The 68,909-nt window shown below is 53.2% G+C and overlaps 4 protein-coding genes across 4 annotated transcripts; 3 read left to right on the plus strand and 1 right to left on the minus strand.

Annotated features, from left to right (window-relative positions):
* Nucleotides 1-492: 492 nt before the first annotated feature.
* On the plus strand, nt 493-19,470 carry TPRN (taperin). The gene is given in 6 exon segments (XM_050908023.1): nt 493-1,448; nt 1,451-1,552; nt 1,555-2,621; nt 17,274-17,460; nt 17,722-17,852; nt 18,241-19,470. Coding segments are annotated over 6 exon segments (2,505 nt in total). The 5' UTR covers nt 493; the 3' UTR covers nt 18,304-19,470.
* Nucleotides 19,471-20,691: 1,221 nt separating this feature from the next.
* Nucleotides 20,692-23,392, minus strand: LOC127023739 (microtubule nucleation factor SSNA1-like). Its single transcript, XM_050908024.1, has 3 exons — nt 23,341-23,392; nt 23,055-23,254; nt 20,692-20,918 (listed from the first exon to the last, which is right to left on the minus strand). The coding sequence occupies exons 1-3, from the start codon at nt 23,390-23,392 to the stop codon at nt 20,790-20,792; spliced, it is 381 nt and encodes a 126-aa protein (XP_050763981.1). The 3' UTR covers nt 20,692-20,789.
* Nucleotides 23,393-23,455: 63 nt separating this feature from the next.
* ANAPC2 (anaphase promoting complex subunit 2) lies at nt 23,456-35,532 on the plus strand. Its single transcript, XM_050907867.1, is given in 14 exon segments — nt 23,456-23,539; nt 24,424-25,046; nt 25,568-25,700; nt 28,002-28,053; nt 28,056-28,175; nt 28,323-28,442; nt 28,961-29,078; nt 29,162-29,343; nt 29,494-29,635; nt 30,990-31,065; nt 31,646-31,849; nt 33,554-33,683; nt 34,041-34,276; nt 35,040-35,532. Coding segments are annotated over 14 exon segments (2,433 nt in total). The 3' UTR covers nt 35,253-35,532.
* Nucleotides 35,533-43,939: 8,407 nt separating this feature from the next.
* TOR4A (torsin family 4 member A) lies at nt 43,940-51,460 on the plus strand. The gene is made up of 2 exons (XM_050907942.1): nt 43,940-43,994; nt 48,598-51,460. Exon 2 carries the CDS (start codon nt 48,637-48,639, stop codon nt 50,203-50,205), a length of 1,569 nt encoding a protein of 522 aa, XP_050763899.1. The 5' UTR covers nt 43,940-43,994; nt 48,598-48,636; the 3' UTR covers nt 50,206-51,460.
* The last annotated feature ends 17,449 nt before the right edge of the window (nt 51,461-68,909 follow it).

Consider the following 68,909-nt stretch of genomic DNA (forward strand, 5'->3'; position numbering starts at 1 on the left):
CCCGAGCCTGGCACCCCAGTGCCTGGGGGCTCCTGTGTGCGAGGGGAGGGCGGCGTGGGCAGCAGGGACCCCGGCGGGTCACCAGCCCCGGGGACAGGGCTAGCCATGTCCCTGAAAGCCACGTCAGGGAACGCCGCCCGTGCCAAAGCCCGGCTGCTTCCAGGCGGCCCCCGAGGGGCTCTCCCCGCCGGACAGCGTCTGCCACGGCCCCGCACGGGCCGATCCCTTTGACACCGGCCCCAACGCCGGACGGGGAGCGGGCCGGCCGCTCGGCCCCGGCCAGCGCCTCAGGGAGCCGCCTGCGAGCGACGGGCCGCCCCCGGCCGCGGGCCCTGTCATGGCGCCCGCCCCGCCCCGCTCCCGCCGCCCCGCGGAGGGCGGCCCCGGGGCGGTACCGCGGCCGGCGGCGGGGCCTGCTCAGGTGCGGCGGGCGGAGGCGGCGGCGGCGGGTCGGTAGCGCAGCGCAGCGCCGTGCCCCCCCTGTGCCGCCGCCATGAGCAGCGCGGAGCCGCCGCTCGGGGCCGGGCCGCGGGCGCAGCCCGCCTGGAAGCGGGAGATCCTGGAACGAAAGCGGGCCAAGCTGGCCGGGGCGGCCGGCGGCGAGCCGGAGCCCCCGGCGGGGGAGCGGCTGGTGGTGGCGGAGAGCCTGGGCCCGCTCCGCGAGAACCCCTTCATGCGGCTGGAGAGCGAGCGACGGCGGCTACGGCAGGGGCTGCCCGAGCACGGCCCCGGGGCGGCGCGGCCGCTGCAGCAGCTGCTGGAGCTGTACAGCGCCGTGCCCGGCATCCGCACCATCCGCGCCGACAACATCCTCATCATCGAGTCCCAGCCCGACGCCGCCGCCTGCTTCGCCGAGGGGGACGCGCTGCCCGGCCGCCGCCGGGACCCGGCCGCCGCTGCCGCCGCCTCCTCCTCCTCCTCCCCGCCGCGGCGCCCCGACCCGCTGCGGGAGCTACTGGCCCGCCGGGGCGCCGCCCTCGCCGAGATCCGCGCTGACCAGGTCGTCATCTACGAGGCGGCCGAGCCGCCGGAGCCGCCCGAGGCGGCCGAGCCGGGCACCGTCAGCCGCCTCCTGGAGAAGTTCGGGCAGCGGCCGCGGGGCCGCCGACGCCGCGGCGGGGAGGCGCTGACCGGGCCCGGGCCCGGCGCCGTGCCAGGCGGGGCGGCTGCTCCTCCGCAGGTGGGACCGGGCTCCCCCCGGGCCGGGCCGGCAGCGCCTCCGGCGGTGCCGGGCTCCCCCCGGGCCGGGCCGCCCCCTCCGCAGGTGGTACCCGGCTCCCCCCGGCCCTCAGCGCCCCTCCAGAGGGGACCCGGCTCCCCCCGGGCCTCGGCCCCGAAGGCGGGGCCGGCCGCCCCTCAGCCGCTGCCGGCTCCCCCTCGGGCTGCCACCCCCCCAGCCGTGCCGGCCGCCCCCCAGCCTGCTGTCCTGCAGCTGGCTCCCCCCCGGGCCGCCCCCCTCAGCCCGCGGCCCCTCAGCCGCTCCCGGCTCCCCCCCGGGCTGTCACCCCCCAGCCCGCGGCCCCCCAGGCAGCCCCGGCTCTCCCCCGGGCCGCAGCCCCCAGGCGGTCCCAGCCGCCCCCAAGGCCGCAGCCCCCCAGGCCAACTGCTTTCTCCACAAGATCGGCTCCAACTCCTTCACCGTCACCCCCCGGGGCCTGCCCCCCGGCAGCCGGGTCCCCGAGCCCGGCACTGTCCCCGCCGGCCGTCCCGCGCCACCCAAGGGACCACCAGTGCCATCCGCCAGCGCTTCCCATGCCAGAGCCAACGCCAGGAGGCCAAAGCCGGAGGAGGCCGAAGCGGCCGTGTCGCCCCCGCCCAGTGCCAGTCTGGCCCCCAGTGCCACCGGCTCCACCCAGCCGCTCTCCGCCTCTGCCCCCCGGGCCGGGGGCTCCTTCGAAATCCACCCGGCCCCCAAGCCCGACTTGGCTGCCATCCCAGCCCACGACCTGCAGGCCCAGGCCCTGGCCAAGCTGCGCCTGAATTCGCGCAATTCCTTCCTCTTCGTGCCCCGCCGGGAGGGCGGCCCGGCTCTGCCCCTGGCCCAGAGCGCCAAGCCGGGGCCGCCGCCACCACCCTCAGAGGAGAAGGCACCGAAGGAGCACCCGAGGGCTTCCGCCCCGGAGCAGGAAGAGCCTGTCGCTTCCCCACCGGCGCCTCTGGATCCGTTGGTACCTGTGACTTACATCGATGACATTGTGGAGCCGGACAGCGGGGAGCTTTCTCCCAGGGCTGGCTCGGCTGCGAGGACGGGGAGCTTGGCCGATCAGCCTGGAGGAGCTGGCCCTGACCTGGAGATGGAGTTTTCCTCCGTGCCCCTCTACAGACCACACTCTGCCCCCCACCAGAGGGGAGGCAGCACCTTCACTGTTGTGCCCAAAAGGAAGCCCGTGGCCTCGGGGCTGCAGACTCTCGCTGATGCCAGTGGAAGGCCGCAGCGGGAGGAAGAGGAGGAGGAGGAGGAGAGCAAAGGAAAAGGCAAAGCCGTGGAGAACGCTGATGGGCCCCAAGTGGGGATGTCCCATAAAAAGCGCTACCCCACGGTGAACGAGATCGAAGTGATCGGGGGGTACCTGTCCCTGGAGAGGTCCTGCATGAGCAAGACGGGCTCCCGCCGCAAGAAGGTAACTGCTTGGGGTGTCTCTGCGCCAAACAGCCAGGCTGGAAGTGGCTCGGTACTACTTTGGGCTTGTCTCTCCATGAGGCACCGGGTGGGAAGATGGGCAGTGTTTTTCTGGTCCTTTTGAGAGCCAGAGGCTTGCCCTCAGGGAGGGGGCATTGGGTGCTATTCCACCAAGTAGATGAGGGTGGAATATGACCTGTGATAACTGCAGGGCCTCTCCCGCAGTCGCTGCTTGGAGGTGTGATGACGGAAAGGAAAATATTTCAGGTATTTAGAAAATCGAGACGAGTCGCGTGGTTTGAACGGCTGTGGGCTCGCCCCCTCTCTTGCTCTGCTCACTGTGTCTGGTGGGTGTTGGACATGTTGAGCTCCCTGTGGTCACTGCCCGGCTTGTGACACACTACAGCGGGCAGCGTGGCATTGGCGTCTTCCCCGCATTAGTGATCTATTGATAGAGGCTCAAGAATTAGGTCTCTATTAGGCAGAAAGAGATCAGCAACAACTTAACTCCCTTTGATAGGATTATACCACCTGGCTGTTCATTCAGGATGTGCAGCTACAACTCTGAAGGTCCGTGAGATGTCAATTGCTCCAAGTGTCTTTGGAGTGAATGCCAGGTTTTCTCACTGCTTGGGATCTAACTTGGATCCTTGTGAGCCTTAAATTGAGAATTAATCTTTGTATGGCTTGGTGAAATGCATATGGATGTGATAAAGACACAGTCATGCTGAAAGAGTGGGTTATTTTGCTGCGCTGGAGGAGTAGGCGTGAATTGTTCGGCTCTGAAAGCAGCACGCCGAAGTGACAAATCCCGATTTCTAGGTCTGTGACGTGACATGTTTTTCCATAGCGGGAAGTGTTGTTGGACGTTCCGTTACCTAAATTCGACTAAACATTTGATGGACTGAATCCACATGGGTGCCTGAGGCAGTGAGCATTATAATTTGAGGAAATCCTTTGAATAGGGTGCATCTCATTTAGAAGGGAGGCAGGGAGTGCTGTTTCTGTGGCTTAACGTTGTTAAATTCCTTCATAAGAGCACACAGTCCTTATTAATTTGATCGTGACTAATGCAGGTAGCAGATCTGGAGCATGAGTGCCATGAGATCCAGAACAAGCAAATAAGCAGGAGTGTTGATTCTCACTCAGTGCTCCTGCAGTTTTTCCTTGTCCTCCTACAGGGAAATGCTTGATCAGACTGGAATTGTTCTGCTGCTTAAATACCTGCTGCCTTGCACTCATTCCAGCTGTTTTCTTGGCTCTGCTCAGTTCAGTTTAGGGTATTAATTGGATTTACACCAAATCAGGTGTGTGGTATAAATGGTGAAAATATCAAGACGGCATGTTACAGTTACGGGTACTCTTAGGATGGAGCAGAAAATACAGAGGAAACCTTGTGGGACAAGACTCTTAGATAAGCCCTGCTTCTGATGCAGGCAGAGGAGCTGATTTCTCTGTGCAGGGTGGTGCTGTTGGGGCAGCAGCCTTGCTGGTAAAAGAATAAAGCCTCAAGTAAGCAAAACCAATTAAATAGTGCGCAGCGGAAGCCAGCCTTAACAGTACAAAAAGGAGGGAGGGAGACGAAGACAAGGCTAGCGCAACGACTGAATTGTTTAAGGTTGGTCAAACACTGGAACAGGAACGCAGAGAAGTAGTGGCATCTCCATCCTTGGAGCTATTTGAAACTTGCCTGGGGAGAGCCTTGGGCAACTGATAAGGTCGGACCTGCTTGGAGCAGGAGTTTGGGCTAGAGACCTCCAGAGGTCCTTTCCCAACCTAAAATATCATATGATTCTTTGAAATTGGTTAACAACTGTTTTGTCTGTTCAGTGTTGGATTTATGTGACATTGGGCAGGTCACGTGGTTTCTCCGCTATGTTCTTACCAGCTTAATAGCATTAACTATGCCACTCTGCAGGCACTCTGAAGATGAAGTGTGCTAAATACTGCAGGATGCATATACAACTGTAACGGCGTTTGCTAGGAATTATACGTGGGGGAAGTCCTGCATGAGAACTTGCATAAAGATCTAGTTTCTGAAGAGAGAGATTAAAAGGCAAAGGAGGAACTGCCTGTTACATTGCAGAGCTCAGGAGGCTGAAACAAATGGCGACCCTTTGGAAAATAAGATCCAGCTTAAGGAGAAGTAGTAGAGACACAAGTTTCTGGGTAAAATTAAATGTGGCGATGTAGTGGCAGAAACACCAGGTTTTCTTTCAGTTCCCTTCCTGCTAGGGGTGGCAAGCATGGAGTTTGACTTTGTAGAGAGGGTTTAGAAGATGCTGATGCTGTAGCAAATGGAAAGATTTCTGTTTACTCTTAACCTAGAGGATGTTTGTGGCTTTTACTCTGGGTAATAAGGCTGTGTTGATGCCTGAAAAGGAAGGAGCTAGTATTAGGACGCATTCCTTGGTTTCTTCCCAAGAGATCGCTGTGTGTCACCAAGGCAACCGGCCAAAAACAAGGATTCTGTTTTGTAGATATGTCAGGGTTTTCAGAAACTTGATTTTGGCCTGAATTGGGCAGAAGCAGACATTTCCTGTGAGCTGGAAGCTGCAGTTCTTTGGTAAAACCAATGTCCCTTTCTCTTTTGGGGGTATCAAAATCAAACCCAATTCTGGTTTCAGTGAGCAGCTACCTGGGTCTTCTGGGGTGATTCTCTCCAGGCAGACCTGCTGGATGAGCCCACCTCCTGCTGAGCATCTTCCTTTCCAAACCTTGCCTTGGATTTGCTGAAAGGTCTTCAAGTATGCTCCAGGCTCAAGAAAGTGGTGTTTAGTGAAACTTCGATGACTTGGAAAACTTCATCCGCTTGCTGACGCCCAGCAGGAATCTGGGCGAGACAAACAGCAGGTCTAGCACAGCCTGGAAATGCCGCATTGGCGGGTGTCTGTGCTTACAGCCAGGCCTAATGATTTATTAGGAGGGAGAGAGGCGGTCGTGGCAGTTAGACTGATTGTTCTGTGAGATGCAAATTGTGTTTTTCTTCAAATGTGGAAATTTGGCCTCCCTTTTCCGTCCCCTTGTCTGGCCACTGATTGCCTGACTATGGTGGAGATGCCAGCAAAATGGAGCTGATTTGTCCACATCCTTCAGTCCACATCCTCCGTGGCTTTTTGGAGTGGGAGGGTGGCTGGGACAGGGTGGGAGTGGGTTCCAGCACTGGTGTGGTCTGCATGGAGGGAGCTCCAGCCCCCTGCTCTCAGCTGTGCGGCTGCAGGATTGAGTTGTACTTGTGACTTTGCTGTGGCCTGCTGGTGTTCAAGGCCTTTCAGGAAAAATAGCTTTATTGCTCCTTCCAGACACTTCAAATATGTGAAGCAGCTGTTTGTTTTGGGGTTGGAGCTGGATCTTGAGCTGATGAGGGAGAGGGAGAGAGAAATGCTGTTCCTGTGTCAGAATAAAAAATGGGTTGCCATCTCTCTTGTGCAACTAGAGCTGCTGCGGTGGGACAGTCGTCACTCACCCAGGGCTGTGAAGGTGAACATGGGGTTGTGTGTGATGGGACACGATCAAGATCTGCAGGTGGAGGGCAGAGCCCCAGCCGTGCTCGTCCCGGGGAAACGGGCTGCCCGCGTGGGCAGGGAGTTTGAGCTCTTGTCCTCCTGCAGGCGTTAAGATGCCCTTCACGGCGGTTCATCTACTCCGTGGCTGTTCCGAGACCTCTCCAAGCGGTATCACAGTTCAGATAAAGCAGTGGGGGTGTGACTTCAGTTTGAAAACTAAGTGCTGCAAAGCGCACGTTTGCAGCTTCGAACGGATGTGCTGGGTTTGAAGCGGAGCGCTGGGCAGCTGCTGGAAGAGGCTGGCTGAGCCGTCAGCTCTGACGGTGAGGACAGGATACGTGCACAGGAGTGGAAGGAGACCTACTGACCTTTATTCTAGACAGGGAGTGGGGGAGAGGATGCAGAGCACTGTTGGTGACCTCTGTTCAGTGCTCGTCTCTGTACTCTGTTATTACAGAAGAAGTAAAGACACTTCAGCCTGATAGCAGCCCCAGGAGGAAGGGAAGGCTTTGCTGCAGGATGTGGATCTTTGGGATCTCAGAGGATAAAATCTAGCTCAGCTGAGCTGACAGGAATCAGTCTTGGTTTGGTTACCTGCCAGAATAACGTACAATAAAGTTGTCAGCAAGATGGAAATCTAGGTTTCTGCAAAACATGTGACTGGCATGTTGGAGCGAGTGATTGGAAAGGACTGCAAACTGCCGAGCTAGCTGGGGTCCTGAGAAGTAGTCGTCTGTCTACTAAAGAGCTAAAGAGGCTTCATGTTCTCATCTTGTTGGAGGCTGGACTCTGCTGTGAAGGTCCTGTGTGTACAGAATTTGCCCCGACTGTGCTCCTTCCTTATGTCTGGTCACTCCTGCAGTTCATCCCAAGTCACAGTATGTTTGTCCTCTCCAGGACCTGGCACCTCTTGGGGATCCTGCAGGAAAGGTGACTTCTGGCCAGGCCACCCAAAGTCCTGTAAATAACAGGACTTGAGAGCCAACAGACATCAGATTGTTGACGGTTTTAATGTTTTTTGCTGGTACCAGTTGGCAGTTTGCCGAGTGCTGGAAGGTGAGCTGCAGCCTTGTGTGAACAGGGCTTACAAGAACAAGGTTGGTGGGATCCAAACAGTTGGAGGCTAATGCTTTCCTGCTTCTTTGCAAAATTGTCTTCGAAGATGTTCAGCTTCAGCTGAACTTCAAAAAGTTCCAGCTTACATGGACTTTAGCACGGTCCATTTTCTAATGTTTTCAGCTGCATAATGCCTGAATATGGCTTCCAAATGCCCACTTAAATGTCTGTTAAAAAAATTACTCTAAACAACCCTCAGCTTTTCATCATGGGCAGGATTGGGCAGCAGTTTTGTTGGTCTAACCTGCTGAACTTCTTGCTCTGTAGCTTTCCATCTGTTCAGTTCTGCTGGAGATGGTCTCCTGTGAGAACCAGGTGTAGGCTCGAGATGTTGGCAGGGATGAACACTTCCAACTATTGCCCAGACCTGTTTGGAGCAAGTCTGCACAGTGTGGAATCTAAATACTGGTGACTGCCTGAAGTATTTTTTTGCAATGTATAACATAACATAACACGCGTAGATTAACCTGGTGGTAGAAGCAAAAATCTCTCTGCAAAAATTACTTAGATTCCCTCGTCTCTGTGTTTTGGAGGGGTCAGGACAAAGATTTGTGTTATTTAGCTCTCAGAGAGCTGCGTGTTCCTGTTCTGTTTTCTGTCTCATGGCTGTGCTCTGCTGGGGCAAATACATCTGCCGCCTTTAAGGAGGGGCTGCAGTATGTATCTGACATGGATGTATTGAATTTTTGGTAGCTGAGGTCAGCAGTGACAAGTCCTGCTCAGAAAATATGTGTCTTGGATGATCAGGCGTGGTCCCTCCCCTGCAGAGGTGATTTCCACTAGCTGTCAGATGTGAGCAGGCTGTTTCACCCAGACTGTGCAATTTCCCTGCCCTTTTCTAATTCTGCTTATTTTCAGCCTGTGATGTTGATGGCTGAAGACTCTAGAAACCAAGATCTTGTTGCGGTTAGAGTTTTTAAACCACCTCACAAGCTGCACCTGAGGCTATCGGTGGGGAATTAGGTTGTATTTTGTTTCCCCGCTGCCTGCCAGCTCCTTGAAGTGCTGGTACTTTGTTGTACTAAACCCCTGGCAGAGCAGATGAGTCATATTTATCTCATCTCCATAGTGGGAAATTTTCTGTGACTGAGATTCTCCATGGCCTCGCCGCTCCCATGCTTCGCCTCGTGCCACAGCGACAGTCTGAGCTGCTCCCAGATTCCTCCCGGTTATCTTCCTCCCATCCCCTGCTTGCCTACCGCTGTCGGTAGCACAGGGAACGGGACAGAAGAGCTAAAATAGAAACTCTTACGCAAATAAGAGACGAGCCTGCCTTTGAAGCTGGTTAGGACGTGCCCAGGGCTCAGCCCGCCCCAGAGCTTGAGAGGAGATTTGGAGTGCTTTGTGCTCTGAATTCTGATCACACGGATTACAGTTAACGTTATCTTAATCGGTTTCCTTAATCTGTGGACCAGATTGGAGATGGTTTATAATTTCCCTCCATCTCAAGTATCCAGCTTGTCTTGGGTTTGGATTTTCCTCCCCACTCTGCTTTTTTCCAGTACATGGTCACGGTGTTCCTGAGAAGAGCTGGGGAAGTACACACTCAGGCTGGCTAGGGCAGAAGTCCTGCTTGTCTGTGTTCTATGTGGGAGACGGTAGGAAAAATTAAAATGTTTAGTTTCCAGGTTCAGTGGCAGTAAAGGAAATCTCGGTAAGAGCTGCTGCAGCAGCATCTCCTTCACCTCTGGGGTTGTGCTCACTCCCCTCCTGAGTGAAACCTGGGCAATTTAAAATCTATTTACAAACCCAGACTCTTCCTAGTGACTGCAGTGGGACATGGGTATGCCACGAAGCTGTAACGATATCACTGTTTGGACAGTTTGTGTAGGAAGAGTCACGTGAAGCGTCTGTATCACACAGAGAAACTTGACAAACATCCTGGGAAAATCTGGACTGAAGGAACTTGGTGCTGATGTTTTCTGAGAAGTGCCCTTCAGATGATCTTGGGAACTTGGCAGGATGGAGCTGCTCTTTTGTAGGCATTTGAAGGACTATAGCCAAGCTGAAGAAAGTATCTCAGACGTTATGAGAGCAAAACACTTGCATGCTTAGGGAAATTGTATAGCTTGCAGCTAGTGAAAATGCAGGTCTGAGGGCATATCTGTAAGCCTCGTGGTGAACGTGCTGCACTTAGTCACTTCTCTTCGAGGAAGTATCTTTTGCATATTAGTAGTACAGAAAAAGGGCAAGGGAGACATGAACTCTGTCGTGCAGCTAATACTGTTCATATCCCTGAAGCCTTTTGGTCCTGAAGTCCAGAATGAGCTCCTTGCCTGGATGGGAAGTAATTCTGTTCCCAGCCTCCCCATATTTCCTGGGAAATGATGCTCCATCTGTCCCGTTCCAGCTGGAGACCGTTCACTTGCACCAAACCGAGGTATTTGTTTGGACTGCTCCGGTCAGTCTCAGTTGCACAGAAATGTTTGTGGGTGGCATCTCCCAGCACTGCACCGCGTTGTAGCCACAAATTGTATGCTCAGAGTTGCCTGTAAAGCAGAATCCTCTGCTGTTTGGGAGTTCTGTGCATTGTTTATGAAGATACCAAGTCTTGACGCTAATTGTATCTTGTTTATGCCTGCTCTCTTTGTGTATTCAGATGAGATTTGTTTCATATATGTAGGGAGATTTGTCCATTTCTTATGGGCCAAGTAAGCAGTATTTGAATTGCTGTTAAATTGTGGAAGGCTCTGGCTCCTCTGTCTGCAGATGTGCAAAGGAATGAAGGGATCCTTGGGTGAATAGCTGCTTTGTACCGTGTCAGGCTGGGACTCCAGCTGCCCTGTGGTTGGTTGGGCGCTGGAATCTCTTCTTCTTTGACACAGTCAAGGGAAGAGTTAACAAAGCTGCCTGCCCTGCGATGCTCTCCGGGACTGTCCCTACCCTGTCACTTCTCATCAGGAATTTGAAACTTGCCCGTGTCTTGTACAAGGAGTTTAATATTTCGAATCTCCATGCATTGCTCCTATCTACCATGTGCTTCAGCATATTGATTACACAGAGCTGGCTTTGTGGATTGCCTTGTAAATGGAGACTTTCTTGTTTTGCCTTGTGGCTTGGGAGCTGGGATGTGATCCTGGAGGCAATCTCTCCTTTGCCAGCAACAGAGTGCTTCCTTGACACGATACTGCTGTAAATCTTTAGTGCTGCTAGCTCTATTCAGTAACTAACTCTGTGATGCAGTTAATAGTTGAGCAAAACTCAGTGTTGCTCTTAGGAAACGCTTCTTGGAAAAGCATGATCAAGTGAGCCTATGGTGGAACAGCCAAGTCCTGTGCTGCAAAGCTCTTCTTTTTGTACAGAATGACAGAAAAGCACATTTCTGAAGTGCAATCTGCAGTTTTCTGGGCATACTTAGGCTGCTTCAGCCATAGTAGTACAGGGTTAATCTGATATAGGAACCAAGCCTCAAGTCTCCTCCATTTCTAGGGGTACCTGTCAGGGAAAACCCCTTTCTTCCTGTGTCAAGGAAAAGCTTTAGAGGTACAAAAGCTCCTTATCTTCTCCCAAATGACAGCAAATGCCTCGGTAACATGCTGATGCTACTGCAGCCCCTAGGGGACTATTCCAGGCTGCTGCGCATAGAGATTGTGCCTGGAGTTATTCAACAATTTGGGCTGACACATGACTATGTTTTCAAGACAAGTACAGGCATGTAGATAAGCTCATTGCTAACTCCGATGAAATGGCTCATTTTCCCCAAAATCCTTTATCTGAAAGTTTCAGAGAGAAAACTGCATCGCACGGGAGTTGTCTAGATCATTGACTACAGGTTGTAATGAAAAAAATGAAGGTCCCCGCAGAGGTATGCAGTTTATGAACTGCTCCTCCACCTCCTTTTACTAAATCTGCTGATCTGTGAGAATGGTCAGACTGGGTCAGATGGAAAGACCAGGGTAAACCCTTTGGGGATCTTTGTCCACCATAAAATATCTGCTTCTACCCTCTGTTTCCAGTCTCACAAGCAGTGATTTGTCTGTGCAGGAACCTTCCCTTTCACCCCACGGCAGCGTGGAGCTGGGAGGTTGCTCGGTGTTGAGAGACCCACCTCTTTGCATGGGTCCTGAGCTCTGCTGGGCAGAGCCTCCACCAACCTCCCGAATGGGTTTTGGTGCTTGAGGAGCTTTCCTGCCCAGCTTGGGGGGCTGTTTCTTGCAAACCCCTATGGGATGCTCTATATCAACAGGCTTCCTGATGCACTCCCAGCTATCTGCTGCTGCAGTTTTCAGGTATCTGGTGTGACGTCTTGTGCTTTCGTCTCGTTGACCAAATCTTCAGACAACCAGTGCGGCAGCAAATGTAGCAAAGCTCAATGTAAGACTGCACAGCAGCACAAGGTTCTTCAAAACACTGATTTTGTTCATGCTTGTTCTCTCAGAGATATCAATCACTTGCTCTTTTGTATTCACGCTGAATTGTTTTCCACCCTTCCTGCAGATATTAGCTGAAACTCCTGCTGCTGTTGCTGAGAAAGGAGGAGGCATTTCATTGACCAGGTGTGAAAAGCTGCTTTAAATCACACCCAGCAGCACATCGGCAGCCCATGCATGTCCTAGGGAGTCAGCGCAGTCCCTAATTTTGTCACTTCAGGATTATATTGCTTGGGGAGAGAGGATGATTAGAGGAAAATTAGTATCTGAAAAGAGCAAATCTTGATCCCTGGTGCTACTCAGCTGTTTGGATCTTGTGAAGTACTTGGGTAGCATAACCACGTTACCAAAAAATTGCGATGTCCCTCTTGTTGCCACGCAGCAGCCACTGCCCTCTTACGTAGTCTGGGGCAGCAGTGCGGCGGGTTTGGACGTGCTGGAGGTACTGTGTGGTGTTAGCAGGGGCAGGGATAAACTCCAGCTTGTACTTCATGACTTGCCATCCCATCCAGCTCCTCCGCACACTGAGCGGGGACAGCAGCAGTGCCCCTTGGGGACAGCAGCCATGCCCCTTGCAGCCTCCTGCAAGAGCCATGGGTTTGGGAGATGGCTGTTCGCAATCGCTCTGCAAGGAAGGGAAAATGGGCTCAGTCGTTTTCAGTCCTGTTGTAGGCTGCTACTATGGGGATCCCTATGCTGACTCTGATTCTCCTTGCTGGAATATAGTTAAAGGGTGATTTTTTTCCCTCTTTTTTCTTTTAATGGCTAGAGCATTTTTTTTTTTTTCCTTACTATTATAAGGTGAGGATTTGGATTGCCAAAGACGTTCTTGTTTAAAAGGTGTAAAACACCCTACGTTAGTTTAAAAGGTGTAAAACACCCTACGTTATCACTTTGGCTTTGCCACATCTGCCAAGAAGCAAATGTGATAATGGGTGGAGAAGAGAAAAGTCACACTAAAGAGATTGCTTCTGGAGTTGATGCAGATTAACCGCATGGTTTGCTCCTGAGACTTATGGTGACATCCCTGGTTTGTGAGAAGCCATCGGGTGTTTGCTCTTTCATTAACTGTGGAGTCTTGCAGACTTTCCCACTTCAGCTTTTGGAGGCGAGGTGTCTGCTGACTTTCATTGTTCATGTCGCAGGGTGGTTTCTGTAAACTTGTTATTTTTATTTCTAATATGTCTCTGTACGTGGGGGCTCTTTTGTTGTTGGTCTGGGTCCTGACAGCCTGCATCCCCTGAAACAAGGTTGACTTTTTTTTTTTTCCCCTTCTTTTCTAAGTGAGCCCTGTATGACTACTCAGATTTATGCTTGTTGGGCGATGTTTACCCTGGCTTCTCTTTCCTGGGTACTCTGTTACTCATTACTGTTCAAATCCTAGCAAATAAATAAATTATTTTTGCTGTGGCAACAAGAATCTGGTGGCTGAACAGCACAATATTCCCTGAAGAGCCTGCCTTATTCTTCCCAATGTGGCTCTGATTGCTGGGCAGAGTATTAATACATAGCTACATGGGTTTGGGTTGGACCCTGGTTTTGTGTCACAGTTCTGGGTGAAGCATTCAGCTGAGGAAATAGTGACAAATCCCTGCAAACATCCACAGCTGAAGGGTGCAAAATTCTTCCTTTCCACAACTGGCAGCTGCTGCTGAGGCAGAAACGGGAGAACCACTGCTGAGACACGATGAGCAGAATTCTCTGCCTCGGCTCGAGTGTGCTTGGCTCTTCTGGGATATGTTTTTCTTCTAAAGAAAACGACCTCTGTCGCCTTTTGTGTTTCCATAAAAGTCTATATGGTCTGGCAAGGGGCTGCTGGCTGTGCAAACCTATTGTCTGTGCCATTACTGGGCTCTTCATTTTTCTTTTTAGATGGTTTCTGGGACTGAATCTGCCTGTATTCCCTACACACGGTGCTCAGTTCTGCTCATTAGCTGCTCAGAGGGTTTCTTAAGGCAGCTATGGTGACCCACGTGTTCCCTAGTTTTGCCTGAATAAGTTGCCCTCCATCTTCTGTTGGATCAAGTGGAGCCACTTTGGGCTTCCACTGAAACCACCTCATGCTTGGGGAGGGGAGCTCGTGGGGGGAACCCAGGCGATGCCACGGCGGGTTTATCGCTTTGAGTTTGGGGGCTGCTTTTGGGGTTCTCGCTCTGCGTGGGCGAGGTTGACGGAGCGCCCCGGGGGGATGGTGGTGCAGGGGAAGGCGGCTGCTGGGGCAGAGCCTCTTTGCCAGAGTCCGACCTTGTGCCAGCGCCTGGTTGTTCCTCTGGTGTTTGCTTTGCCGGGGTGTGTTCGAGTGCTTTATTGCAGAGCAGCCATAGGGCGCTTCCTGCTTCTTGGTAGCAGCGCACGGGCTGCGGGGAGGTGGGACGCTACCGTAGAGCAAGCCAGCGTGGTTTTTGGGGGTGGGGGGGTCTTGCGCTGGGGTGCAGTCACACCAGGCAGGACTGCCTGGTGTCAGCCTTTGCGTAGGCTGCGCTGGCCCAACCGGAGGTGTTGCTGAAGCAGCAAATTATCTTGTTACGAGCTCTCCCCCAGGCTGGGGCCCTGGGTGCGTGGGGCTGGCACTGCTGTGGTTAATGATTGCTCTTTCTGAATAGCTTCAACGTTGCCTCCTACAGCTTTGTGGCCTCTCTGCAGCAGGTACCCGAGAAATCCCGGTGGCAGAGCGTTCTGCAGGACACCCAGCCTGGCTCCGGGGAGTGAGCGTGGCCCGAGTCGAATTGGCTGTGGGCAAGTGGGAGCTGCTTTAGTTCAGGGCTTAGGCTGGGCTGTTGGTGTGTTGCCTCTGGGCACTGCATGGGGGGTGTCTCCTGGTTATTTCTGCTGCTTTCTACTCTTCAGTTTTACTCCCTGGTGAGGCTGTTTTCTCCGCTTGCACTACATGCAGCTTTGGTCCAAACTGGACTCAAAGTCATTTTTCTTAGAGATTTCCTCCTGATAGTAGAAAACCAGAAAAACTTAGTTCCATCTCCCAAGCTTAAATTCTAAACCACATCTCTCCTGTCCCCTTTATTTTCCATGTTCAGCCAAGTACTACTTGCCCTTCAGCACAGTTGCCAGCACTGGTAAGTGGCCTGCGTCCAGTGTCTGGTTCTGGGATAGCTTTTGAGCTTCCAGGAGCCCTGGACACCTCCACCCTCGTGGCCTTCGTGCCTGGCAGCGTGGCTCGTCCCCGCAGTACAGACGCCACATTGTGAGCGGTCACTGCCCGCTCCGCTGCCTGGCTCGGATCAGGGAGCATCTAGGTCAGCAGCAGGGGTGAGAAATTCAGGGAACAGCAACTGGGATGCTCTGATCTTCAGGGCCATTTTATTCCAACCCCTTTTCTCTGAAATACAATCACTCCTCTCCCCATGTGTCATCTGGAGAAGGTCAGAGCAGCTCTGGCCAGGGCTGGGGCAGGGAATGGGGAAAGGCAGCTGGTTGCCCTGTCTGCTGTTTCCATCCTGCCTTCTCCTGGGAGCGTGGGGAAGGGAGCCAGCCTGTGTCCGAGGTACATCCCGGACTCAGGCAGGGTAGCACACGGCTCCGTCGTGTGTATTTGCAGTGCGGAGGAGGCGTTGGGTACTTACTCTGTTACCCAGATTTGATTTAAGCTCCCCTTGCTGCTTTTCTGAAAAGCAGCAGTGAAACGCTCGCTGTCTTGCCTTGAAAACCCTTATCACCCACATAGCTCCAGCGTATCTGTCTGTGGGCAGCGCAGGATAACGCAGTAGCAGGCTGGCTCCCGCTCACTGCCGGTTTGCAGGCTCTAGCCCCTGTGCAGTTGTAGGTTTGGCTTCAGCAGACCCCGATGGCAGGAGCAGCATCACACCAGTGCTCGGTGTACAGGAGATGCAGAGAGGCGGCGGCTGCTGTTGCAAGAAATACATGCATCTGGGCAGCATGCAAGGCTGCTTGATAGCTGCTTGGGGCCACGTGCCATTTCTCAGCCTGTGGGGTATTTTGTATATGAGGGAAACTGCACATGTGGCACACGGGGCAAATGTGCTGCACTTTCTTCTTGCCAGTTATTACACAGCATCAGAAGAGACTTCTGAACCATCCAGCTCCTACTGCCTGTCACAAGCAACCACATCCTTTTAATTCTGTTCATAACCCTATTAGCTTAATTTTAATTGTAGTTAGAAGTAAAGGGATCACAACACCCTTTTAGGCAGCTGCTCCTGAACCTTGATCCATGTTGGCTAGATACTTCCCTACTTTTGGCGCAAATTTATTGCTGGCAAGCTTATCCTCCTTGTTTGTCTGTTGTATGCTGGCATCAGCTGTTCTTCTCGGCTCCTTGGTGTTTATTTTCTTGGTGTACTTACAAAGAGCTGTTACGCTTTTTCTCAACCTTCATTTTTGCTAGCATGAGCAGGCTGAATCTCCTCTCCACCAGCTGAGATGACTTGTAACCAGATCTTCTAAGCGGAATGGTCGATAATGATTAGGACATGTAAGGCTGCAGGGGAACAACGCCTTCCCTCAGCTTTTCCTTTCAACTTGGAAGAGGACATCTGGAGTTACTGTGTCTGGATTTGGGCATCCTGCTACAGGACGGATGCAGAGAAACTGGAGCATGTCCAGCGGAGGCTACCAAAGTGCTCCTGGGGCTGGAGGAAATGGCATATGAGGAGAAGCTGAGGGAGCTGGTTCGTTGAGCCTGGAGGAGAGAAGGGGGGAGTCCAATTGCTGCCTTCCACTACCTGCTGGGTGTTACAGGGAGGATGGAGCCAGGCAGTCCCTATTTCCAGTGGAAATGCCTTGCTTTATTCCCGGTTTACTTAAGCAGCATCCTAATGACGATTACAGTCCTGTAGCCAAGCCAAAATTTTCTTTCTCAGTTATTCACAGGTGATGAAATTCTCTTAGAGCAAGGGTTAGTCTTAAACATCATCCCATTTCTAGTGTTCTTGCTCTCCCGTTTTCTTCATGACCCATAAAATCCTGTTTTTCCTTGATGAACTCCCATGTTTGAGTCATCTTAATTTCTCAGTCTCCCAGTTATTGTGCAAAGGTCGTTAGTGAGAATACTAAATAAAACTGGCTTCAAAACAGAACCTTTAAGGGCCTCCCACTTGTACAGTATTTTCCCTCTCTACTACTAACTGTTACCATCTCTCCTTTAGCTGCTTCCATCTTCTCACTTCTGATATTAAGCCCTGGTTTTATCTAGCTTAAATAGCTTTTTGCCAGGATGTCCTCCCAAAAACGTAGTCCTGATCACTGATGTCTCTGTCGTCTAGAGCATGGGTACACAAACGAGTTGGCAGGCATTAGTTAGCAATGTCACCTTTCCAACATGAGAATGCTTTCCTTTCCTCCTTGGCAACACTGATCCCTCTTGAGGGACATGCCGGCAGCTCCTCCTGGCTGCTGGGCATCAGTATGCAGATGATGGCAAAGTATGCGCCAGGGCAAAAAGCCAGAGGTGCTCTCAACCTCTCAGCCTCCTGCCTCCATCCCATCTATTTGGCTACCTGCCTTTGCGGTTTCTGTCAGCGTGGTAGGAGATTCGGCAAGGCACGTGGGGAAAGGTGGGGGGATATGCAATGGCTCCTTTAAACCAGGGTGAAGCCCTGACGTGGGAGGTGGCCTTTGCCAGAGCAAGTATTGAGATCAATGGTTTCTTGTGCTGCTTTCTAATAATTCTCCTTTGCTGTTGTCTAGATGAAGATCTCTTTCAATGAGACAAGTTTGCAGACTATGTTTGAGTACCCATCAGAGAGCTCACTGGCAGAAGAGGAGGACGAGGAAGAAGAGGAAGGACATGCTTCTGAAACAGAGGAGGACAAATCTTGCACCTTTTACATTCCACGCCCAAATAGCACTTTGCATCCCAATACACCTAACTCAGGTGAGCGAGGCACTGTGGGGTTACTGGTGGTGTCTGACACTGTCCACGTTTCCTACAGACCCTTATGGGGCTCCACACAGGTGGCAGTGCTAACGGAGGTGACTTCTGCCAGCTGACGGCGGAATCGGAGCTTAGTGGGGACAGGGCTCGAACCAGAACAGGGAACTGCAGATGGGCGGCTTCCATGCTGTCCTGCCAGGATCCTGATCCCACTTCCTTTTGGGGTGGTGAGAAATATTTACGTCAGCTTTGTCCTTCCAGCAGATTTATCCAGCTACACCCCAAAGCACTCTGTGAAGTTCAGCGAGTGGCAGGAGCAGAAGTATGAGGAGATGCCTGCCGCAGAGGGACCCCTCCTAAAGGAAGCTGATTCCCATGGGAACCAAGTCATGGTGAGGCTTTAAATAAGCAAGTCTTGGCTTTGTCCTGCTGTGCTCTTATCCGGTGCTGGGGTTGGTCTGGGCAGTGGATGGGACGGGATGTTCCTTCCAGCAAACGCCTGTGTGTGTGTTCACTGCCCAGGGAGGCATGCCACCGCTCACAGAGGGATCAACACAAGGTGCCGCTGCCACTAGCAGACCTGCCTCTCCCTGTAAATGTGTAAAGGAGACTTGAGGCAGCTGGCACACTTTGTACTCCAGGGCACGTTTGGAGGGGGGAATTAAATGTGCTCGTTAGCCCCGGGCAAGGTGCCAGCGCAGCCTTCACTGTCCAGAGGCGTGGGTACTCATTTGCTTTGGATTTGATGACACCTCCATGTCAACTCTGCTTTCTCCGCAGCTCACCCCAGCAGAGAAGGGCGGACTCTCCGATTTCAGCAGCGAGCCTGCTCTGTATTTTTGATCGCTTCATCTTCTAGCCTGCAGCAGCAGCTGCTGGACAAAACGTGTCAGTGCACCTTCCGAATGTCCATGTAAGCACCACGGAAATAAGCTTCTGGGTCCCTCCCTCACCACAGTTTTCGTTGGATCCTAATGCCAAGGGTGGACTAGATGCTATTGGGCATCTTCGGAGAATATTTGCACTGGATTCTGGGACCTAACTACTACTTTTAAGGCGTATGATTTATTCTACCTGTGGCCTTGCATATTCCTTGTTCAAGATCAGCTGCTGGTTAGGCAAGCATCTTAAGAACAGATCTGTAATCCCGGGATGGATGTAGATTCTCTCAGTGCTTATCTGAGTCCACTCATCCAGGCACTGTATGGGGTCTGGACAGCTTTTGTAACACTTCTCCCATCAGAGGCCCCAGTGAAGAGTGGTTCTGGAGTTGGAGCACTGGGAGTATCTGGGCAGTTAGCTGGATTCACAGAAGTGGTTGTGATTTGACAGCTAGGTGCGGTGTCCATTTGGAAAACCATTGAAGGTTCATGGTTTGTTCTCGGCATGTTTCTGGGTCTAATTGCACTGAACCATCATGGAATTAATGTGCCAGTCATGTTCTTGTGAGGGACGCTGAACGCACTGTGTGAGGGATGGGAAGGGGAATAAATGCCTTTAACTTTAGGTGTCATTTTTGCACTGATCTGTAAAGAAGTGTCCAGGCTGGCTTGAGCCTCCCAGACATTGGCCATAGCTTTGATCTGTCCATACCCAGCTCTGGCGTCCAGTCTCTAGTAACTGCTGATTGTGCTTCAGTTTGCCAGTTCCTCTCGTTGCTTTGTTCCAGCACCTAACGGGGCCAGGCCCGAGATTTATCTGTCTTGGTTGGCGAGGAGGCTTCCTTCTAGCCATGCTTGCTCTGCTCCTCTAATGCAAAGCACAGGAGGGCAATTTCACGCCTTTCTTCTGCAGAACTTGAACAAGGAATATGGTTTTTTTTCTAGGATTTTTATAGTTCTATGGTAATTGTTTAATGCAGCCAATATGCAAAGGAATCTGCTAGACTCTTCCATTTTAAGTTTTCTACTACTGTAAACTCAGGGTCAAAATTGCACTCTGGAAAAGACGGAACACTGCTGCTAATGTGATTTGTACTTCTGGGATTAAAAGAGATGCGGTTGGAATAGATACGCCTCTTTGGGCTTTATGAAATGAGTGGTACCCCAGCGTGTGGCTCTATCCAAAGGAACAGGCTGGTATCTTTGATTAAATTTGATACTTTTATTGGTTTGTCTATTACATATAGATGATGAACGTCTAGTCAAGCTGACACTGGTCTATGAACTGAAAATGCTCTGCACTTGTCCTTTTCAAGCTAACTCGAGATCTGCTCCCTGCGTGACCTCCCAGGAGCAGCGTGTGGCTGGCAGCACTTCTGCCTGTGACACGACACAAGTACAGCAGAAAGAGCAGTGAATGCCATGTGCTGAGGCTTCTCCCAGTCGTGAAATACTTCAGGACAAGATGCTGAGACTGGGGTAGAATGAGGAAAAATGCAGGACTGCTAGTAACTGCTAGACTTAAGGGATGAGCAAGTTATCAGATATGTAGAGTTAAACACTGAGCAACCAGTAGCTGTGCACACAGCCAAAGGCTATCAGGGACTATGTCAGAAGAAAAGGTTATGCACAGCTTTTCTAGCAGAAAAGGTCCCAGTGAGCATCTTGCACTGTGGAAAAGCTCAGGCCAACTTAAGGCAACTCTATCGCTAGATTTGCAACTTAAAAAAATTGCAAGTGGTAAAGCAAAAGCTGCTTGCAATTGAAGTTAGGGACAAGGTGTCTGAACTAGTCCTGACTTTGTTCTGCTGTGGATCAATGAGGAACGCTAAAGCCAACAATATCCTGCAGCTTGTTCCGCTGACTTCAGCCAACTGAAATGCTGCTCTGGTACTCTGCGTGCTGTTCTCAGTGAATTAGCTCTGTGCCTACAACTCCTCTGGTTAGGACAGGCTCAGTGGAGGCGTGAGAGTGCAGAGCGTGCTTCTTAAGAGGAGCACGTGGTGCCCTGGTGTGCTGCTGACTTCTCTACTCCTTCTTCCAGTTTGCCTGCTCTACCTTGTAGCTGTGATTTGCACCTCGCCGAGTGCTGCCTTCGCACTTCCCGCTTTGTACTCTAATCCCTGTCTGTACCAGATGAACTCTTAGCTTGCTGTTGGCAGAGCAAGGTGAATGCTGTTTTGAGGGCAGAAGCATTAGCTGATAAGTCACCTCCTGGGATATGCTTCAGTATCACTGTGCTCAAAATAAAGGGTATTTTTTTTGTAGATGCCTACCCTGATCTCTAGCACTTGAGGATTAACTCTAGTAGATCTCTAACTAATACCAAAGCGCATCTGAAAGGAAAATGTACTTCTGCAAAACAAAGACTTTTATTAAATGTGGCATTCTTGTACCAGAACAGCAGCTGTCCCAGACCAACAGGACCTTCCAGGTTGCAGAACAACTTTAGGAATGCTTTTGTCCACGTGCTTGTTTTTCTTTTTCTTTTGAAGTGCTTTGCAGCTCACTGGCTTTACCAGCATTCCCAGTTTCTCCCTTCAGGACATCTAGCAATGTCTGAGAACTCTCCAGTATCTGGGAAAGAAAGAAATAAAAATAGCTTATTTTTACATAAACGAACTGTTTCTCTTATGAGTTCCCTTCGAATTCAGCTGCTCTACCTTGCAGCAAGAGGGATTCTCCAGCCCTTACAATATCTAATTCTCGGTGACATATCATCCTATCTCACTGCAGGAATATCTGTGGAGGAATTTCTCTGGTTCATGCCCATATTCTGAATATGAAACACCTTAAGCAATTTATCTGTCTTGGAGCATGAGGCAGAGAACTTCCTGAAGCAGGCTGTGGGGTGAACTTTTGGTTTTTGGGGTTTCTTTAAGGGAGATGTTGATACCTGGGCTTTTTAGATCAGTATTAAATTGTGCTCAGCTGACCCAGTTTCAACTGTCTTCCACTGTTAAAACTGCACACTTTAGGTTTCTTGCTTCAGGACTAACTCAACTCCACAATGACCTTAAGTCAGACTAAATCCTTCCTTTTATTCATTTTCTCCTATTTTTAGCTTATATTGTATGTAATCTAACGTTCCCACTTATTATGCTCTAGGAAGCACAGGTTTAGGAGATCTTGCTGCCTGTCCATCTCACCATTTTGAGGTTTTAACACTGTGGACAATTGTAACAAAATGTGATAGTAGGGTTGTAGTCCCAAAGATCATTTACGTTCCTATGAACTTGTGGAAATCACTAAGTGGTCAGAGAAGAGATGAAGGTAAGTGCCCCGCAGCGCAAGACACCGGTAGAACGTGTTGGTGGGATCTTGCCATCTTGTCCGTGGAAGAAGGAGGAGTCCTGCGACTGTCACGGGCTGGGGAGAGGCAAGGAGTGCGATTACTGACAAGAGATGTACGTCCACAGGAAAGGAACTTTGTTACTGGTTTCTGTTCGCAGGACATCTGCATTTCCTCTGCTAACCACCTCTGCTTTTTACCTACTGTGACTGTCTTTTAATTTCAATAAACATGAATTCATTTGTAGGCTGGGGGGTTGTGACTTGTATCTCAGGGAAGGTTTCTTTTAAAAGGTGCTGTTTGTTCATGTAGCTTTACAACACAGTTTCTAAGCTGTTAAATCTTTATGCAAGTTCTCCCCTTCACCCCAAACCATCAGTTCTTGAAGTAGGCTGAGAAAACAGCTCCAGCCTCATCTGAAAAATAACGGTCACTGGAAAGTACTGGCTGTGGCAGATGAAGAGCACCAGATACACAGTAGTGACCATGTTGAAAAAAGGCATGGGAAGAGGAGAATGTAGGCAGCAGCTAATAGGGGAAGGGGTGCTCTTGAACTGAACAGCCTCTTGTTACCAATAGAGGGAAGATCATTGCTTATCAGGAAGCAGGCTGGAAAGATCCTTTTATTTTTTTAAAAAGCTGATTGGTGTGTGATTCAAAAGTGAATTCAGCTGTTATCCTATACGCAGGATGAAGCAAGCAGTCCCTCCCTGGCAGAGTTTAAAATACAGGAAGGGTGAAGGGGCTGAGCCATCCCAGTAACTGAAATAACAGTAACAGCCCTTGCACTGTTCCCCTCGTTCCCGCTCCTTTACTGATCCAACATTGCTACTTTTTCAATGCTATTATCATGATCCTATTCCATTAAAGATGGAATAAATTACATGAAGAGTTGGGCAAAAAGATTGTCTTGTAGGCCAACAGCTCTGTCATCAGTTTGTTGTTCCCTGTGTGATTTTATGGTCTGCTGGGTCAATGCCTTGTCTCTGGTTTCCTCCTGCCCCCCAAATGATGGTCTGTGAGATGGTCCTTTTTTTTTAGGGGTCCATTCCAAGGAACATTTCGATTATTTTGACAATATGCTTTAACTTAACCTCCGGTTCCGCTCCCCCAGCTCTAAGGCCCTGTTGTACTTCCCTCTGTCGTGATCTGCGGCGTTTGCGACGGGCTCTGCGGGACTCGCTGCCCACCGAGCCCCTGGGGAGCCGTGCCAGCACCTCGCTAGCCAGCTGCAGGCGGGGCGATGCCTGTGCCCTTCGCCACCGTCGGGCTTCGCTTCCCCAAGCTCAAACAGCACAGCACCCAAACCAACCCAAACCCCAGCCTCCCCGCTGACGGGGACTGCGTGTGCCGGGAGCTCTGTCCCGCCCGGCCCCGGGCAGCGGCAGGACGCGTCACCCCGGGGCCGGGCGGGGGGGTACCTTGCCGTAGGCCACCTCGGTCTCGGCGATGGTCCGGTCGAGCTCGCCGCGGGCGGCCAGGTGCCGCGCCAGGCTCTCGCTGGTGCGGGCCAGCCGGTCGGTCAGCGCCCAGATCCGGCCCTGCAGCCGGCTCCGCTCCGCCTCCTCCTCCCGGATCCGCCCGCTCAGCTCCTCACGCCGGGCGCGCAGCTCCGCCAGCCCTGCGCGGCACGGACCCGTCAGCCCCGGCCTCGGCCCCGGCCCCGCCGCCGGCCCCGGCCCCGGCCCCGGCCCCGGCCCCGCTCACCCTCCCGCAGCTCCGCGTTGTACCCCCGCAGCGCGGCCCGCGGCCCGCTCATCGCCCCGGCCCGGCCCTGCCCAACGTCCCGCCGCGCTCCGCCTCTTCCTGCGGCGCGGCCCGCATGGAGCCGCCGGCGGGCGCGGGGCTCTCGGCGGCCTGGCACACGCTCAGCACCGCCCTGGTGCCGCCCGCCGCCCTGGGGCTGGTGAGCCGGGCCGGCCGGGCCGGGAGGCGGGGGGCTGCGGCGACGCTGGGCCCGCGGGGAGGGCGGGCGGGCAGGGGCCCGGGGCAGGGCTGCGCCGCTCCCGCTCACCTCACGCCGCCGCCCTCGGGTCTCTGGGCCCTGTCGGCTCCGGCCGCCCCCGTGCGCCCAGGGCAGGCCCCGACCCCGCCGGCCTCCCGCTCCGCCGCCCCCGGGGTGGCTGAGGTGGCCCCAGCCTCGTCCCCCGGCCTGGCCGGTTCCCTCCGCTCCTGGGTCCGGTTTTCGGTGCTGCCGCGGGGCAGGTGGGAGCTGCCGGGGCTGGGGGGAGAAACCGCTGGAGCTGCCGGCTTGGGAAGAGGGGAAGGGGGGATCTGGCGGTGTGGCGGCTTGTATTTGCTCGGGGGCTGTCAGGGAAAGGCCGTGGGGGTGCAGCCATCCCCCTCTTCCCCCATCACGCCAGCCAGGGAAGCGTACATGCCAAAAAGAGGCGCTGCTTCCCCTGTCCGTGCTGCGGCTCTGCTCCCGGCTCGCTCCCCGAGGGAGCTAACATCGGCCGAGGAAGGTTTTGCTCCAGAGCCTGGCTTTTCAGGGACCCAAGGGTGGCTCGTGGCACTCCCGCCAGCGCATGTGTCCTGCAGCAGCCACCAACAGGGACAGCAATGGATGGTGTTTGGGTGTTAGGCCTGGGAGGCGGGCGCTTGGCTTCCAGCAGCGGGCTGAGACCCCTGCAGGTCTCCCTGGAGGAACGGTATCCGCCTGGTGCTGTTTGACAGCAGAGTCCGTGTGTATTTGGTCCCCGCTCCTTGAGATGAGCCGTCTCTTCTGCCACAGATCCTCCTAGAGAAGTCTTTATGTGTGCTTAACTTGGTATCCCCTCTGCTTTTCAGGCAGCACCGAGGTCTGATGCTGTGGGGCCACTGAAGGATGCCGACCTGCGGGCAGCCCTGGATGTGCTGCGGTGTTATGACTTGCACTCGATTGTGGAGGAGTGGTTCATCGAGGTGCTGCAGACAGACCTTCAGGCAAATATAGCTCCTGAGTTCTGGAACTGCATCGGCCAGTATGAAAACACGGCTGAGGAGCCCCAGTGCTCCTCACTCCTTCTGGATGCATTTTGTCTTCTCAAGCGACGCCTGGACCCCTACCTGAACAGCCTGGAACTTCTGGAGAGGTGGACCAAGGCAGGCTTGCTCCTGGGGACAGGTGCTCAGATGCTGCAAGAAAAGGTCTACACCATGTTCAAAGCTATCCTTTTCTTCTCCACTACCAAATCCTTCCAGGAAATGATCCAGCAGTTCTACAGCCGCACTTTCAGGATATACATGCGGCAGTGGAAGAAAGGAGAAGATGGAACGAACGAGTGCGAGAGCAGCATGAGCGAGACCGAACAGGAGAGTGATACGGAGGAGGGTGGAGGAGAGAGCCCGCTGTGTGCAGGCTGCAGCAGCAAGAGAGAGCAGTGCTGGTGCCCCAAAGCCATGGAGCAGTTTCAGCAGCTCAATGACATTCTGTGCGTAGGTTACGGGGTGGTGGCTGTCACTCAGAACAAGCAGATGGTGCGGATGGGGAGCAGCAGCAGGTTTTCTTGATATCTGAAAACAGGAGGAGTTACGCGTGATGTCAGGCTGTATCGTGGTACTGGGTAGAGGACCTGCCACAGGGTTTCTGCAGCTGGTTGCCAGCTGGTGGTTGAACTAGAGCAGATCTTTAGACAGAAAGTTCCTCTCCCTGGATATGAGAATATCTTCCTCTTGCTCTAGGGCCTTCTGTCCACAAAGAAGCAAACTCTTCTAAATGAAAAAGCTTTTGGTGGCTAGAAAATAATGTTTCTAAGGAAGATGGGATAGCAGTCGTGTCATGTGTTATATATGTAGTGCATCTATGCGGGCTATCAGAGCATTTAAACTAAGAGCTAGGTCTGCATCTGTGGAGCGTACAGGGAGGAAGGTGCTTCAGGTAGTTAGGTTTTCTTTATTTGCTTGTACCTTTGCTTCCATATGCTCTGAATCGGGTCACTGTCTGTGTCCGTAGCCGCCGGCTGAATTTGCTGGAGAGAGTGAGCGCCGATGCTGTCACGACCATCTTGCACAAGATGATAGAGGAGAGGATGGAGCAAAGATGCAGGGGGGAATACGAGCACTCCTTCCTCAGTGAGTTCCAGGAGGTAAGGAAGGCGTGCGGGCAGTGAGGGCCCTTCCTTTGGGACGTGCGGCTGCTCCTGTTACTGCTTTAGCAGCCCAGGCTAAAAGTAGATTCCACCTGAAAACCCCTGGTCCAGGGCTATGACTCCCACCATCGCTGGCAGCAGAGGTGGTTAAAACTCCCCCTTTTGATTTGATGCTAGAGGGGAAGCTTTGCTCTGACCTGTGCATAATGGACCACTGTATTTCACCTGGTGATGTGCGTAGTAACGAGGGAATTTCTGTGGTTCTGTTTTACAAACTCCAAGAACATGTAGTGCCACCTAGCCTGCAGAGAGCCCTCCCTCTGGGTAGGTGGGCTCATAATTTGAATTTGTGTGGCTGTTTTCTTCCTTCTTTCCCGTTTTTCAGCATCCCTTTAAAATAGGAAGCAAGGATGGGAGGTGATACTCTGGTATTGATCTCGCCAGTGGGCCACGTACAGAATTAAAATCCTTCCTTGCACCTACCCAGTTGTTTTCCTGCTCCCTTAAACTGAGTTTGTGTTGGGCTGTTTAGCCAGCGTGACCTTAAAATAAAATTCTTCTCCGGGTTGTGGCTCTTCCAGGATACAGCCCTGGCTCTGCAGGCTTGCCCTGCACTCTCTGTTCCTTGATGCATGACCTTGCCTTTGCCTGTGTTGAAGAACAGTGTGTGAAGTCAGGTTGCTGTGCAAACCAGACTGCTCTCTGTGGTGGCCCTAGTTGCCTTGCTGTTTGCCATGCCGGCCGTTTTTGTCATCTGCAAACATCGGCAGTCATTTTATATTTACTTCCCTTTAGTTGCTGTGCAACACTTTCTTTACTGGACCTAGTGTGAAATGCTTTTGGATGACCTGGGGATTGTTAAAGGATGTTTTAAGGGCACCGGGGAAAATGCAACTGCATTCCGCTTGTCAGACGTTGTGGAAGGTCCCCTTGCTCCCACCTCTTCAGAAAGGCCAGCGTGTTTGGCCGCAGAATACTGGAGCATGTCAGAATTAGGAAGAGACGATTTAAAAAAAAAAAAAAGTAGAAGCAGTATCCAAATTGGGAAGATATTTCAAAAAAAGCACAAGCCTGGCAAGCTAAAGGTAAAATAGGAGAAGTCTGAGAAACAGCTTGCTAAAAGTACAAGTGCTGACAGCAAACCCCCTTTTCAGACGCAGCAGCAGCAGTTTGGAGCGTCAGTCACTAATCAGGCTATAGCAGGAGCACTCAGAGAAGATAAACCCGTGGGGAAAAATGGGTTGGTTTGATAATAATTGTATTCCTTACAATTGAGTTGCTTTGCATCAGTTATAGTCCTTTCCTTTTGTTCTTTAGGAGAATTCTTTATCAGCTTTTCCACAGTTTTGCCCAGGTCGATGCCCAGGTGTTCTTTAGTTCTCAGGTTTGTCCTGCCTTGTAATTAGCAGAACTTGTGCTTTCCTTCAGTGTTTCTTCAGTCGAGTAGATAAATAAAAATTAACGTAATCAAACCAGATCTGGAGTTAGCATTTTTGTTTCAGGCTGTCCAAATCCAGTTATCAAAAAAGATTAATATTTACTAGCTATTAATACTCAAATACTATCCCAGGAAATGCTACACGTTTGCCACCTTAAAGGAAAAACAAAATAAAAGCATTTCTTTTGAATATCTGGATATTGTAGTTGAGTACATTTGAAATTTGTCAATTACACATTTCTCTGTAGAAAACTAAATCTCAAATATAAAAAATTAACTTTCTGATGCTCTCTGTTCAGGTTTCTATTTTTTTATTCAGTGACTAGGCTGGTATTTGAGGTCTTGGTTTCAAGTGCCTGAGTCTGGTTGGTACGAGTATGTCTGTGAGTCCTTGGGATGGCTTGCTTGCTCTTCATCCATTTCAGGAATCATAGAAATTTTGGGCCAAGGATGATGTGATGGGCAATTTGCTCATATTCTCATAAAGAGAATAATTCTGCAAGTATAGAATGGAATGGAATTCTGCAAGAGTAGAATAGTCTGCAAGTTTTTGAATATACCCTATCCTTTTTGGAGCCCAGCGCCTATGCACAGTCCTCAGTCACCCCTTATCTTCTTATATACATCTGCATAGTCTATATGCTGTATCTTTAGTAGTTCATATTCTTTCAGCTAGGCTTTCCCCGGCTATAACCCAGGCCGGGGTGCATTTGGAGAGCAGCTGGAGGTAATGCCGTCCTTGGCTAGCTGCTCATTTCTGCTTGCTGTGGTAGCTGCCTGGTGATGGGGTAGGTGTGGGACGTGGTTGTGCATCCAGCTGTGGCGTTCACCGTCTCTGTACTCTCCCTCTCCTTGTGCAGTGGATTGAGAAAGTGATTGGCTGGCTCAGCAGGGTTTTTCTGCAAGATGGTCCCTGGCGCGCTCCTCTCCAGAAGCTAGCAGCACCTTGAAGCGCTGGCGGTGCCACGTCCAAAGGTTCTTCTACCGCATCTACGCCAGCATGCGCATTGAAGAGCTCTTCAGCATTATTCGGGGTAGGTGTGACCCATTCAGTGTTCATTCACTCTTGGACTTGGGTTGGATGAATGATAGATCTGCCTTCATCTCCTGATGTGCCACGCTGTCTCCTCTTGCCTTCCCACGGAGCATGGCACTGTTTCTAATCACTGCTTGGTTTGTAGATTTCCCAGAGTCGAAGCCTGCTGTGGAGGACCTCAAATTCTGCCTGGAAAGGACTAATCAGAGGCAGCAGCTGCTCAGCTCCCTGAAAAGTGCTCTAGAAATGCGACTTCTGCATCCTGGTGGGTTTTACATCCCCGCCTATGTCATAACACTGTAAGGAGCCTGGGCGTGAGTGGGGATCTACTGGGAACCATCACCTGATTTCGTGTTTGATGAGTGAGAGGCAACCAGGCTGTGCACATCGCGTGCTCTCTGTGTTGGAGTGTGCATGGGCAGCAGCACCTGATTATATCCCAGCCCCTTCTTGCCTCATTTTTGCAGTATGGTGAGGAGCTGAGCTTGAAGTTTAGCTTTGGTCCAGGTGGGTAAAGGCTTCTCTGCGGTGTGTGGTCTGAGCTTCTAACACACAATGTGGGCTCAGCCGGTTTATAGTAGTCTCTGAGCCTGTGTTCGCGGTTGGAACTGGTTTCTCAGACATACGGATCTGATCTCTCCCTTTGGCTGGGGCAGCAGGGCAGCAGGCCCTTCGCCTCCGACTCCATAGATCGAACAGAGGGCTTGGAGCATCCAAGCTCCTTGCGTCCAAGCCATTAGTCTGTGCTCTGGGACTCTGACTCCCTCTGCCCCTCTTCTGTAGGAGTCAACACATCCGACATCATCACTCTGTATATCTCGGCCATCAAGGCTTTGCGGGAGCTTGACCCCTCCATGGTTATCCTGGAGGTCGCCTGTGAGCCCATCAGGAAGTATCTGAGGTAAGAGGCTTGCAGGGCAGTCTTACGCATCTCCTTTCCCTCCCCTTCCCTTCACTTGCTCTGTTTCTCTTGCCTGTTGGCAGGACTCGGGAAGACACAGTGCGGCAGATTGTGGCCGGTCTCACAGGGGATGCTGAGGGCTCTGGTGATCTTGCAAATGAGCTCTCGAAAGCTGACCCGGTGACCCTGGAGAACGGCCAGGAGAGTGATGATGACATCTCAGAACCAGGGGACTGGGTTCCTGACCCGGTTGATGCAGATCCAGGTTAGATGCCAAGACCAGAAGTCCTGACAGCCCGCTGTTTTCCCTGGTGGGCTGTAGTCTTGAGCAGCTCATCTGCTAGTCCTCTAGAGCTGAGCTGGGCTGGGGCAGGTCTCTGTTAATCTCGCACTGTCGTCTGCTGGATTTCACTAGGAAAATCAAGTTCCAAGCGTCGGTCCTCGGACATCATCAGCCTGCTGGTGAGCATCTATGGCAGCAAGGACCTGTTTATCAACGAATACCGCACGCTTCTGGCTGACCGGCTGCTACATCAGTTCAACTACAGTGCTGAGAGGTGAGGTCCAAGTGCCCAACCCCAGGGCTTTCCATGGTAAAATCACCTGATAAAGGTGTGCTTTACGCTCGGTCCTATGAACGGCTGTTTCTGGAGCCGGGAGCGTCTCTGGCCATTTCCTCTGCAGCTTTGCATTTGCATCTAGAAGTTCATGCGCTCACCTCTTCTCGAGCTGCTTCCTGCTCAGTCCTGCCCTTGGCTTGCACTAATGGGCAGCACGTAGGAAACTGGAGGCACCAACACCCTCTTAGCTCCATCCTGCGTGTTCTGGTGGCCCTCACAACCTGCACAGGCTGCTCAGGGTCAGCAGAAAGTGTCAAAGTATCTTGGTTTCAGCTGGGATAGATTAATTTTCTTCTTAGTAGCTGGTACAGTGCTGTGTTTTGGATTTAGTGTGAGAATAATGTTGATAATATGCTGGATGTTTTAGTTATTGCTAAGTAGCGCTTATCCTAAGTTAAGGGTTTTTCAGTTTCCCGTGCTCTGCCAGCGAGGAGGTACACAAGAAGCTGGGAGGGAGCACGGCCAGGGCAGCTGACCTGAACTAGCCAAAAGGATATTCCATACCATGGAACGTCATGCCCAGTATATAAACTGGGGGGAGTTGGCCGGGAGGGGCAGATCGCTGCTCAGGCATCAGTCAGCAGGTGAACAATTGCATTGTGCATCACTTGTCTTTTCTTGGGTTTTATTTCTTTTTTTTTTTTGTTATATTCCTTTTCATTACAATTATTATTATTATTATAGTTTTCTTAGCATTATACTTTATTTTACTTCAGTTATTAAACTGTTCTTATCTCAACTCATGAATTTTACCTTTTTTTCCTGATCCTCCTCCCCGTCCCACTGGGAGCGGGGAGGGGGAAGCAACTGCGTGGTGCTGAGTTGCTGGCTGGGGTTAAACCACGACACAAAGTAAGAAAAAGAGATGAAGCATCAGGAAACCTCAGTTGCAACCCAACTATGTCTCTTGATTCTCCAGTTGCAGTGGTTTTCCCTTCTGTGAAATGCAGCTAGGGTGAGCCACGTCTGGGATGGGCAGTCTCTCTCAGGCGAGCGGCTCGCCAAATGCTGAGGTTGCACTGTGTTGTCGAGGAGGATGGCTACGTGCCGTGCTCGTCCAAATGAAAGGGATGGGAAGGTCTTCAAAAAGCTGCTGGCCTACAGAGGCAGTGACCGTTCCTCGCTTAGATGCTAGGAGGCATCCTGCTCAGCTAACGTGCCTTGCAAGGCTTCCTAGGAAGAGCACCCTTGTGCCAGGGACTACCTTTTTGGCTGTGTTGCAAGGGGTGGAGGCCAAGCCAGGCTCGTCTGTCTGAGGGACCTGTGTCTGATCTGTTGTTTCTCTTACCAGGGAAATCCGCAACGTGGAGCTGCTGAAGCTGCGGTTTGGTGAAGCTCAGATGCACTATTGTGAAGTCATGTTAAAAGTAACTTTTTTTTTTAAATTCAAGTCCCGGGTGTTTGAGCTCATTGGGGAAGGGGAGGGACTTGAGGAGTGATCCAAAAAGGGTGTTTTAGGAAAGTGGGGTTCCCAAAATCCCACTGAGGAGCTGATTTGTGACAGGTAGAAGTGTATTCAAAATCACATCTGTTTTTTAAGCCCTGTGGGTTGGGTTATCGACTCTGGGGGATGGCTGCTCTGGTGCTGTTGTCTCTCCTGCCCTTCCTGCAGTACAGTATTCTGGCACTGAAGAGCTGGGCTCTTCCAGCTCCTCTAGGATTGGGACTCTGGAGTTTAAGCCACTTGGAGCACTGTGGGAAGAACACAGGTCTGGAGGGACTCCAGTGTAGGCTAGTGTTGAGTTGTAAGCCCTTCCTCAACCTCCCCACAAATGTTTCTGAGTATGTAGCAGACTTTCTAGTAGACACACCTGATCATGTCCTCTCCGATGTCCTCATCATCATTTGGAGACAACGCTAGTCACCTTGTTTAAGCTTCTCTTTTACTAAGGGTTAGCACTGACTTGGAAGAGAGGGACCTGCCTTAGCTTCCTCTGCCTTTTCCAGGATATGGCTGACTCGCGACGCATTAATGCCAACATTCGTGATGAGGAAGAGAAGCTCCCAGAGGAGGAGAGGCCACCATTCAGCCTCGTTGCCGTTATCCTGTCGAGTGAGTTCTGGCCACCGCTGAAAGAGGAGAAGCTAGAGCTTCCAGAGCAGGTCAAGGAAGCCATGGAAGCCTATTCCAAGAAGTATGAGAAATTAAAGGTGAGGCAACCTTAACCCTCCTTAAAAAAGGTGTATGCTCTTCAGACTTTGTTATATAGCATGGTTTTTGCAACGTCCCCTTTAACATCCCTTAAATTTTAGCTGCTGGTACACCCACGCTGTCACGGTGGAATCCCAAAGTCCTTCAGTTTTGAATCGGGGTTAGAAGCTGCGCTAGCTTAGCTATTGCCAAACGAAGGGTTTACCTCTTCATGGGGTGCCTGAGTTGTAGTAGTGATTGCAGTTAGGGAAGAGAGTTTTCTAAAAAATGCCAGTGTTTGTTAGGTAAAGGGATACTGAGGTGGAAGTTCTTAGGCACCTTAAGTCTGGTCTAAGCTTGTTGGCCTAAGTTCTGTAGTAGTAAGAGTGATGTGCTGTCCCTGTTGGGCCTCTCTTCTTCAGTACTCTGGCACTCTCCTCCCCTGTTTGTCCTCTTGGAAAGAAGCTCTTTTAACGTGGTCTCATTTTAAGATTCACTGTTAGTCTGGAGTTAGGTGAATGTTGCTTCCTGTTCTGTCTGTGGTCTCTCCTGGGTTGTTTCATTCATTCATGTCCCCGAACTCCATGTTAGACAGTTTAGGTGCAAGCATTTTAGGTTAATTTGACTGTGTCTCAAACAAAGACTGAGTCCATGCCTTTATAAACAGCATGGAAAGGTGGAAGAGAGGCATACAGAGCAAATATAAGCAACCGTGCAGTATTCTTCTGTCCTCCAGGCACTTGATCATGACAGTTAGTCAAATAGAGAAGGCTGAGGTGCATCTTGCTCTGCACGTACAGAATGGGTTGGAAGCAGGAGCATCTGTCTGGAAGTCAAGATCTAGGTCACTTCCAGAGCTGTGGTCTTGGCTTCCTCATCTTGCAGCTTCTTACCTGGTGGAATGCAGAGCACACATCTGGAGCATGGATGATTCCGATCTAGCTGTCAAGCCAGTGTAGTGTGTGTGGGCACACGCAGAGGGTTCTCTGCAGCCAACCTGAACACAATTTGGTGTCTCGTGCGGATGTTTCTCTTTGCCTGTCCACTTGTGCTCTGACTCCACTTCAGGCTTGGTTTTCTATATCCTTTCTTGAACTTGTTATTATACACCAGGTCATACATGCCGTGAGGCTGGGAAGCTCATAGCTCTAGCCCGTCTCTTCTCCTGCTGTAGCTACATGCCAGATGTGGATGCCAGCTGATTTCTGTGCCTGCAAAAAATTAGTTAGGAGAAGATGCAGGAGGGGATGCAAGGAGGAAGCAGCCTCCCCGAGCATCCTCAGCCTGCAAAGTAAGCAGTCCTCTTTTCACATCAGTATCAGAAGAGATTGCTTCTCTTCCAAGGAAATCCTGCCCCAGATGAGTATTTATTTTCCGGTAGAAGTTCGTCCTGAGTGGCCCAGTTGGTCTTCCAGTGTTTCCTCAGCCTGTGCTTACCCTACCAGAGAGCTGAGTGACTGGCTTTCAGGCAGGAGAGGGGCATTGGTCTTGGGCAGGGGCTGAACAACAACTTGTGCCGAGGAAGATGTTTCCTATGAGGGGGTAGGGGACGGTTGGGTGGCGGCAGTGCTGGGCGACTCATGAGGAGAGGAGCAGCTTTTGTACCTGGCAGAGGTGTATGGAGTGCCACTGGCCCCGGTGGTAGAGGGGCGTTTGCAATAATGCAGCACTTAGTGGTTCCTGGTAGAAGATTTGCTGCGAGCGGCTGCTTCCCCCTTTTCCAGGCCATGAGGACCCTGAACTGGAAGTACCACCTGGGCCTGGTGAGCTTGGACGTGGAGCTGGCAGATCGCACCCTCTCCCTGTCCGTCTCTCCTGTGCATGCTGCCATCATCCTGCACTTCCAGACCAAGAGTGAGTGCTGTGGCAGAGACTCAGTGTTACCACCCGTGTCCGTGTGCTTCCCGTCGGTGGGTGGGAAGGCCGTGTTACTCGGGTGGCTGTAGGCTCCGAGAGCTCTGGCAGCAGGACAAGACCTGGTTCATGGGTTTGGATCTACCATAGGGCTCAGCCAGGTCTCCAGCTCTCCTAGGAGACAGCACCCAGCAGGGCCACAGCTCAGCACCCCGGCTGCTTTCAGGCAGTTGCTGCACGCAGCTGCTTGCTCCTGGCAGTGCCTCCCCAGCCTTCCCCATCCTCTCATTAAGTCCTGGCCTGCTGGGGAGTGGGCAGGTGTCCTCTTCTCTTCTCTGATATCCGCGGTCTCCGCAGGTACGTGGACGCTGACAGAGCTGAGTGAAGTGCTCAAGGTGCCCGTGACATCGCTGAAGCGTAAGATGACGCTGTGGCTGCAGCAGGGCGTCTTGCGTGAGGAGCCCCAAGGCACCTTCACCGTGATTGAGGAGGAGCAGAAGGACCAGGTGGAGAAGGTCGTTCTGATAGACAGCGACGAGGAGGGGGACTCTGCCATGGCGTCGCAGGCTGACCAGAAAGAGGAAGAGCTGCAGGTACCCGTCCGTGTGTCTCGGCTGCTTGCAAAGCCGGCAGGACAATGCAAACATCCCGTGCGTTTGGTTTTGGGGAATCTGATTAAGATGATGGATTCAATTTGCATTTGGGATTTGCATTTTTCACTACAAGTGGCTAAGTCCAGCCTGAGGGTTTTTTGAAGTGGGTATCTCTTGATTAATGCTCACTGGTGCAGGTGCTGGATCGCAGCCTTCCCTCCAGAAGAGTGCCCAGCTGCTGAGCCAGGCAACCATTTGGACATCTCTAAATCTGTTTTTTCAGTTTAAAAAAAGTCTGAGACATGATTTCATATTTGAAAATAGTCATAACTTATTTGGATTCACCCAAGCAGCGCTTTTTTGGCACTTAGACTGCCAGAAAGGCTTACCCAGCACTTACAGCTGGACCTTTGCCTTCTCTGTGTTGTGGTTCCTGGACACTTCCAGTGCTTTTCCTACCCGTGTGTCATGTTGTGTGTGTGTTGTGCCACTGTGCAACATGGAGGTGTCATACTGGTGTTTATCCACTGAGGGTCATGCACGTACTGCACGTCAAATCCTGCTTTCTAGCTGTGTGTCCCAACACCTGATGCTGTTCTTGGATATTTCCTGCTTAAAGACCACACGCTTGTGGCTGAGAGCAGAACTGACTGCCAGCCACAGCCCTGCTCTGCTTTTGGGATATGGGATGCTAAAGCACCAGTTTTCTTCATGGTATAGATGTCAGTGTGGTTTACTGTTGCTTGCGTGTCCCCCTCTGCAGCTCTTCTGGACGTACATCCAGGCTATGCTGACCAACCTCGAGAGCCTGTCCTTGGAGAGGATTCACAGCATGCTGAAGATGTTTGTGATGACAGGCCCAGTGGTTACAGAAATCGATATACAAGAGCTGCAGGGTTTCCTCCAGAAAAAGGTCCGGGACCAGCAACTCATCTACTCTGGAGGTGTCTATCGCCTGCCCAAGAACTGCAACTAGACTGTGAGCGTCCCTGCTTTCCCCTCTGCGTCACGTCTCCATGCCTGTGCTCAGCTCCTGAGTGCCGCCCAGCTCTCTGCATCCTGCTGGGTAGTTTCTCTGCTCTGGGGGTTTGCTGTGCCCTCTTCCCCAAACGGATGTCCTTTTCCACATGGAGACAGCTCAGCAGCAGCCTGGGCCGTGCACCCCACAACCTCTGGGTCTGGGCCTGCTCCCCACATTGCTTTTCCTCCCGTACGTGAGTGTCTGGGCTCACTTCACTCGTTAATAAAAAACAGCGGTCTCCTTTTTCAGATGGTACCAACTCTTTTCTTTCCTCTCAGCAGAGCACTCTTGGCATCAGCCTTCCCATGCTGAAAGGGCAGGCAGGAAACTCCCCAGCCTGCCGGGCACCGTCTCCCTTTCATTGGGTCTCCATCTGTAGCCCCGGGAGGTTTTGGGAGGGGGGCTGTTGGCTCCAGTTGCTGTCTGGGTCTCTTTGTGTGGCTAAAGCAGCGTCTTGCAGCTGGCTGTGATGAGCAAGACCCTACACAAAAGCCAGTGTTCATGCTGTCTCCTTTGGCTTATGTGGGAGGAAGGCTCCAGGGTCTGCTTACCCTTGTTTGGGACTCTTTAAATTGTGTGGAATAATTTTATTGTGGGATGAAGAATGCTTTAGATGGATGAGATGTAGCAGTTCTTCAGGGCAAGCTGTTTAGTCCTGGAGGATAAGTGGATTATCCAGGCACTGGTAGGTGTGCTTTACTGTGGCACGAATACACGTCTCCCTTCTAACACCACGGTGGCTGCCCTCAAGGGTGCATCGTCCTGGTGTGCTTCAGAGTTATTGGCACCACTGGGATCAGTGAGGCAGTTGGATGGGATAATCCCTGAGCTCCGTTGGTTTAAACATCACGCCCCCAACCTGGGTATCAAGCAATGGGTTTCAGGATTGTATTCTGTCTCCACTTAATAGCATTCAGGCTTCCTCGGTCCTGCTTTCCGGGTGGGTTTTGCTCATCAGGAGGAATATGCTGGGGAAATCTGGCTTTTACTAAAAATTTACTTTCTGTGAAGCAAAGAATGAGGTTTCCACAGTGCAAGGAGTCTTTCCCCTCCTCTGCTGAATCTTCTATCGCAGCCTGTGGGCACTGTGGCAGCTAGAATTGAGATACCAAAGGGTCACACTGAAAACACCGGAGCAACCCTGGCTGTGCATCCAGGTGCATGAGAGACTTCTGGAACATAGAAAACAACCCGTATTTAACATTTAACCTTGTTTTTCAGTGCCTAAAGGCCCGAAGTCCCACACTGTGGGCATCCTTTGTGCAGCCACGGGCAGTGGAGTACGGCGCTTATCTCCCCCTCGTGCACGTTTACGTTTTTTCCTCTGTGGGTGAGAGCCGATGTTCTTGTTTCCCCGTGGCACTTTACTCCAGGCTGGTGGTGTGGTGCTAGGAGCTGGTTGGCGTGTTCCATTGTGAAGCTTAAAATGTTCCTTGTGCTGTAGGGGCTCTGGTAATAACTCAATAAACCCCAGTCTGTGAACGTGTAGGATATTACTCCAGGTAAAGCCAAGAAAGATGAACAGCAGCTAATCCCAAATCACAGCAGGCAGGAGAGGGAAATCCATGCCTGGACGTGTGAGGAGCCCCACCAGACCCTGGTAGGACACCCGGCTGGATCTGTTGTTGGTTGAGGTTGGGCGGGGTGGCCAGGACACGGCACTGGCCTCGTCATGGCTGTGCCCAGCGTGGGATGTGGCTAGGGATGTCCCCGGGAGCCACGCCTGGGACCCACGTGTTGAGGACATGAGACACAAAATCTTGTCAAACCGCAGCTCGTTTAATCCCCAGGCAGAGGTCTCTGCTGCCTGCTCGGTGCTCCTGCAGCAGGTCCTGGTGGGTTTTCCCTTGCAGAAAACACCTCCTGGGGACTTCTCCACATTCCCTCAAAGGCTGCTCAGCTCCTCGTGCCCTTACTCGGCTCTTGCTTAGATGCTCACCCACCACTGGGTAAATCAAAGCAGCCCACAGGTACCTGGGCTCCATCCAAAACCCACATGCCCTGGGAGGGCGAGAGGGAGCAAGATGTGGGCAGGCTGTGCGGACATCCCTAGAAGATACCTCTTTCCTATATGTGCTGCAGGTGCAGAGCCCCAGGGCTGTGTTTCACAGCTTCTCTTATTTTATTTTGTTTTATTTTTTCAGGAAAGAAAACCGTTTGAGCACACGGAAGCATCTGGAAAGGTAGGGAGCCGTGGGGCGGCAGGGTCAGAGTCTGCCGGCCGTGGGAGCTGGACCTGCGCGGGGTGTGCCACGACACGTCCCGCTCCACGCTTCGTGGCTGACCGTCGGACGTCTGGGCACGCTGCGGCTGCGATGGGGTGGGGAAACGTCTCTTTTTGATCTTGCGAGATCAAAGAAACCGCCAGCTTTGCGGCGGGGCTGCTGGCAGCCGGGGCTGTCCCCAGCCACTGATGGAGCCAGGGCCAGCTGCTGGGGCAAGGGAACGCGGCTGTGCGTGACTCCGGGGCCCTGGCTGGTTCTGCTTCGCTTATAGATGCAAAAAAACGTATAGATGCGAAAATATGTATGTATTTATTTATTTATGGGTGCAGGTGGATATATTCCTCCCGCGGTGCTTCCTCACCCCCCAAGGCAGGGTGCTGCAGGGCAGCGAGCGTGCCCTAGCCGTACCCCATCCCCGGCAGCGCTCCCAGCCTCCCCGTGATGAGATGAGGGGCGCATCCAGCCCTCCCCGCCGTGCCCAAAGCCGTGGCAGTGCCGTGGAGGTCGGGGCAGGGAAGGGCACGGGACGAGCATCTTTCCTGCCCTGACTTTTCCCAGCTGCCCTGATGCTGTCCCGTGGGATGGACCCGTGGGGTGTGATGAGTTTGCCCATCCTGAGCCGGAGGGTGAACGTTGCCGCTGCTGAGGGGACCCGGAGCCGCTTCTCTCCCCGCGGGAGGTCCCAGCATGGCTGAGCCAGAGCCACCGGCTGAGTTGTCGTGTGGTAGTTTCAAAGTGTTACAGTAGGAAAAACTCTGGTTTAATGAGCGCTTCAGCTTTTATGGAATGTAAAAGTCTTAATTGAAACAAGCTGGAAATGCAATTTTTCAGCCTGAACAGAGGAAGCTGAAAAAAAAAAAGAAGGGCTTTGGGCTCTTCCCTGCGCCGTTTGCCATGCAGCCGCGTTGCTTCAGGCCAGAGCTGCATCTGCTGGCCGAGGCGAAGCCCCCTCCCAGGTCCCTTGCCTTTGCAAATCGCTTCCACTTTTAGAGGAAAGAAAGAAAAAATATAGCTTGAAAATGCACGTAAAATTCCATTTCTTTACTCCTTTAGATGCTTGGAAATGGCTTCAGTTCCTCCGGGGTGTTTTACAGACACCCTTGTCGCACGATATAAACCCTTTCTGTGAACGCTCGTTTACACGGGAAAGTGTTACGATGATTTTCTCTGATCACCGCTTGTGAAATGAGTCGATATCTATGGCATCGGGGGGACGCTGACGGCGGGACGCTGCGTAGGTGACTGTCCCATCCGCCGCAGGAAGACCGGCTGTGGGCGCTGTTGCTCTCCATCTTTTCCAAATTATTTCCCGAATTTTCCATTTTTCCCCCTACTTTTTCACTTTTTTCCCAAAGTAAAAAGCAGCGTGACCCCGAAGCCTCCCAGGCGCAGCAGCACGTGCCGCTGGTCCCTTCCCTCTCCCATCGCCGGCCCCGGCACCAGCTCCATTGCCGCCCTGGCGCTGAGCCCAGCCGGCACCTCGCGGCGCAACCGCGACCTTCCCGGCGGCCCCGCGACGCCGCCGAGGCTGGCACGTGAGAGGGTGAAGCTGCCAAACCCATTTGTCTTTTTTTTTTTTTTTTTTCCCCTTTTTTTTAATTGTTTTAGTGAGGGTGGGGATGGAGCTCAGCTGGAGGAGAAAGAAGCAGCGGATTTACGTTGGGTTTTAAGAGCGGTCGTCTGGACCGGCACTCCTTGAATGGCTTTAAAAAAAGAAATTAGATAAAAATCCTCGCTTTCCTTCAAAAAGAGCGATCGCCCTCATTTACCTTGGTCTATTTATAAACTGTTTAGAAGGGCCACGATAACCCAAGCAGGATGCGGCGTCCCTACAAGGGACGTTCCCCGGCCCACAGATAAACTGTTTGGGTTATTCAGCATGTGTTAAAGCAGGGCTGCTTACAAAGGTTGGAAATTTTTGCTAAGAGTGAGATTGGGAAGAGCGTGGGGTCTGGCTCAACAGCGCCGGGACCACATCCTGCCTGGGGAGTCGCTGATCTGCTGCTGATTTTACATCGAGCTTGCTGCTGTTTGTGCTTCTTGCCGATACACCGGGTTTAGGATGCCAGAGGGCTGACGGTGCGGAGGGACGCCGTGGAAGCGAGGGGCTGGAGGAGCAGCAGAAATTCAGGGCAGATCAACACAAGGTGGGTGATACAAAAGGAAAAAAACCCCACCCAACAGCCCAAGCCATCGCTAATGCGGCCGTGGAGCCGGCGGGCGGGTGGTCACACTGCGAAAAGGGCAGCTCGATGCTCGGAAAAAGGACCTCTGGGTCTGGAAATGACCCCGCGGGGCCGGATCCTGCACGCGATGCCTGCCAGGGGCTGCTGCCCCACCTCTGCTTGGGCAGCCCCACGCCAAGGAAGCTGCTGCCCACCATGGATCGGATTATTTTATTATATACTTTTATTCTTCCCTTTTTGGGGCCGCAGGAGGGGCCGGCTCTGAGGTCAGGGTCCGTGGGACTGCTCGGGGGTTTCTGTATCCCCACGCCGGCACCATTTCCCCTTCTCCACTTGCAGGCTCTCACTTTTGGTTTCAGTGCCGCCTGCCCGCTCCCTGCCCGCTCCCTGCCCACTCCAGGCTTTGCATCCATGGAGCGTATTTCTGATCTCTACATCCATTTTCCCAGCAGCTCCAAGCCCGTGACCTTTTCAGCTGCCTTTAGCTTCTATTTGGACAGATTTCTTCCTTTTTTGCAGCGTTTCTCCGGGCAAGGCCAGTGCTGCGGATATGGGACCCTCTGTCCCGGAGCTGCTGGGGCTCACCCTGGACCCGTTCTGGGCTCTGGGCACCCACAGCCCCCCTAAAGGGACCCGCTGGCCCTGGGGGTTCATTCCCCTTATTCTGGCTTCCCAGGGGAGCAGAGGGGCCGGGGGCGTTTGCGCGTGTCCGGGATGCAGCTGCCGCTGATCAGCCCTGGAGGTGTTTTGGCTAAACAGGCGGCGTGCCAAAAAATGGAGGAAAAACCTAAAATTGTCGTATAAATCGGTGCCCAGCAGCAAGGGGCCGTGCGGCCGCCCCGACCTCCGGCGATGCTTTCTGGTGGGTACCAAAATCAGGGGGTGCCCATCACCTGCAGGTACCCAAACCAGTGGGTACTGGTCAGTGACTGGTACCAAAATCTCAGCTTGGAGGTCGCAGTCTCCCCGTCCCTGGGGCTTTCTTGCCCCTTTCCCCCCGGGGTGCCCCGTGGCGGGGCAGAGCCGTGGGAGAGGCCGTGTTTGCGCAGGATTTGCATTCGTGGCTCTGCAGGAAGGGCCGTGGCACCCGCGGCCGCTCGGCCCCAATCCTGGCCCAGCCGCTGTTTCCTCCCCGTGTGGGGCCCGGCCGGGGGGGGGACCTGGCCTCGGCACCGGCAGGGACACAGGGGACCGGGCTCCTGGCCCCAAGGTGAGTGGGGGGACTGGGGTTGGGGGGAGAGAGGGCTGGCCCCGATGCACACCCCTCCTGCCCCTGCACTAGACCCCCCCCTGCATGCATACAGCCCCCACCCCATTGCACCGCCCCATTGCATGCGTACAGCCCCCCACCCCGGTGCACTGCCCCAATGCAGAGGCGTGCCCCCCCCCCAGCTGCACTGTCCCCCTGCACACACATGGCTCCCCCCGCTGCCCTGCTCACACGTGGTGCCCCCCCAATGCAGTACCTCCTCCCCCCCCCCGGCTCCCCCATTGCACTGCCCTGATGCCTGCATGTGCGCCCCGCATTGCACAGCCCCCCCCCCGTGTACACAGCCCACTCCCTTGCATGTGGGGGCCCCCCAATGTGCTGCCTCCCCCCGCCTGCATGCAGTCCCCCATTGCACTGCCCCCCATGCAGCCCTCACCCCATTGCATTGCCCCCCACATACAGCTCCCCCCGATTGCATCGCCCCGGCGCCTGCATGTGCCCCCCTTGCCCCAGGCTGTCCCCTCCCCGTGGCACCCAGCGGCACGGCAGCTTGCTCCCACCACTTTGGGGTGCCGGAGGTCCCCAAAGCCCCACGGGGGGGGACGCAGCCCCCACACTGGAGCCGTGGCAGGGGCGGCAGCAGCACAAGGCAGTATTTCAGCTGGGAACGTGAGCAGGGGCCGTTTTCCACGGTCCTGTCCCCTTGTCCCCACCTGCCCGATGGACTACGCCAGAGGGATGTCCCCAGGTGGGACACCTCTTGGTGCCAGTGATGCCCCTGCCCCCCTGCCCCCCCAGGCACTCCCCTGGCTTTTTTGGCAGCCACCCCAGACTGAGCCGATGATTTTGGAGGCTGATCGGCGTCGACACCGGGACAGTGTCCCCAGCTGCAAGTGCCAGCCCTGCATCGCCCTGCGTGCATCGCCCCGTCACCTGCACGAGCACCCCACAGCCGTGCTTTGTCCCCCCGGGTCGGGCACGGGCTGGCAGTGCCCATGCTGCTGCCCCACTCAAGTCCCTGTCCCCACGCGCCATCGAGCTCCCCCAGCACTGCAGGGGACCCACGCAGGTTGGTCCCACGTCCCCACCGTAACCGGGAGCTTGTCACTCTCTGCTCCGGCCGTGGCCCCGGCATCTCCCTCTGGAGCTTGGGAGGGGTTTAGAAACCCCATTTCCCGGGCAGGGCGAGCATCCCTCGCGGGCACGCTTTGAGCCCTGCTTCCACCCTCCCTTGGTTTCCTGCTGCGTTTCGGAGGCTTCCTGCCCCCCCGGCTGCCCATGGGGTGCTGGGGACGGGCTCATGCTCCTTCCCGATTACAGCAATACATTTTTTTCCTGGGCTGTTGAGGTTTGCTAACAGCCCTCGGGTGGTGGCTGGGAGCTTCTTGCTCCTCTAATTGCTTCTTTTAGGGTTTTGGGGGGACATTGCTGCTTTTTTTTTTTTTTTTTTTAAATGGTTTTCAACCATGCTGCTTGGGGGAAGCTCTTCCTTTGCAAAAATCTGAATTAGCCAGAAAAACATCTCTTTTCATGGCTGCTCCCAAAATGTCTGCCTGAGCTCCTCCGGAGGGGACCTCCGGCTCTGGGTCAGCCCTGCCAGGCTTCCCGACCCCGAGAGCAGCTCCCAGCCGCTCCATGCCGGTGGCCGTCCTCCAGCTGAGCTCCTGCGCCTTCGTGACACAGAAATCCCCACATTTGCAAGGATTTGTTAGGCAAATTGCCCCCGGCCCCAGTGGAGGCACGTCCGGCCGCCCGGCGCAGGGCTGGGGAGACTTTGCAGGTCTGGGCTGTGGGACCCTGCTCAGAGCATCCCCTTCCCGTGGAGACGTGGGGACCTTCGTGCGCATCGCAGCCAGGGTGGGATCTGCACTGTGATGCTCCAAAACACCCCAAATTGGGGTTTTTTTCCCCCTATTTTTGGTCCTGGGCAGCCACTCTTGCAGGGAGCAGGTTCTAGCTAGGGGTTTATCCCAAAAATAGGAGCTTGAAACACCGGCAAGAGATCACTTTGGGGCTGCTCTGGCTTTGCCAAACGGGCTTGTTTTTCAGGGAAAAGCCTTGGCCGGGTTGTGCAAGTGCAGGTGAGAGGCGGGGAGGGGGTCGGGGCGGATTTGTTAGGGCGAAAGAAAAGTTGAGCTGCAGGTGGAGGTGAGGAGGAGCTGCCGTGAGGAGCCTTTGCACCGCCGGGTACGGAACCCCCCCGCCGCTGCTTCCTTCTTCTCTCTCTTACTGCAGCTGATGGAAGAAGCGTTTTTTCCCCGGGGAGTTTTTGTGCAGCGAGGGCTCGGGGTGCCCACACCGTCTCTTCCAGAGGTCGGTTCCGCAGCAGCTGCGCAGCCTGGCCTGGCCGTCCCCAGGTCCCTCTGCCGCAGGGCCGGGGGCTGCGAAGGGACCAAAAGCCTCAGCGGGGTCGGGGTGGCCAGGGGCAGCCGAGCAGGAGCTGCTGTGGTGCAGGAGCCTGCCCAGGGACAGACAAATCAACTACTCTGAACTTGCTATTTTTTTCCAGACTCACTATTTTTTTATGGACTCACTATTTTTTCCCAGATTTGCTCTATTTTCTGCTCTCTCTGTTTTCCCAGCCGGCAAGGAACCTCATCCCTGAGCTGCACCGGCACTGGGTCAGCTCCAATAACCTCTCTTCACAGCATCACCACTTTGACCTTTACTGGTGACAGGCTCCGGGCTAATTACACCCCAGAGGGTGGGGATGTTTTTCCTAAACTCGGGACTTTCGAGGCTGCGCGGGAGATGAGCTCATCCCGCTGCCCCGTCCCCATCCCACCGCAGCCGTCCGGGATTCGTGTTTCTTCGCACGATGCCGCAGTGACGGCAGCCACCGAGGAGGGCTTTGAGCAAGAGGGGGGAGAGAAAACCGGCCAGCGGCTGCCGGCTTGCGGCACGGGGAGAAGGAAGTGCCGCCGTGGGCCACTCCTCCTCGCCATTTCCTCTCCACGGTTGGGTTTTTATACGGATGAGAGAGGGGGAGGCAGAGGAGCAGCCGGCCGCACTGAGGCCGGAGGCTGGGCTCGACGGCCGAAGGGGAGTGCCGGCGGCTGGCCCCGAGGGAGACGCTGTGGGTAACTGCGCTTGGTTCGGCTCCCCCATCCCGCTCCCCACCCCGCAGGGGATCACCGGGGCACCCCTCGGCCTTGGCCGCTTCGAGCTCCATCCCCGCCACCGCCTCCTGCTCGTCCCCAATGGCCCCTTTCCACCAAAAACTGCCTCAGTTTTGCAGGGACCCTCCTGTTCCCGCCTGTTTTGGATGCTCCGGGCTCTTCCCCTCTGCTTGCTGCCATTCCCATCGGTCTCGGTCTTTGGGGCTTGGCAAAAAATTTGGGCTGGGAGCAGAGCCGGTGGGGGTTTGGTGGCAAGCAGGCTTTCAGGGCGGCACGGGTGGGTTTTGCATTGCCCTGGCTGTCACCCTTGCGCCGTGTTTTCGGGGAGAGTGAACGCCTGCGCGCCCCAAGCTCGAGCAGCGAAGCAAACCATGTTTCTCAGCTTGTTTGCAAGTGGTGCCCCCGGGGAGCTGCAACTCGGGGTGCCAGGGCCGTGCCCTGCGCCGGGGCCATGCTGGCCTCTGCTGGCATCCGTGATTTCCGCTCCCGGCCACTGACGCCCTTCGATCCGTGGCCCCCACTGCAAGGGGCCGTTTTGCTCCACTTTCCCCCTGGAAATGCTCAGTTTTGGATGGAAGGAGTTGGTTTCCAGCTGGGGTGGGATCAGCCTTCGGGATTTTCTGGCCCTTCCCTTTTCCCAGCAGCTTTGCTAACCCAAAGAGCCCGAGTTTGGGGTGCAGCTCCCTCCTCTCCAATGCTGTCCTCGGGATTCAGGAGCCGGCACTTTAACCAGGGACACGTTTCTCTGGCTGGTGTTGGGCCGACGTCTCCTGCAAACCGGGCACTTTCTGCCCACGAATGCTGTCTGCCCGGAGGCCGCCCCCATCCTGCTCCCCTCCCGGCCTGGCTGCCTCCATCTGCCCATGCAGGCTCGTCTGTTGTGGAAACCTTTTTTTGGCAGGAGCAGAGTGACACACGAATGCAAATGTTAGGGGAAGAGCTAAAGGAGGAAAGCTGGAGGTTTCTCAGGAGCGTTCCTAAGAGCTAAGCACAAGTGTTCCTGCGGTGCGGCCGGGCTCGGCGCAGAGCAGTGACGAGTGGTGTTTACACGAGCACTTGTGATGCTGCGGACCTAATTGCCAGATTCTTTTTCCTATCGTTTTCACCAAACATCTAATCAAGCTGCTGAAAGCACACCTCTGCAGGCTGGCAGCCCCACCGGGCCGGCAGAGCCATCTGCCCCGGCCCCCGGCCGATGTTGAGCACATGGGGGCTGCTCTTACAAAATTTGAGTCCTATGTAAATACCAGCAGGTATTAGGAACTGAGTCATGGTATTAATAGGATTATTATATGCATGACTGGACAGATTTCTTGCTGAGGATGGGATTTGGTCCCTCCACCCTGCCTCGCTCTGCTCATCTGGAGGGTTGGGCATCCCATGCTGGTGGGATGGATGTGCTGTTCAGGCTCTCGGCTTTTGGGAAAGAGGGTCTTGGGCATCTCCTGGCTAACGACGCGCTCGGTCCTCGCCGTTTTCCATCGGCCTCGCAGGGGCCTCGGGCTCCCCGTGCAGACATGGCGGTGGTAGGAGAGTCGGCTCTGGGCTGCGAGGAGCCGAACCGCTTCGTGCTTCGGCTGGGGCTACGGGCAGGGGCAGGGTGGGGTGGCACCCTGCTGCGTGCCAGCAGCATCCGCGGGGAGTGTTTGGGATGTCTCATGTTTCCCTGCCAGCATCCTTCTGCTCCCTAAACCTTTTCCTGTGAACTCCTGCAGCTCCCCCCGGCATTTAATCAACCCCCTCCACACCTGCATGGGTTTGGGGCTGAGAAAGCTTCACTGCGTGTTTGTGTTGATGTGTGTTACGGCCCGGAGGGTTGTCCTGGCCCCAGGCCGAGCTCTGCAGTGTCCCTGCTCCCTGGAGACCACGGCCTGTGCTGGTCTGTGCCGTAGGGGCTGCTCCCCAGCACTTTGGGGACAGCCGTCCCTTTGGGGACCTTCAGGCACTGTGTGAACAAGGCAAAGTGTGCAAGATGGAGAGAAGCGAGGATGTGACCCCAGGGTGGCATGGGGACAGCCCGGGGTTCCCAGTGGCATCCCTGGCGGTGGCATTCCGGGTGGCGGTGGCCCCCAGCCCTCCTGCCCGGTGCTGCCTCTGCGCCTGTTTGCAGCAGTCTCGTCCGGCTGGTTTTGCTCTGGGCACGGCCAAATCCTGCACTCGGGGCTCGCTGCTGCACAGCAATAGCTCGTCCAGCGATTAGCGCTGGGGGAGCCGCTCGCCCCGGCTTGATTCCCACAACGAGCCGGCTGCCGGCACGCGGTCCAGAAATCAATTTGTCCCCAGGGCAGGGGCGAAGGCTTTGCTCGGTGTGTCCCGGCATTTCAGAGGAGCCAGGAAAGGAGTGGGGCAAAGTGAGGAGGCGGCCGGGAGCATTTCCCAGTGCTTCCAACTCCCCACGCAGCTTCCCCAGCCGCCCTTTCGCTCGCTGCGTGCCGGCGGGCGGCCACCTGCGTCAGCCTCGCGGTGAGGGAAGTAAAACCTTCGCCGGACCGTGACATTTTGCAGGTCGGTAACTTCCTGCTGAGCTGAAGCAAGTTAATAACAAACCCTTCAGGGACCTCCTCCTCCTCCCCAGAGACGCGGTGCTTTTGGCAAGACCTAGAGTTGATTTTTCTGGGCAGCTGATGAAAGCGGCTTTCCTCGCCCTGCCCGTGCCGGCTTCCTGCTCTCAGGGTTGGCACTGTCACGGTGGCAAACTGTCCCTTGCGTCAGCGCTGCTGCGGTCTGGAGGCGGCGGGGAAATGACACAGCTTCTGTCACCACCAGCTTCGTGCCGGGCAGGGACGGAGCCGTCCCCGGCGCTGCGGCACGTGGAGGTGGTCGTGTGCGGGGTCCTGCGCCGTGGGGCTGCATCCAGGCCTGGAGAGCTGTTTTCTCCCGGGGGCTTCCCTGCCAGGTCCGTGCCTCTTGTCATCACGTCCTGGTGCTGAAGCACAGGCTCTCCTCTTCCTCCTTGTTCACCGACCGAGGTTTGTCCATGCGCTCTCCACACAAACGGTTATTCCCAGGGATGCTCATGTCCCTGCGCCCTCCTGCACCGCTCCGAGGTCTCGTGTGGGAAGGACACAGCGGCCGCCGCATGTCCAGGGGTGCGAGTGCGTGGGCACACGGGGCAGGGAAGGACCGTGGGGGTAGGAGGGTCGGGGTGCTGTGGGGCAGCCCCGCTCCTCTCCCCACAGCCATGTGCTGCTGGCAGGCTTAGTCACAACCACGTCGGTTCTCTGCAACCCGTCTGAACCCTCCCTGTCCCGGGGCAGCCTGGGGAGCTGCGGGCCGAGGGCTGAGCGCTGGCCGGACGCTGCCCTCACCTCCTCTCCCTGCCGGCAGTGACCGGCGCTGCCTGGCATACCCGTCGGCACAGCCGGGAGAAGTCCCCCCCCAGGGAGATGCTGTGCCACCACAACCTGCATGGCAAGAGCGTTTCCCCAGCAAGTTACTCCCGTGCGCACTCCCACACCCCGCAAGGTCTCTGTGAGTGTACGAGTGACTGATTCCTATGGGGGTGTGTGCGTGTGTGCGTGCGTATGCTGGTGCAGAGGTGTGGTGTTTTGCTGAAATTTAGAAGATGTAAGGAAATAAGACTGGGCAGCTGTCCTGGTTTCGGCTGGGACAGAGTTAATTCTCTTCTTAGTAGCTGGTACAGTGCTGTGTTTTGGATTTGGTGTGAGATCGATGTTGATAACACTCTGATGTTTCAGTTGTTGCTAAGTAGCGCTTATCTTAAGCCAAGGACTTTTCAGTTCCCCATGCTCTGCCAGCAAGCAGGTGTGCAAGGAGCTGGGAGGGAGCACGGCCGGGGCAGCTGATCCCAACTAGCCAAAGGGCTATTCCATACCATGGAACGTCATGCCCAGTATATAAACTGGGGGGAGTTGGCCAGGAGGGGCGAATCGCTGCTCAGGCATCGGTCAACGAGTGGTGAGCAATTGTATTGTGCATCCCTTGTCTTTTCGTGGGTGTTATTTCTTTTTTTTTGTTGTTGTTATATTCCTTTTCATTACAATTATTATTATTATATTAGTAGTAGTAGTAGTAGCATATTTTATTTTATTTTAGTTATTAAACTGTTCTTATCTCAGCCCACGAGTTTTACTTTTTTTTTTTCCTCCTCCCCACCCCACTGGGAGCGGGGAGGGAGAAGCGGCTGTGTGGTGCTGAGTTGCTGGCTGGGGTTAAACCACGACAGCAGCTCTGGTTCAGGGCATGGGTCTGTCTGCCCGGTGTCCTGCCTCTTGCTCATGGCAGCATGTAGCAGAGCCCTGGCTTTGGCTCCAGCCAGCTCCGAGCTTTCCTTTCCCTCTGTGTGTGAAGGCAGGGTTGGTTTTGTGATATGCATCGATTTGCATTTATTTACACTGAATTTCATCTGTAGTTTTGCATGTCTAGAGCATCTTCCAGAAAGTTAGCTTAGATCTGAAAGTCTCTGCCAGCTTGCCATTGCTGATTGCGACAGGTAATCGTTCTGCCCGTTAGAAAGTGGGATATCTGTCTAATTTGACTGTTATTGGTCACTTCCTGATCTTACAAAGATTGATTTTACATTGTTCTTTTTCTTTTTAGAAAGAAGATGATGTGAACGGGCTGCAAGAACCAGACAAGATGGATGGAGAGCTGCCCTGCGCTGACGTGGGTGGAGAAGTGTCCTCTGCCACGGAGGATCTGGGAGGAGAGATGCCCTGTGCAGAGAGTGATACTGAAGGAGACGTGTCCTGTGCTGAGAGCGATGCGGAAGGAGAGATGCCCTGTGCTGAGACCAACACAAAAGAAGAGGCAGCTTGTGCTGAGAGCAGTGTGGAAGGAGAGATGCCCGGCACTGACAGCAATGGGCAAGGGGAAATGCCCTGTGCCGAGAGTGATGCAAAAGGAGAGGCATCTTGCGATGACAACGATAGGGAAGAAGTACCGGATACTGAAATTCCTGCTGCTTCAAAGAAAATGTCTTCTATTTCTTCTCCCTTGCGGGCAATCATCCGCCTGCGACGACGATACCGGGTGCAAAAGAAAAGCCGTCTGCATTTAGAGCTCCCTCGAGAAAAGTCTTCAGAGCTTGTCCATACAAGGCTACTTCAAAGGCAGCTTTCTCTGAACCGAACTAGCCTGTATGGCCCTTCCATGTCCTTCTTTAATCAGAGCAGCTTCGAAACTTCCCAGTACTTCACCTTTGACACATCCGTGGAGCAGTACGCTATGAAAAAACGCAGGCGGAAAAAGAGTCGAAGGAAATCTAGGATAGTCCTGTATCCAGACAAAACAAAAAGATACCTTCCAACAGAGGAGAAGAGCAAGGCAAAACGCTGCCTCCTCTTGCTCATTGTCATTATCTTCTTCCAGATTCTCAATGCAATAGAGAACCTGGATGATAACCTCCAAAAATACGACCTAGATGGTTTGGAGAAAACAATGCACCGGGAAGTATTTGGGCAGAAGGTTGCTGTGGAAAGTATTATGGAATTACTGAAAGACTATCTGGCTACCCACATACACAACAAGCCTCTAGTAATCTCTTTAAATGGCCCGACAGGAGTTGGGAAGAGTCATGTTGGCTGGCTGCTGGCCAAACATTTTCGTTCTGTCATGGACAATGACTTTGTGCTTCAGTACTTTGTTATGCATCACTGCCCCAACGGGGTGGCTCCCCTTACCTGTGAAATAGATTTGTCTAAGAAGATTTCTGACATGGTTACAAGAGCCGAAATAGAAGAGAAGATACCATTGTTTATTCTGGATGAGGTTGAACTCATGTCTCCGGTCCTGCTGGATACTCTCAGCCGATTCTTTGAACCCAATCAAACCAACGAGTTCCTCAACGCCATCTACATTTTAATAAGCAACATAGCAGGTGGTGAAATAACAAAGTTTGTTATCCAGAATGCATCCGCTGAGCTTCTGCATCAGCAAAGGGGAGTTGAAGAACTGCTCAGCATCGTTCAGCCTGTACTGATTGATGCCCACCCTCTCTGGAAATCTGCGGACATCATCCCATTTGTTCTTCTGGAGAAGAGTCATGTCATAAACTGCTTCCTAGAGGAGATGAGGAGGGAAGGGCTGTACCCTGACCAGAAGCATATTGAAAATTTAGCGAGTCAGCTCAGTTACTACACTACAGGGGACAAGCAGTACTCCAGGATGGGCTGCAAGCAGGTTGTGGCCAAAGTCAACCTGCTGTAGTGATTTACTGCAGAGGCCAAGTCCTGCTCTCAGGATTTGCAAAATTCTGGGCTTATGGAGGAGTACGTTACAGCAGGCTGTGGTCAAGGTGTCCTTTCTCAGGCCTGCACTGACTCTGTCCTGATCAAGGTAGAGGGACGGCAGCCTGGGCTCCTCTGCAACATGGTCTGTGTTCTCCTCCAGATGCTTCACTTGTTCCTAATGTTCTGTGAATAAGGCACAGGCAACGAAGCCCGAGCAACCTCCCATTAATTGCGAGATGCTTTGTTCCTCACGTGTTCATTTGGGATACTTTGTCATTAAGGAGTTGTGAGATGAGAACAGACGCTGTGGGATATAAACAGGAGGAGGAAAGAGTAACTGGGTTACCGTCCCTGCAGCACACGTAGCCGTGTCTCACTCCTTCTCCAGGCTCACAGTCTTCAGCAATTTGCTTTTCTTGGTCCTGGCTGGTGATGTGCAGAGCAGAAGCCATGCTGGACGCCTGGGAGAATTGAGAGAATTTGTGGCTTCTCGTCCCCCAAATGTGTGGGCAGTCAGAACTCTGCTTTCTGCAGCTCCTACGTGACCGCGCACTCTGGAGACTGCTTTTTGGACCCGTTCCTGAGTTCTTGCTCTTCTGAGCTCATACCTGAGCTCACCTTTGGCACCTCCAGTGAGATTTCTGCCCTGCAAGTCTGTTTGGGCTCGTCTCAAAGACTGCTCGGCTGTGCCAGCCAGTGCAGAAATAACTGCTGGATTGTTTCGGGTCTGGTGGTGGCAACTCATCCTGAGAGCTCTTCTGCTTTTTGCTTCTGGGTACACTTCACCATGCTTATTATCTAGAAAGCCCAAAATAGCAACTGACATATATTAAGCAACACACACTGGAAAAGACAGTTTGGGCTGTCTGGGCTGAGTGCAGTGGGAATCCTGGGCTTGTTCCCAGTCCTGTGAGGCCAAGAAGAGGTTCTTTGCCATTGAGACCCTGGGGAGAGCATGCTGCCTGGAGGCACCTCAGGAAAAGCACGTGTCCTTATTTTGAGCAGGCAAACTGAGCAGGTATTTATGACATTGCTTTTTCAGGTTTTGGTTTTGTGCCTAAATCCCCTTCTACAATTTGCTGTGAATTATCATACACATAATCCTGTGGATGTTTGCACTGGTTGTTTGATTTGCCTCTTTCTAACTGTTGGTCTCCAAAGACTTCCGTCACAAACTCCTGCTTCCCGAGCTATTGTCAGGAATAAATCCAAGCTATCCTGAATAAAATAATTCAAAGTACATTTCCTTTATTTGACTGAAACGTGGGTTTCCTCCCAAATTTCTCTTCTGGACTGATGTAGCTGCACTGCCATGCCTGTGCTTCCCGGTGACTCGGATTGGGAGCAAGGGCTACAGCTTTGCTGCGTGTTTTTTGCAGACCACCTCAATGCAGCGTGTGTGTGTGCAGCTCCTCGAGGTATGCTCATGGTAAGCCAGATCCAAAACCCACACAGTGCAGCAGTGCCAAAAGCCGTGTGCTGCACAGCTCCTGCATCCCCCAGAGCTGCACAGGGGGGACTACGCTGGAGACTGGGGAAGTGTGTCCTTGGCTGAGATGATGGTGGGCTGGAAAGCCTGTCCATGGTTTCTCCTTTTGAAATGATCCAGCGGAGAAGCCTTTTTCTCCTGCAGACTAGCCCGTGAGAGCAGCTGGGCAGAGAGCAGGAAGGGCTGCTTGCATGGCTTAAGGGAAGGGCTCTGAATGAAACTGAGCCACCTTCTAGATGCAAGTGTCCACAAAAAGCGACGTGTGTGAGCTTGTTTCCATAGCTTAGTGAGACTTCACTACCAGGACAGTTAATATGTTTTTATCCTGGATAAGAAACAGAAACGACTCAGGCACCAGGATTCCCCTCCTCTTCCAGCTGGGAGAGGGACAGAGGTTATTTCTGCTTTCTCCTACCAAGGTCTCTTGTTTCTGGGAGAGGAGCTCAAAGCCCAAGAGTATGGCAGGAGAACTAAGCGTCACCCACACTGCCTGCGCTTGGGAGCTGAAAATGCCATCAGTGCCTATAGTGCTGGCGTGCAGGGGAGCTGCCGAAGCAGGCACCCATGGGTGTTGGATTGCAGATGCCTTTTGTCGTGGCGTCAGGACAGGCAGCAGCGCTGATGGCAGTGCTGCCTTCACAAGGGAGGATTTCAGGCTTCCAAGGACTAGGCTGTAGGTTCCGTGGGGATGCCTGAGTTGTTTCGGAGGGGGTTTAGACTTCTTTTTGGATGTCTGCACTTGCAGTCCACCCATAGGGTGTTTAGTTGTGCCAGAGGTCCCTGGGTGCCTCTGCACAAAGCATCACCCCGTGCGAGAGAGGAGGGTGACTTCGAGTGGAGCTGAGCATCTGCAGAGCTTCTTTTCATCCCTCTAAGATTCACCTGCCCTAATCCAGGGGTCCCAGTCCTGCCCCAAGCGAGCTGCCTGAGTTTTGCTGAGGCACCAGCCCATGCCTTCGTATCCCCCACGAGCTGTGTGCTGGGTGGCTCTGGGCTCACCGTGAGCAGCTCAGCACCCTTAGGCTCAGCAGCATAGGGCCCCTCCTGCCTCTGCTCGGGCAGATTGGGGACAAGGCGCTGTCTTGCCTCCCCCTCCATCTCATCCCACTTCTGCACATCAACTCCCTCCCAAAGCAAAGCTGTCCCAACTATTTTGCAAAAGGCATGGCTTGCACAGGCGCTCTGTGCACCTTGAAGACCTGCCAAGGTCTTTGCTTCCCACAAAGCTCCTCTCAGTGCTAAGAAGTGGGGCTCAGCTTTCTGCTGCATGAAGACCACCTCATCCCTCAACCAGTGCTGGGGAGGACAATCAGCTCCCAGCCCACGTGGCAGCTTGTACCTTCATCAGAAAGCACAGGAACCTCGAGGCCATGGAGACGACTTTCCCTGCCAGAAGATAAGGATGTCTGGCCAGGTTGTCCCCAGTCCCAACTTGCCCCAGGACTCGGATCCCAGCTCAAATGGCTCTTCAGGTTGTCCCCAGCCCCAGTCTCCCCCAAGATCCCAGCTTAGACATCTGTCCATGCCCTGAGATCCTCTGGAAAGCCACCAGCCCTGCCAGGTGCTTTCAAGGCAGTGGAGCTGGTCCATGGGCAATTCACAGTGCTGAGCACCAGGAGCCCGATGGCTCATTTCTCAACGCTGTGTGCAGAGGAAGCTGGTCTAAGGGAAAGGAACAGCTAAGGAGACTTAAACCTCCTTAAACCTTATGTCTCCCATAATGGCTGTGCCAGGACCACTGAGGTTCTCCGCCTTTGCTTGGCACAGGAGCACTCTCATGCTGCCTCAGAGCCAGGAGAACCTCTCCAAGGAGTTGCTCATCACGGTAGCTACTCCCACGCATACCTGGCCAAGCCCACACCGCAGCACGCCTGGTGAAGGGCTGGGGTGATGAACCTGGCTTGAGAAGTAAACAGCTCCTCCTGCAGCATATCCAAGGCTGGAATTTGGGGACCAAAGCACAAAGAGCATGGTGGCTTGTCCTTGGTCCCACTCTGTCTCTTGGAGGCTCGGACGCTCCTGGCACAGGACCCAAGGCTCTCCTGGAGAGCTTCTACTCGATGGGTATGGCTGAGATGCCAGGTGTGTGGCAACGTGCTTTCACCATAGACTTTATTCTCCTTAGCCTGATGTGGATTTCTTTATCCGATTGCATTTTCCAGGGAAAATGCTGGTTGAGCTGGAAGGATGGGATTGAAACTGAAGGATGGAGAGAACCCCCCAGGCTGGGGCACTTGGACTGCTGGTCCTGCTCATACGCTGCACAGCTGAGCTGTGAATTGAAGGGCTGGTAGACAGCCTGGACTCCCTCCCTTTGAAAGCATCCCGCACGCCCCCCCGCACTGTCGGCTCCCTTCACCTGCTGAAGGGCTCCTTTTCTTCCAGTAGCGCTGAGCCATGGGTGTCACAGGATGCCGGGACAGCTGGTCCCACAGGTCCAAGTCACCGGGACGCGTCACCCTCCTGTTGCCATCTCTTGCTTCCTAATGCACCGTGCACTCAGGAGCGGGTACAACACCCGATGGAGTAGGGGGACTGCAGAGGCTACCATGCTGTGTTGTCCATAGCCTCATCCATCTCTAAGGGATCTCTTCAGCCCTTCTTTACTCTTAATAGCTTCTTTGTAAACAAAAGATGTAGAAATACGACTTTGTAGGAGATATTGCTAGGGATAAAAAGAATTGCTGTGGCTGCACATCTGTCCTGTGCCTTCATCCAGCTCCTCTGGATCCCCCAGGTGAATTGGGGCTGCCTGATGTGCAGGAGTTGCCACAGATATCTGCTATAGAGGTGGCTGTAGGTGGCACTGGGAAGGCTTCCTCGGTCGGCAAGAGCTCTTCCTGAGTCAGGCACACCTTCCTGTCGTGCTTGGAGCAGTGATTTATGGAAAGCAGCTCCCACCCCGCTGCGGGCATGGCACTGCCTTTGGCCTGGAGCAAAGCACGGCTGGTTCAGCAATTAAAGCAGCACTGGGATAACCGTTCCTCGTCATGGGCTGGCTGGGGCTCATGGGGAGACCAGCAGGTACTCTGCGCCCCGCAACTGCATCCCAAGCCAGAGTGGTGTTTGGGCCACATTCCCTTTGTGCATTTACCCTGGGGAAAGTGCAGAGTGATTCCAAATAGGTGTGTAGTGAGGGTGTGGAAACAGCTGCCGTTACTGCCTGCGACAGCATGGCAATGATAAAGGAGGGTAAAAGTAAATACGAAATAGTGCGTGTCTTGCACAGGATGGAAATTGTGACCACATTGGCCTGGTCTGTGCTGAAGGCTTTCCCAGGGCCGGGCTCAGGTCAGAGGGCCCCATGGGCACGAGCTGCATTCCCATCACATGCAGCACTGTCAGACCTTGACAGAGCAGCTGTGCCACCTCCAGGAGCACCTCCCGATACAGAAGACATACCGATTAGCACCAGTTCTGAAGGCACTAATTAGTCTTCCCCATATCAGCCTCACCCGACAGCTCCCCACACCCTGGAGCCTTCCCTGCAGGGGAAGAATTTTCTAAGCATGCTCAGGAACCCTATTTAAGCGTAGCTGGAGCCATCAGTCCCTGTGGGAGCTGTGTTGGAGGTGTGCTGGTATCTGGATTTTAGCTCTATTGGTGCCTAGACTGTGCTCTGCTGATCCAAGACCTCAGCCTGTAGCCTGGCATTTCATCTTGACCCATCATCACGGACCTGCCTGGCCATTGCTGGCCCTGGCCTGTGGCTTGTCTTTCTGGCTTCATACTGGACCCATCTCATCACCACGGTGTTGCTGGATCTGGACTTTTGGGTTGCTCTGGACTCTTGGTTGGACCTGGCCACCATCTCAGCCCTGCCCCGGTCTCCCATGCAGGTGCTGTGAGATGGGTGCTGCTGGACCTGGGGTCCCACTTGCTGCCTCCTCCCTGAGGAAGTAGCCCTGCTCTTGCTGCCCCCTGGTATGGGGGCACCTTGGTGTGGGGGGCCAGGAAAGGCCATCAGGCCAAGTGTGCAGCTGGTGGGGAATGCTGAAGGGGGCCTTGTGGCCAAGGCACCGATTGCCTTCTCCCCATGGGTGTCTAAAGCTAGAGTGGAAGGTGATGTCCCTCCCTTTGGTGCCAGCTGTGTCCAGGGCATGACGTGTGTTGGCAGAACCCTCCCATGGCACCAGAAGAGCCCCCTGAGCTGGGGGACACCACCTGCACCCCCTCCCCTACCAAAGCAGCTTTGCTTTGGGTTGCAGAACAAATTGCTGGGGCTGCCCAGGGAAGGGAGCAGCCTGGGGTGATGCAGCATGTGAGGAACCTGGCTGGTGAAGGTGTCACCTGTGGTGTACCCTGGGGTGGGTGTGCACCCCAGCATGCTGCTGCAGACCCACCCCCGGCTGCCTGGCCCGTGCTCCATCCCAATATCATCTCTTGTCCATGCTGGTGTTGGAGATGCACCCCCTGAGCTGTGCGTGGTTCCTGACAGATAACCCACCACTGCGCCTTGTGCCCATGCGTGGGCTGAAGCTGCTCCTTCCCACCCAGCCCCAGGGGCCACCACGCACACTCTTGTCCCTACCACATCAACTGGCAGCGGGTGGCACTGGGGGGTCGTGCCTGTGGGTGCTCAGGTCGGATGCTGTGTGCGGGAAGCCTGATGCCTGGACAAAGCGCGGGCTGCCGAGATATGGAAACGGCAAACTCCTCCCTGCTGGGATTGGCACTGATGCACCCGATGCCTTTGCTGGTGTCTCTCTGGGTGCCCGTGGGTGTTGCCCAAGTCCCTGCTCAGCTGCAGGGCTCCATCATTTTGCAGTCAGCCTTTGGGGCCGGGGGCAGTGTCCCTGCTCCGCTCGGTGCCCGCAGCCCTGGTTGCCTGTAGGAGCGTCATCAGGGACAACCTCCTGGCCAGGCTCTCCCATCTTCCAGTTGCAGGAGGATCCTTAGTGGTTCCTGAGAAAGGGCTGAAAGCTGGAGACCAGTTGACCCTCAAATTGCTCCTACACATGAGTTGGGAGTTTTTTCTTTTATACAGACAGTGATAATGAACTGCTTTCACCAAGCTCGTGGGCTTGGAGCTCTCCAGGCAGGAACGCTGTGGCCGGGGTTCCCAGGGCACTCCTGTACCAGGGATGTGGCTGCCTCCTCCATCCGGTCCGGGGCTGTGGGAGTATGAACTGGATGTGCCCTGTGTTTCTCCATGGACACGGCCTGGCTCCAGCCAGAGGAAGGTAGGTGCATGCACACGTTCTGCATGAGCTCTGGCTAACTTCAGCTGCCTCCAGGAAAAGAAGTTTGTATTTAAATGTTCCTAAAAAGGAGCTAATCCCAGCTGCCTCCATTAATCAAAGCAAGCCTGTCTAAAGCCGCCTCCAGAGGTGGCTGCTGGCTGATGTGGCCAGCCTGGCTGCGAGGCTGAGTCCTCCCTGGGATTTCTTTCCACCATGGGAAGATGCTCCAGTGATGGCACAGTACTGGACCAGAGCTGCTCTGTTATGCACAACAGCATCGTGCCAGCCTTGCTGGCCTTGCCCAGTCCCCAAGCTCCCCAAGTGCTGCTGGAGCTGCTCCTACTGCAGTGTGTCCATGCAGTGGGACCTTGTCCTCACTGGCTGGTGCCTCTGGCCACGATGGCTCTACCAAGACCTGCAGAGGATGCATGACATTGGCCTAGGGCACCTGAACAGTGTTTGCAGATAGATGCAAATTGAGGTACCACTTGCAGGGGGTGCAAGGGCGACGGTAAGCCCATCTCCACATACGCTAACGATATGCCCTTACACACAGGGCAAGGAAAAGCTACTGATGATCCCTAGAAGGTTAAGTGCTTTGTTGCTTTCTTTCCAACTCCTGTGGTCTTCACTAAACAGATGAGCTGCAACCAGGAAAGCAAATTTTCACATCAGTGACAGCAGGGGAAGATCATGGGCTGCAGTAGGCGAGAAAAGTGCAAGGACAGCTCAGGTAAGCTGGAGCTTTCCCAATAGCTGTGAATGATGCAATTCATCCGAGGGTGCAGAGGGAGCTGTCTGCAATGGCTTTTGAGACCACACGGTGATGGGGTGAGTCTCTGAAAGGTGGAGGGAGGACAAGCACCCCCTCTCCTTGGGAAGGAGGAGGAAGGCACAGGCAAATATGGGAGCAAATGCATTACCTGTGAGCATATAGAGGAGATGGGAGAAATAACATCCAACATTTTCCAAGTGAAGTTGTGACCATAGAGTCTAATTTCCTCCTCTGACAGGATATTCAATGAATGGCTGTTAATAGGTACTGGGATGAACTGGAAAGAGTTTTCCAGAGCTGGGGAAATTCAATATTCCCCAAACGGTGGGGAGGACAGAGGTGGGAGTTTGTCTGCCCATTGAATTTGGAGGGGATGGGGAGCTGAGAGGCATGCAAGCATTGCAGAAGACAGGCTTGGGATGAAAAGCATAAATTGGAGGAAAGGTCTGGAAGAAGGTGCTGCAGAGGAGGGTGGGAGTGAGCAAATGCACATTCCAGGATGGGGAGGGCGAAGGGCTGGAAGGAAAACAAGCCTGGGGGGGATCGCAGCGCTCGCGCCCTGCATGAGGAATAATACCGCGGGGTTGCGAGAAAGGCAAACATCCCATTACAATGTATAAATAGGTGTGTTGCATATACAAGGGATGAAGTAATGCGGGGCCACGCACGGTGCCTCGCTGGAGCGCTGTGGCCATATTTGGGCACCCTCCTGGGGAGGGAGCCCTCGGCACTGTGCCGTGCCAGCCATCTCGCCTGCAAAAGTGAGCCACGGGAGGGGAGCGAGCGAGCGAGGGGGGTTGATGCAGCCCAGGGAAAAGTTTCAGGTGAAGCATGATAAGAGGTTTCAAATATGCAAAAGACTGGCAGAAAGGAGACAGCAACGCTTGGTTCACCCGGTCCTCCTTGGGCAGGGTGTGGACTTGGCTCCAGAGAGTGAGATTTAGGTTAAACTTCAGGAAAATTGCTGTAGCTGCAGAAGCGAAGCACCAAAATGGATTGATTAGAGCGGCTGCAGAATTGCTGCCACTGAACCTGGGGACAGAGGAGGGTGGTTTAGCCAGAGCCGCAGGACTCTGCCTCGGTGGTCTCACAAGGTCCTGCTTTGCCTGTCTTCTGTCCCCCCTTGGTGCCCGTCAAGGGTTCAGCTGTAACTTTCTCCTGCCCAGCACACAGCTGGTCTTACTTGCAGTGAGACTCCCTGGGTCACTGTGCAGGAGCAGAGCTCTGCAGCGTGGCACTTGGCATCGGCTCCTGCTCCTCCTCCGGTTGTGGAGATCACTGCAAAGAGCCACTCGTGGCTCCGTGCAGGATACACACAGTCCAGGATCTTCTGTGGATGCTATTTTGAGTTTACTGACACTGTGCTTCCTGTGCTGTTTTATCAACCGATCCCTCAGGCTGGGATTCAGCTGCCCTAATTTCGGCATCTTGAGGAAGTTTGAGTAAGTCTGCCTGGGATTTCCCCATCCCTGCCTCCTGGGAAGAGCCTGCCCAGGAACCCAGGCCTGGGAAAAGGCCATCTAGAAAACCTTCCCTGAGCCACAGCTCATGCTCTGGGCTCCCTGGGCAGGGTTGGACCCCTGGGGCTGTGTGGTGCCCGTGCAGCCCCCAGGTTATTCCAGCCCATTGCAGCTCTGTACTCCTTGATGTAACAGCACACTGCTGATGGAAGCTACCACCACTGCATCCCACCCCTGGCTGCCCTGCCATGATACCCAGCCATCCTTACCCAATATCTTCCATCCAGGACAGAGTGAGTTCCTGCAGGCCAAACTCCTGCTAAACAGCGGTTGTGGGCCAGGCCCTGCTTAGTTTGCTACTACAGCCGTGGAAGCGATCGCTCTGCTGCCCTGAGCTACAGGACATCTTTGTGGGCGCATCTTGCCCTGCACTTGGCTTTTATTGTTAATGGTGCATCTCCCTGCTGGGGCTTTACCCTGGGGATGTGCCTGGAGGGACCACCATGTTCTCCCCATCCCCAGCTCCGGCCTCACTGCTCCAGCCTGGGACACCTCACCAGCTCCCCATGGTTTTTGTTAATTTTTGGCACCAGCTCCAGCTTCCCCAGAGGGACATAAAGGATCCAGTCCTAAGGAGCCCATCCTTCACCAGATCCTGGCAGCTGACCCCCATGAGATGTGTGTACATTTTTTGTGGCCAGCAAGTGATATGTGAAAGAAAGTAAAGCATTAACTGCAGCCGAAACCTCTGTTTTCACCTGTACCTTTGCCCCTCTCCAGCTCCTATAATGTGCTACACTATCCAAAAGCTCTCACTCAAACCAGACCCATGTGGTATCTTGCCTGTTCTTCCAAGCAAAAAAATAAATATATGTATTTCAAAGTCCTGGAGAAAGATATTCCCAGAACTTACAGTTTCCTTATAAACTCTCTGAGCCACCCAACATGAGCTGTGTGCAGGTACAAAAGGAGCTGCAGGCACAACTCTCTGAAATCAGGGAATCTGGTGCTGCGTTCCCACCCACCCCTCCCCAGCTTCCACATTTTCACAACATGGCTCTCAGTTTCCCGGTAGCTTTTCCAAGGCTGCAACCAAAGAGGTACGTACCCCTCTTAGCTGGCACAACTCGGCGTTACTATCGCATGCTGTTTCTGATCTATCACAGCAAACCACCCAGTTCTTTCTGAGATGACTTCATATGTTCCCCCTGTGGGATCAAGGTTTCTGAGTCACAGGCTTGCTTTGCCTTCGATGAGGTCCTGCCATCTCTCTGGGTGCTGCGGGGGCCTTGGAAAGTCAGTTCTGAGCTTTTGCTTTGAGCATAAGCTGGCCCTTGGCTTCAAGGTTGTTGCTTCTCTCTCCGATGTGAAAAAGGGCTTGAGTGCCTTGGGTTTGCTCCAGCTATTTCAGATGATGTAATGAGCATTTCTGCCCCTCCCTGCAGACTTCTTTAGCACAAACAGCACTGCGATTCTTGGGTGTCTTGAGGTCAGAACACCGTACTGAATGTTGCAAAGCACCTTGGCCTGACACGACCTAGTGTCCTCAGCTCCGTCAGTGCTATGGCCTCTGTCCTCTTCAGCTGCAAAAGCCACTCCATGCCAGTTCTTTTACTCCCATGACCCATGCCAAGGCCTTTCAGGTTGCACCCTTATGCCAAAGATCCAGCACCTCCACCTCTGAATGCTGTTCCTGATGCATCCAAGGCTCAGGTTTTGGCTTTGGTGGTCCATTGGTATCGTGGTTTAACCTCAGCAAGCAACTAAGCATCACACAGCCGCCCCCTCACTCCTCCCACTCCCAGTGGGACGGCGAGGAGAAGCAGGAAAAAAAAAGGTAAAACTCGTGAGTGGAGATAAGAACAGTTTAATAACTAAAGTAAAATATAATACTAACAACAATAATAATGAAATACAATAATAATAATAATAGTAATGAAAAGGAATATAACAAAAAAAGGGGGGGGGGAACCCTCAAAGAAAAAAAAAGTGATGCACAATGCAGTTGCTCACCACCCGCTGACCGATGCCGGAGCAGCGATTGGCCCCTCCCAGCCAGCTCCCCCCAGTTTATATACTGGCCATGACGTTCTATGGTATGGAATATCCCTTTGGCTTGTTCGGGTCAGCTGCCCTGGCCGTGCTCCCTCCCAGCTTCTTGTGCACCTCCTCGCTGGCAGAGCATGGGAAACTGAAAAAGCCTTAACTTAGGATAAGCGCTACTTAGCAACAGCTAAAACATCAGTGTGTTATCAACAGTATTCTCACACTAAATCCAAAACACAGCACTGTACCAGCTACTAAGAACAAAATTAACTCTATCCCAGCCAAAACAGGACAATCAGTGAAACGCACTGAAGTCTCTGGGTTAGAGGGGGTTGATGAAATTCAATTCTTTGGATCCAGCTCAAGAGAAATTGTTTTTCCTCTCCTTGCACCTGGTGGGCAGAAGATCTGCTTCTTGCAGTGCTGATTCATCTTAGTTCTTCTCACTTGAGGAGGATCCAGTGACCTGCTTGGACAAGCTCACCTGGGAGTTATAAATACACCCCTGTGTAATACTCACATGACAATAAGCTAATGGGTAATAACGATTGCCAATACGAACAGGATTTGTCCCTACAGGTAGAGACCCCTCTTCCTGGGGCTCGTTTTGAGGTTGGGTTATTACTTGCCTCCCTACAGCTGGGTGTTGGGCAATGCTGGTGAGATGGATTAGGCGCATGAGAGGCGCAAGATGTGGAACTTCACAGAGAAACCTCTACGTGATTAACACAAGTGACGCCGCTGTTGCCAGAGCAGGAGGCAACTTCTGGACAGGCTGCGCTCCTGTCCACCGGGAGCTACCCGCTAACTGCACCGAGGTAAACACAGCTCATATGGTGGGACAGCTGGAAGAAACCAAATTGATCTGTCTCTCCTTGGATATGATCCTGGTTGAAATAAAGGGGACAGTTGAATGTAATATTGAATGTTTGATTTTTGGCCTTTAACATCCACTGTTCACTCAACATCCAGGCGTATTTGGTGTCCAGTTCGGGCAGCTGCCTGTGGCACTTTCTCCTCTGAACCGAGGCGGGCCAGCCTGAAACCCATGGCCTGGGAGTGGGAAGATTCGTTACTAATCCCCAGCCTGACTCATTTGCGTGTTGGGGCCAGGGTGGGTCCGAGGGCTCAGACACCACAGGGCAAAGCAGCAGCAATCCACATGCATTATTTTCTTATCGCGTGCTTCTTTTAAACCACTTATGTGATTTAGGTGCTGCCTGACAATATTGCACCAGTCGTGGGAGGCGGATGCCCTGCAGGGAGTGCAGCTAGGACACTGCCACTGAGCACAGCTTTAGCCATCGGAGTTAAGGGACGAGCCATTTTATCCCACTCTGACCAGCTTCCATGAGAGATGGTGACTAAAGAGGCTGCTTGAGCCAATTCCTTACATCTTAGGAGTTGCCTTGCCAGGAGTTGCCAATGAGTAGGTGATTTTGGAAGCAGCAATTTGTCTCCCAGTCCTCTGGACTTTGCCTTGTAGTGGTGGGGGGAAAGATGACCGAAGACCACTAAAGTTCTGTCTTGAAGGCCTGGCTGTGTCTCAGGTTTAAGCACACATCTGGGCAGCATAAGAGACTGCCCTGAGGAAGGTGTTTTTCAGTAGCAAGTGAGCTACTGGCTCCAGCACTTGGTTTAAACGGGGATTAGGGACGATTGCAAAAGCCACAAGCAGTGTTGCCACATGGAATTAATGACCTTGGAGGTGCTGGGTGGTACATATCTAGAAGTGGGACTCCATTTTTGTAGTCACTGTTAGTAGCTACATTTTGGTTTTGCCCTAGACTTAGTTTCCAGTGAAATAAGCCTGATGACTGAGAGTTTTCACATCGTGACAGCAGGTGACACGATGGTGATTTACAATGCTGAAAGCACAGAACTTTGATGCCCTGTGACTTAAAGCCAACATTATTTTGTTCTTCCAAGAAGCAGAAAGCAAGCAATGTTAGGGAGCAGAAAGAGCAAGAGGAGATGTCAAATAATAGTTTTAAAATTTGAATTTTTGCCCTTTGCTGCTTTGTGGTGGCTAAAGGTTGCCTGAGAAGACTTAGGAGAGATCAAGTTATATTTAATTTTACATTAGGCATCCAGAGCTGGTTGCCCAATGCCTTTTTACAGAAGTCCACCTTTCATTCCCACCTGCTCGGTGCAGGTGTGAGGTGCCCCACACTGACAAAGACACATGAAGTTTGCAGCTAAATCTTCTAAGTTCATGACAAAGATCCCAGAGAGCTGGAGACCACTCTGGCAGGTTTGTGGGCACTCAGCCCTTTCAGGCTCTGTTTAGTCATCATAAGGCACAAAGAATTTGAACCCGACTGTTGTTTTTTTCCTTTTCTGGGCATATCTGAGATTGAGCTTGCCAGAGCAAGTGCTGAGGTTGCTCATTTTCTGGGGCATAGTGCTGAGATTGCATGGTGTCATAACAGAAACTGGGGTCCCCCACCTCCATCCCTCCAGCTCAAGGCCAGAGATAGATACTGGCAGATGGGATGGGAAGGCAGGGGAGGAAGGTGAGAGCGTGCCTGTCCTCAGACTCCGTTTCTGTTCTTTATAGCAGATAGGTGAATTTTAATGAAGGGTACACTCTCAAAAGCACTGAAATGTCTCGAGGCAAAGTCTTGTGATAGACAGCTGTAATAAAGAAGAACAGAACTGGGGAGGAGAAAATTTGGAGCATGCTCTTACACTCCTGTTAGCAGCGAGTGCCCGTGGGCAGATACGTGGTGCTGGGGGTAGAGACATTCCGGAGCGGTTTGTGAGTCAGCCGAGCTCCTCCCATCACAACTTCACTCATCAAAGCAAGTATTTATAGCACAGGTAGGAGTAGGGAGAGAAATCAAAGAAGAGCTTCCCAGAAAGATGCATAAATCACTCCAAGAGTTCAGCTCTGGGGTTCTGCATTTTTTGCTTTAACGAGAATGAATAAAAACGCTGCTGTTATTACTAATATTTCTTAATATTATTTCATCACTCTGCTGTTTGAATTAAAACCATCTTTGAGCAAAGAGATATTTCCATAGAGTTCTCCCAGCTTTCAGAGCTACCCCGGCAGGCTGCTAAGGACATGCTGTCTTACACCGGAGAAAATATTTTCTCCAGCACAGATCTGCTGAAAAACAATTCAGAAAGCCTGTCCAGGCCGATGTTTGCTGTCCGAACTGTCGGGAGACCTCCAGGCCTTCCAACAAAGCGAAGCAGGAAAGCCAGGAAGGTGCTGTACCCAGCCCAGGTGAGAAAATATTTGCCACGTCAGGAGAAAGACCTAGTCAAGCGGTGGCTGCTCTTCTTTGCTGGCATCATCCTCATGCAGGTCTTAACTGAGGATCCTGAGCAAGAGAGACTGGCTGGGGGAAAAAGCCTTAGAGAGCAGCCGCTCTGTGCGCCAGCATCACTGACGGCTGCACGGCTCGGGGCTGCAGGGAACAGCTCCAGAGAAGACAGAGCTATTGCAGAGGCCCCGGCAATCATTTTCTCATCAGCTTATGGGCACCAACCTCTCAGGCAAACCACAGCAGATGTGCCACAACAAGCAAGGAGACAGCCGCACGCCTTCTGCAGGCAATGCTTGACCAGTTTCTCCCGTGCAGAGCACTGAACTCTCTGTGAGAAGCTGTCCTCCTCCTCCTGCTCTTGGACATCAGCTGCTGGAGCACCAGCAGCAGCAGAGGTGGCCTGTGAACTCCTGCACCCCTCTGAGGGGACACAAGGACTCTGGATGGTGACATGGGGCCAGTGGTGGCCAGAAGCAGCATTGAAGAAAGCCCAGGGCTGCAGCAAGAGCTGTGCTGACTCATTTGTGACTGTGATTAGAGATTGGGTTTCCAAGAGCTGTAACAAAAGACTGCAGGAATTACATTTACACTCCTGGGTCGGGTTTGTACTGTGCTAACCTACCTGTCACTGTTGCATAACTTTTTTCAGTGCCTCCGTTTGCATGTTGTAATTTACTGTCGGTTCTCACAAATTAGAAGAAAGTAGCTCAGCTTTCGAACCGAAGAGAGTGCAAAGTTCCTGTGCGCTTTTCTCCCTCTGTAACACTGTAAGAATAAAACTGCTAAGATCAGACTTTCACAACGTGTTTCATCTGAGATTTTAAAATTAAAGTTTGCCGCATGCAGAAAAGCGCTGACTGTCCTGGAGAAATAAAACTGTCTGACCAGCAAGAATAGTGGGGTCAGAGCCACAGCAGGACTCGGACACCGACACGCTGGTGCCCAGCATGGGGAGAGGGTTCACAGACCTGGGTCAGGCATGGGATGGGACACAACATGAGCCACAGCACCGGGCTAAGATATCTTCTTGGCAAAAAGCTGGGAGGCCCCTAAAGGAAACCATGGGACATGCTGGAAAAGAGGGTTGGTCAAGGGGGAGTCTGAACTAGAGATCACCAGTGGTCCCTTCTAACCAACACTTCTACCCTTTCTGTGTTTATCAGGGGGTTACTGGGAGTTCAGCAGCGCTTCGTGGTTCTGCGCATGAAATATGGGATTAGCCACTGGTCCAAGGCAGTATGTTTGTAGGTTTTTTTGTACAGAGTGAATGTGATGATGGTGTCTGGGGGCTACATAGCAGGGTGCAGCTCAGAGCGGGGCTGCTGCCTCCCAGACACGAGAAGGCTGTCTGAGTTAGGAATAAAGAAATCTGGCTCAGGACCTGCTTTTGCTCCTTGTCCAGCCATGGGGCTTATTGCAAAGAGCCACTCGTGGCTCCTTGCTGGAAACACAGAGTCCAGGGTTTTCAGTGGATGATATTTTGAGCTTATTGAATTTCCTGGGCTGTTTTATCACCTAGTCCCTGAGGCTGGGATTCAGCTGCCCTAATTTAGGCATCCTGAGGAAAGTCTGAGTACGTCTGCCCTGGATTTCCCCAGCTCAGCACTCTGCGAAGAGTGTGCCTGGGAGCCCAATCCTGGGGAAAGGCCACCTGGAAAATCTTCTCCAAGCCATGGCCCATGCTCCAGCCTCATGTATCTCATGTAACAGGGCTGCCCCCCAAGAAGGTCCGTCCCAAAAGGCCACACGATGCCTTTGCAGCCCCCAGCTTTGCCCTTCAGGTCTCCAGTCCAACCTTCCACTCTGCAGAACAACTTCAAACTTTTGCTGGATTGCTCAGGGCTGTGTCCAACCCAACTTTTAAAATCTCCAAGCATGGAGATTTTACCACCTCCTTGGCCAACCTCTCACACTTGCCTGGGACTTAATTCAGATCTTTTCCATGCCACATCATGACAGTCAGCTAGTGTGCCTCACATATAGCTGTTCACTGAGCAATGTGTCTCAGAAAGCAGGTCTTTTCATGGCAACAGCAATTAGTTCCTCAGACCCTGATAGAGCAGAACTCAGATGTTTCGTAATGACCTAAAGCAGCCGCATGTGACCCAGGGATGGAAGGAAGCTGGATCACACCAGCAGTGATTGCAGAAGAGGTGTGGAAAAGCCAAGCGCAGCACTGCAGGCCAAAACAGAGAAGATCAGGGAGCTGCAGCCCATGATAATTACAGAGAGACCTGCTTATCTCAAAAAAAAAGTAGCTGAAAAAGGTGAATCACTAACAGAATTTAGCCACTTAATTTCTGCTGAAAAAAAAAAGCAATCTGTCTGTGTGCAGCCGGGGAACGGTCTGGAGTAAGGAGCAGCTGGGACACGACTTCTGTGAGTGGTGGTCCAGGATGAGCCCTTCAGAGGGGCTCTACATCCCTTGTGTGGGCAGGGGAAGACATGCAATCACAAGGAATAACTGAATGTGGAGTTTTGTAAAATTCTGGAATTGTAAAGATTGTTGAAAATAAGAAGATCTTTCAGCAATGGTGTTGGTGTTGAAATCTTTCAGAGTTGACTGTAAACTTGGTGAGCAAGGCCTTCCCCAAAGCCCAGCATACCCCAAAAGCATCACGAGAGGGCAGCAGAGACAGAATCTGAGCCGGACCCAGAAGGCAGTGGCCTGCAGTGTTTCAGACACCCAAATATGAAACCGCAATGGCGCATATACAAGAAATCACTGAGGATGCTGTCAGTGCCTTGCAGAGAGCTGATGTGGGGAAAACAGAATCTGTCAAAATAAACTAGCATGCTGGGGCATAACCCAGCGAAATAGATACAGATGCCTTAAATACAAAAACCCCAACACTGAGTCTTACAGCTGAGACATTTTATTGTTCCATACAGCGCAGGATGGCGAGCTGAGATATACAGTAATGCAGATGTAACAGAGGCTGCCATCAAGCAGCTTCTAAGCCAGATATTGACAGCTTAAGCCAATGCAACCACTGAAAATTCATGTCAGACCTGGTGACTTGAACGAGCTAAATACAAAAAAGACTGTTACAATCAGTCTGTTGCATGAAGTCTAGCATTTCATGTCGTGGTCAGCCCCTACTCCTATCTGTTACGTTCCTGTTTGCTGCAACAGTTGCTTTCGGCAGGATGTAACATGGACAGGACCAGCTCAGGCCGAGGGCAGGAGTGACGGACACTGCTAGGAGTGCACATCCCTGCTCCACAGCATGGTGCTGTGAGTGCTGTCGCGCAGCCGACCCTCGCCCAGCCCTGTTGTAGCTACTCCCAGGCCTGCGCATCGCCAGGGCAGTTTAGAGGTACGTGCACCAGCTCCAGCTGAGCTTACAGGGGACAAGGCAGCCTGGCAGGATGGCTGTGGGAGCCCTGTGGTGCCCTGGAGGGATAATATGTCTGCGCTACACCACAGTCAGCAGAGCAGCGTATCCAGACAGGCTCTGTAGCTGGGACATGCCAGGACACAGTCCTGCACTTGCATTTCCAGCCCCGCACAGGGCTTGTGGCTCCTTCTAGTAGCTGCCTTTTCTGCGGGGGGAGCCCCTCACACCCCAGCTCTATTGCCCCAGGGGCCTCCACCCTCACCTGAAGTCCCTGGGCCAGAGCCTATGTCTCACTCCTTCCTCTCCCAGAGCAACCAGTTCCCTGCTCTGCCCACTCCAGAGCCTTCCAGATCCATGCCACAGCCCCAGCCCCTTCTTTCCTCATACCACCCCTCCCTCCAACCTCTTTCCTTATCCAAGTCTCCTTGGGCCATCTCAGCCCACCCTTTCTGCTGTCCCGGAGTCCCCCAGCCCTGCTGCTGGGCACAGAGTCCTTTGCTCCAGGACACATCCCTGCTGGTAAAATCTCTTGGCAAACAGCATCCAGATGTTTACTGGGAGCAGCCCCTGGGACATTCCCACCATGCTCCCTGCCTGGAACGGTCCCTGGGGAGCGTGACGGATGCACCACCCCGAACCCAGGCCAGGGACTGTTCTGGCAGTTTGTCGTTACACATGATCACATTCTTGTACCCAGCAGTGTCCCCAGGAGCTGCTTAATTTAGTACTATAGATGTGTCCTACGGGACCAGGCACACTGTGAAATGCAGCACTCCAAAGATGCTCCTAAAGGGGTATCTCTTGCCATATTTCCCTGATCCTACAACATGAACACTTGACCCCCCCCTCTCCCCATGTCCATCCAGAGCGGACACAGAGCTGCTCAGTATTTTTTCCGAGAGAGCTATAAGAAGACTGTTCACAACCTCACTAGCAGACAAAGCTCCGTGGCAGCTTTTCAACTCTCCACCAAACGTAGGAGCCGGCACTGCTTCCCCTCACTGTGACACGAGGGTACCGACGCTGCTCCCTGCGGAGGCGTGCCATGGGAATTATAAACACAGCTGCTTTCATTAAGCGCATTATTCACCCTCTGGCTCACTCCAAGT

This window comes from Gymnogyps californianus, chromosome 18 (genome assembly GCF_018139145.2).
Source record: "Gymnogyps californianus isolate 813 chromosome 18, ASM1813914v2, whole genome shotgun sequence".
NCBI lineage: Eukaryota > Metazoa > Chordata > Aves > Accipitriformes > Cathartidae > Gymnogyps > Gymnogyps californianus.

What these genes read in the sequence shown, in the direction of transcription:
- LOC127023739 (XM_050908024.1), bottom strand. Translation starts at nt 23,392, where the DNA reads ATGAGCGGGCCGCGGGCCGCGCTGCGGGGGTACAACGCGGAGCTGCGG. An exon ending in CAACGCGGAGCTGCGGGAGG is followed by an intron (nt 23,255 to 23,340) that starts GTGAGCGGGGCC and finishes CGTGCCGCGCAG; the next exon opens with GGCTGGCGGAGCTGCGCGCC. An exon ending in CCGAGGTGGCCTACGGCAAG is followed by an intron (nt 20,919 to 23,054) that starts GTACCCCCCCGC and finishes TTTCTTTCCCAG; the next exon opens with ATACTGGAGAGTTCTCAGAC.
- TOR4A (XM_050907942.1), top strand. Translation starts at nt 48,637, where the DNA reads ATGGATGGAGAGCTGCCCTGCGCTGACGTGGGTGGAGAAGTGTCCTCT.